Source organism: Haliotis asinina, chromosome 5 (genome assembly GCF_037392515.1).
Source record: "Haliotis asinina isolate JCU_RB_2024 chromosome 5, JCU_Hal_asi_v2, whole genome shotgun sequence".
NCBI lineage: Eukaryota > Metazoa > Mollusca > Gastropoda > Lepetellida > Haliotidae > Haliotis > Haliotis asinina.
In genome coordinates, this window is record NC_090284.1 from 21,725,351 (window position 1) to 21,797,439 (window position 72,089).

Below are 72,089 nucleotides of genomic sequence, written 5' to 3' on the forward strand. Positions count from 1 at the left end.
TCACATTTTCCCTTATTTTCTTTTCATCATCTGTTTTCTCCTTGTCTTCATCATTTGAATTTTATCAATCTTGCACATCCAATATCGCTTACTTTTTCATATATCATGGTTAACATATGAGACGAGTAAAGTCACAGTTCGATATAATCAAATGCCTTCATTGACAATTTGTCATGTACGACGAAATGTACATTATATTACAAATGTAGGAAAAGAATGCACTACATGATACTTTTCAAAATTTAATATCGTTCCAACAGAAGAACACATGATGTGCCAAAGTGCCTCGTTAATGGTAAATGATTAAAAACTGGAAAGAAAACACCTGTGGGGAATATTCACCGTAACGGACTGGTTTAGACGAGGACAGTTCAGGAGCTCCTTTCACGAAGCAAACGTGTCCTAAGGTTAACGTTAACAGCCATTCTTTGACACTGCACTAAGGTAACTTACCACCGGGACTTACGATCACCTTAGTGCTTTGTGAAAGGAGACCCCTGGCTAACAAACCTTGCTCGATTAATGAATGTTTTTTGTACAAAGAGTAACGATGATTCATGATGGCTCTATGGTACACATAATACAAGAATCTGTAAACCAACAGACTAAGGGCACATAGAAGTGAAAGGAAAATACCATTCCAATTTGTCTGGGCAGTTATATGGTATTGAGATCAAGATATTTAACAAAATAGACTTAAAACTGACTTAATCGTAGCCTATGTGCTGTAAAACGATTTGTTTTTAAAAGATTTAATTATATTTTATGTAGAAAAATATCGTATGTATTGACTTGAGGAAAATAGATACCATGACAAATTATTATAATGTATATGAGATGAAGGCCTTCATATCCACAATCGACTTAAATATGATATCGACACTTAATGATTTGTGCTTGGCACATCATGTTAGGAAGGTTTACCAAGTGCTACATCCATGCTCTGTCATCATAGTGCACAGTTGTGTCTCAAAGTCAGAAAGCTATGGTCATTGGTTTCAGAACCATATCTGTGCTCTTTGGCTTTACACACTTCAAGCTGACATGCCGAGATCTGACTAAAGTAGTATTCAAAATGGCGTAAAAAACTCCAAATCAAAATAAACATACTCTTAAAAAATAGCAGAGGAACTTCATTGTTAATTTACGACTGAAAAATTGCGAGATATGTGTTGTTGTGTATGATAGTAATGAATGTTTTGAGAGCGCGTCAGCACTTGCACTTTCTTGTGATCCTAATTATTTGTACATTAATCGCTCATGAATGATGATTGGTGTATAACGTACAATTTGCATGTGTATGATTTTCATTTTCAAACAAAAAGAACGACTAGAAACAAACACAAACAGCTGCGTGATGCAATGTGACTGTCATATTTATTGGTCTACAGTGATTCATCGCCAAAACCGTCAAAATAAGTAATGACACTCCATGAACGTGTATGGGGGCTACTTGTGCACGTGGATAACAAGCGTTCTTTTTGTGGGTGGTGATGAGAAATGGTGGTTCATTCATAAGATGTCTGTCTTTGAAAAGTATGTTAACACGTATACTCCCTATCCAAACTGAAAGACCAGGCTCCCCTACCTTTTGTAAAGAGTATATAAATATTTATTTAACGTTAACCATTCCACATTGCCATGTACTAATATGATTAACACATTATGTAAGTAGTGGAATTATGTAGTGGAACCATCGGAAACTACTGGGGCCGTTAACTTCGGCAACGACCTTTAACATGTACCGAGTAAACACAAGTGCCATACGTATAACTATACGTATATACCCTGTTAACAAGCATTAAGTCCTGGCTTAATGGATCACGCCCACTCCAGACCTCATCATCTTTCGGATGCTGAACTTGCAAAACACAATATGCAGATAACGACCACAGCAATATAAAACGAGTAGTCCATGTACAAACTGACCATCCTACTTGACCTTTATCTTGTAATTTCGGCTCTGGGCGTTTGTACATACAGTCTCAATTAAAAATTGAAAACTAATGTTGTCATATGATCCTGTATAATGTGCTGGTGAGAGTAATACTGATTGACAAGTCCATGGACCGGTCATATAATGATTACAACATCAATATGGTCAAGCAGAGTCTGTGTAAACGAAGCCACATTAACGTGCACTCCACAGACACTACAAGCAACACGGTCGCATCTAAGCCATCAATACAATGTGAAGCAAACCTCGCGCAGTACTTTTCAGGTTTAACGCTTCGGAGAGCAAACGCAGGCTTTAATGTTTATGTAACATAATATTTTGGAATATTTTAAACTTGTGGAGTCAATTATGCAGGCATCATGGTCAGAAGCCTCGTTATCTCGGTTTCTCGTTCAAGTGTATTCATGAGTATATGTATACGCCACTGTATAATGATATCCAGGTGCTGGAGATGACAACACGCCATCTGTCCATACATCAAAGTAGGAAGTGATGCACCAGATCCATTGACGTAGTTTATGATCCAGTCCAGATATGTGACACAGATATGCAATGTATGCAGTTTAAGTGTAGCCTGGATAATCAGGATCTTGTTGGTTAAGACCACGCTTTTCAGTTTGTATGTATGTAAAGTGTACAGTAAATTCCAGTTCAGTGTTCAGTGTATCCGCGACTTCTCGGGTAATTCTTGTAACTCCGTTTGACTGGACCCGTTGGTTGAAGCAATGTTTTTACAGATACAGTCTACAAAGAATTCCAGTTCCTCTCAAACCTGTCTGTTAAAACAGTGTCTTCGGTGTGTCGGCTTCGGCAATGTAAGCTTATAACTGAACTTTTGGCTGAAAAAGAAAGAAATCCAGTTGCTCTCGACACCTTTGGCTCAAACACCTTCTGTAAACACAACATCACTTTCTGGACACCGATGATTGAAACAAAGCCTTTTACACGCATATGCGCAGTGTACAATAAATTCCAGTTGTCTCAAACCCTTGGATTAAAACGTCGTCCGTATGCACAATATAAGATTGCTGGTCTGGGTCCATTTGGTTGATATAACACCTTTTCAAGCACAATGTACATTGTAATCCAGTTTCAGCGAATACCGGTGGTAAACATAGCCCAGTCCGTATATCTGAAATGCTCAAGCTACCACGTTAGTGTGATTCACTTTAGGAGCAGGTGGTTAAATAAAAACAGCAACAAAAAACAACAGTTTTCATCATAGGCAATCTACTGAAAACGGAGCCTGGGTAGTCTGAGTACGATTTTGGTACATCATATATTGTGACTCATTATTAAAGCAACACTTTCTTCGGGCACATTATAGTCTATAATGGACGTTCTTGTTGAACACGAGTTCCATGTTGCGTTGTAATTTTATCCTCACCGGCTCATTTGGTCGGTGCCGGGTTATTCAGTGCCACCAGGAAACTATCAGATTCACCATATGGGACAGTCGAGACATTCTTTGACTACACTGCAACTGCCAAATGTGACACTGACTGCCTCCGGTTTTTCATATAGCCAACACTGCATCAGCATCCAGGGAAAAGTATTTGGAACAGCTCATTCATACCAAAATCATTTGCAGAAGTGCTTGCACTGTTTCTTTAGTACAGTCCCGATATCATGAAGTTCTCTACGTTTTAGACCAGACAGGTAACACCACGGAAACACTATAAGTGACAATGTCAATACGTGTAATGACGAAGAAGTTACCGGACCATTGGTGTAATGTCATTCCTTTATGACTGCAGAAAATATTTTGTTTTTTTTTCCCGAAACGTCATGACTGTACTGTTTGTCTGATGTTTCAGATATTTCTTGAGTTAACTTTCCATTGCGTTGAAGCAAGCCAGCTTCAGACATGACATCCCGAAATGACTTTTCTATACCGCCGTCACAGCCATGCCTCCTTTCACTGGACTGTCGGCACCAGGCGCTGTTACAAGTTGGACCGACGTCAAACCAGTACTGCTGTAGGTGCCGTAGGACTTCCCTTCCCCGCAGAGGAATGAAGGCTTCCGGGTTGCAATGCCAAGAATCTTCCATAAACCTGAATGTACAAAGATGATAATTTTAACAACATACAAACGAAAGTAAGGTACGTACGGAGAATCTATTGCTGAACGGCAATGAAAGAGTAAATTAGAGATTTTATGTCACATTGAATTGACCACGCTCTCGCATATGCGTTTACATACCATTGTCCCTATGGGCTAAAAGGTAAGGCGTTCTACTATTCAAGAGTGTGTAATATGAAGCCTGTACACATAAAGGTGACCGCAGATAAACAGGAGAGTGAAATATATCTGACGAGTGCAGAGTAGTAAAGAGACAGGGTAGACTGGACATACATAATTACTCTACCCGTTAATCCCCGTGATATGAAACCTCACCCCGATTCCAAGAAAGTTGAATGAATATGTCCGCTTGTGAAGGTTAGTCATCTGATAACAAGTTGTCACATTTTATCAAAATCTACAGCACTGTGTTCCATCTTTACGATACAGTTGTGCCTTAATCTCATTACGTCAGAAAATACCCTCACAAAGCACTGTAATGACTTAAGAAGCATGTATCTGTCACACCAGAAACACTAGTTGTTGATCATAGTACACGGAACTTGTCACCAGAACATATAACTTTACTCTTCGGTAATTTGGGGGAGGCAGAGTTGTTATGAGTTTAGGCTTAGAACACATAGGTGACGTTGGGACATGTCCTTTCGCCCGTTCAGATATATTAATTAGGGACACCACTGTGGGTCACTACAAACAAAACACTCCGTGCAGTCATGCACTCAATGGTGTGTTTTATGGAAGTTTCAAATTCCGTACCACGTGAGCTTATGTGTAAGGAAAAATGAGAAAATAAGATATAAAAGAGCGTTAGACTTTTTTCAGTTTGGTGCCAAGCACAAAAAAGAAAACTCGTTTATTATTTGCAGTTTTTACTGGTCTACTAAATTTAAGTAATATGTTAGAATGGCCACGTAAAACGAACCCCTATTGTGGCATTTACTCGAAGGAACCACGGAATCTTACTAAGATAATTAATCCTAAATTTTCAAAACAATATATGGGGCACACAAGGTGATAAAGATGCATCCTTCATCCATGAATAGAAATATCTAATTAAGTTATCCTTTGTGTCATAGTTTACGATAGCATGACTAGCTGATAAGTATGTCAACTATTGCCTGACTTAACATCTTCTGTCGTCCATAAATACACTTGGAACTGTCTTAGGTAAGGGTATTTATTGTAAAATCTGGAACTTTAATATTTTTTTCCTTGTGCTTGATTATGGACGTCGTGGTGGTTTTAGTTAATGAGATGGATACATAAATTCTTTACAGGAAATGATAAAAAAATTACATGTTTTATATAATAGTGTGCGTGTTCGTCTTATTGTATGTAACCATATATTCTTTTGTCTCTAGCTTAATATTAATGTCACCCTAATACATAATGCAGCTTTAACACTGCGGTCTGTAGATAATCGGGTTCACGGTGACTGAGATCATGAGGAGATGATCGTGCATCGAATATACGTGTAACTTGTTTAAGTGGCATTTTAGAAGTTGACGTGTACAAATAGGACAAACTGTTATGGATAACAACTTCTTTATTGCGTGAGTGCGACGTTTCGATACAGATTGTTGTACCGTTGTCAAGCAGGAGTGAAAGGATAACATTAAAGAAGTTGTTATCCATAACGATTAGTCGTATCTGAATATACGTGTAATCAACATCAAAAGGGAGACAACTCTCCATATATATATATATGACCCACGGCGCTATATTCCTCGAGGCATTTAGTAGGGAAGGGACAGGGTTCAGACTGTACTGATAATACCTAACGCGATAGGCGATCTTATTACTCGTTCAGTCTTTGTTGTAATGAAATGTGTCATTTCACTGTAACTCCACATGATGCCCTTCTGGACTTGCTGACCCATGTGGTGATATCGGTGGACATCTTGTTTGATTGGTGCCTTCGAGTGTCATTTTCACAGTATGTCTGTACCTAATTGTGTCACCAATGGCCTACGGTTACAGATACGAAAATAACATACTGAGAATTACCACTGTTGACTGAATTATACTGCCTGCAGATACAACAAGACACAACACAGACATAAATCATTGTTTCCTCATCTCTCCCTAGACAAGAAACATAGCAAGCTTGGAAGCATTTTTGTCTACTTTAACAGAACGTTTTCTTTTTCAAATTAAGCTAATTTAAGTGTCTGTCCAATCTAAATGTTGAACGAGTGAATGCCAAAATGTACAAAATAGTATTCATATTGAACCAAATGTGTCAAATCCATCATACGTGTTCGCTGTAAAGTGCGAACAGTGGATTATTATGCTGTCTCATGGACCCCTACATCTACATATAATTGGCAGAAGGTACACACCACGTTGAGATTAAGAATAATTAATGTCATTGAATCAGAGCAAGTAGCATATGGAGAATAGGAGGTCTGATTGTATGCATCTCAGATTAGATGGAAACACAGGTGGCCGGAACATTAATCAATGTACCGAGGGTTCAAAATTGGCCGGAATCACAAACTGCATCAAATTCTTCTGTCACACTCTTTCATGTCTAATTCTGTTCCATGGTGTTCTAAGCAGGTTGAGCATTTCCAATTTGGTTGTGGCAAAGCTGCATTATGTTGGCACCGCCTGTATTACTTCCAAGGCGGTGGGGCATTACGTGGCTAAGACACCATGCAATACAACCAAAGTTTGCCTATATGAGTGAAGTGTCTCTGGTCGAGTTTGTGTTCCTGCCGTGAGATTGCTGGAATACTGCAAAGGGTAGTAAAACCATGCTCACTCTTATATCCCTTTCCTCAAAAGGTGCAACTCTCGCATAGGTGTTCTTGAGAGGCATTTAGAAGTAGGTGTTCTAATATACGACAAAATGTTATGGATGTCAACTTCTGCTTTATTGTTTACACAACGTTTCTGGGCGTTCGTGCCCCTTCGTCAGGTGGATCATCCACGAAGGGGCAAGGAATAGCCCAGAAGCGCCGTGTAAACAATAAAGAAGTTGACATCCATAACATTTATATATACTCTCGTATATTAACTCTCGCATAGTTTAGCCACAATGTTAATAGTCCGAGTCGCTCAAATCCAAATATGGTAATGAGGTCGATGAGTCATGACTTGGTATAAAGCCATGTCCTGAATACGGAATAAGATATATCATATGGGCTACCAGTTGCTTGCTTCATATTTCTCATTAATGATACTAATAACGAGCAAATATAGCATTTCTATATGTCTGGCTTTTGGGTGCTCAGACTAGCTTCCGATTTCATTAATTTTCCAGTTTCTACCAGAGATATACTATCGCTATAATTGTTATACATGATGCCCTCTCTAGACCCATGTACGGTGTACATCTTCCACTACGAAATGTTTGTCAAAACTATTAGCATGACCTCACATTAGCCTCTAGAATATGAGAACTGTGAAAACGTATAGAAATTACGACATATAGCGAATACGTTCATATGACCTCACATTAGCCTCTAGAATATGAGAACTGTGAAAACGTATGGAAATTACGACATATAGCGAATACGTTCATATGAATAAATTGAGCTTTGGTTCTTACTGAACAGGATACGTGCATTCTTAATTACGTCTGCTGTACTCCATAGCATATGTATTTTCGTTCAAAGAAATTAGCAACAGAAAAGTTATTCTTAATCCACTCACTACACTAAATGTGAAAAGTAATGTTTCCATTTTCATCCAACTGGCAACTATCGTGGATAAAACAATGTGTCACCCTTCATCTTTAAGTGCTAGTCTGTTTCTAGTTTCAATGTATATTTAAAAAGAGCATTATGTTAAGGATTAATTGTATTCACCAAATATGTGAATTATGCTATTTCCGCGTTGTTATTATCCGTGTCCTTCGTGAACGCATAAATATATACACAAGTGTTTTACTTTCGACTGGCTGTGCTGGATAACACAAATTGAGGTGTGTCACCCGTGCATTCATGGTCTGGTGGACATCGGTCAAGGGACGCATCGTCAACTTTAGATTTATATCTTTTTTGTTTTGCTTTCAACCATTCGTTTGAGCTTTTCGTCAAATCCAAGTGAAACCCGTTACATATATGACACGCACGTAAGACCCGGGACTCGCGTTTTCGACGCGTGTAAGCGGAACAAACGTTTCGGCAGTAGTCTACTTTTCCGTTCCTTTTTAAGAAATACTTTCCAAGTAATTTTACTATCTCGGTCCACACAGTCACTGAGTATGATTGGGAAATTATACCCCAAGGTCATGTCAGATTTTCAAACTACATGCGAAATATGAAAAAAGGACTATTTATCAATTTAAAATCAATATTTCCAAGTTTTGTAAAACTTTAAAATCTGACATTTCCAGTTGGCAAAAAAGGCCAATACAAACCTCTTACTTTTCTTTCGCTGCTTCCAATGGTTAATTACAATACGTTTCAAGCTCAATGTGAGTTATTCTTGGCAACGTAATGGAAAGGATGCTTCTAATCATGTTTTTCGAACAATAACGTCGTAAATCCTATCTCTTACATGCGGAAGACTCATTCATGAAAAGGAGATACACAATTGCATAATACTTTAAGAGGTCTGAAAAATTCAATGACGTCATTGCTGAACAAACAACCGAAACCGCAGAAATACCACAACAGTATTATGTCTGGTTGAAGAATGCATAATTTCATTTTCGATCCTCATGCCAGCGATGAAAGTATAATTAAAAGTGGGCGTTAAGTGTGTACACTGTGAGGATCAGTCAGGCATAGGATACTAATTAAACCGTAACAAATCAATTACTTATACATCGGATTTATATTTGAAGTGTGAAAGCTCAGGGATAGTATTCTGGGAATACAGCATTTTGTTGTAAAAGACAGGCATTGTATCTGCATCACGTATTCATTACCTTAGCAAATCTAAGAGGAAGCAAGACAACAATGCAGGGAAGACGAAATTGAAACATCCTCATTTTTGTGCGTTATTTCTTGTGTTTAAACCACGGCTCAGGGGAATCTTTTCGGTTTGACTTGTGTTCAACATGACGTCAATTTGTGTTCCCCATTTATTCATTCCTTTTAACAAACAATCTGTTCCAAGGCATTTGCACACAATGTACATTGGTTTCCTAGAACACTCATTGTCCTCTCACGAATCAGCAGATCTTCCATTCTAATGCAAGCAAGCATTATATCATCAGTGATGTGTTTTGCACCAAAGCATATGTATTCTTGATTGAACGTGTTGCACCATTTGTCAACATAATTGCATTTGGTAATCAATTATGTGCTTGACTTTAACCAACTTAATTTTTACGATTTATAATTTATAAGATGATACACTGAGCTTTCTGTTGAGAGTAGTTTGCAAACCAGCCTGATCGGCGTTTTGATTTAATTGAAGTTAAATTCTCATTAATATAATGAAGAGAGCTTAGCACTTGAGTACTCACCTTGTTTAAAATTGTCATTAAATCCAGCATAAATTAGTGGGTTAAGAGCGCTGTTGCAGTACGCAAGATACCTGGCAGCAAATTCAAACTTGTGATACCAGTCTCCCATCTGAAAATAGAGTGAAACAAAATGACTAATGAGTGAGCTGTGTTTAACGCCGCTTTTAATACACAATCCGTATGTGCTGCTGATCGGAAGGAAGGCCCGAAGTCTCACACATTTGATGAAATTCACTTAAGAATGCTTATGCTGTTATTTCTTTTTAAACTGAGTGATATATTTGACTCAGTCAGTGCTGTATGATAATGATGATTTTTTTTTGGAGTGCGTCTATGACCGACCCGTGAAGGTCCCGGGGTAGAATAGACCTGCAGAAACCCATGCTTGCCATAAAAGGCGACTATGCTTGTCGTAAGAGGCGACTAACGGGATCGGGTGGTCAGGTTCTCTGACTTGGTTGACATTGTCATCGGTTCCAAATTGCACAGATCGATGCTCATGCTATTGACCACTGGATTGTCTGGTCCAGACTCGATTATTTACACACACCGCCGTATAATTGGAATAATGCTGAGTGCGGGGTAAAACTAAACTCCCTCACTACGTACGACCATAGTTTGTTCCTACAATAATAATACAGTCACTAACACAGTATTAAAATCTCCCTTGAAAGATGATTGATGTATGACGTGATATTTGAAAGTTTACAATTTTCATGTTCCAGCAAAAACAACGGCTAGAAACAAAAACTAACAACTGTGTGATTTATCACCTGTATAACGAATGCCAGGTTTTTTCACTGCTTGAACCTGTCTGAACGTATGGCATATTAATTTATTGCTCACATGATAACCAAAATTAAAGCTATATCATTATTTATTGATCTTCTTAAAAAGAAAACGTCAAAATCAAGAACGACACCGCCGCATGTGCGTGTGTGGAGCCATGGTTGTGCACGTGCATCCTCTGTGTTGTTTGTACGGGTGGTGATAAAAAGGAATAGTGGTGCCTTCACAAGATGTTTGTCTTTGAAGTGTGTGAACACTTATACTTTCTATCCACATTGAAAGTTCAGCTTTCCCCATTTTTTAACAGTATATATACACAATCAGCACGAACAGGGACTTGAGCCGCATTCATCGGTCTCGGACTTACAGTTATGTGGGTCTACCCGTATCGTCAAACCGATGTAACTCGTAGATGGATCATGAAACATAAGAAATGAAACCTTTGAATTAAGTGCCTATACGAATTTTACAAGAACAACCTAAGAATCACTAAGAAATGAACCATGTCATTTGAATTCCTTTTCGCGTGATATCTTCAACATTTACAATATACTGGAAAAACACGGAATCCTCTTTACGCTTACTTGTTAACATGAAATGTGATAGTCTAAATCGGTGTATCGTGTTGAGAGATCAGTCTTCAAGAAACGAATAGGTTCAAGTAGATATTTTTTGCAAACACTAACGAGTATAATTGCCCATATCCAACGAGGTAGATGAAATGCCATTTTAGCTCAAAGAATCTGTCCAAGAACATGTTCTTGTTTTTCAAACAATCGGCTCACAATGCAGCGCCTCCGGTTGTTCTTTGAGGACTCTTGGTTTTGTAAGAACCACCTTTTGAGATCTCGGTGCGGTATCCAAAGACATGGCGGCATTTCTATACTGACGTCATAGAATTTCGAATAAGCTTCGTTCCTTTAAACCATATCACCTCATCTAACGACACTGATATTTTTATTACTTTTGAGAAACGAAAATATTAATTATTATATTAAATTATATCAATACGATACAAGGGTTCGCCAAAATAGAAAACGGTGTTGCTTGTTGTCAAGCTACAATTTAGATAGTATCAATTAATAATATATCGAAACCTAATTTGATAGATTCATACACGAGAAATGATTGATAGTTAAGAAATTCTGATCTGAGTCACTTCTCACATAAAGCTCGCCCAGGAACAAATTAGTTCCATATTATCGTCATATTTAGCAACACATTATTTAAGTTGATGAATGTCAAAAACGGACATATAACATCACCTTGACTTAGAAATAATCGAGTTTGGTCCAGACAAACCTATTGATAGTATGGGCAGTCTACGTCGACCATCGACCAAATCATAACGTGGCTACGACAGTAGTGTCAAATGTTCTCACTTAAAGCAAAATTGAAGGTTAACCGACTTTGCATTAACCGAGGTCAGATGGTATACAAGAGAATAAGTCTGTTGTGGGATTTCCATAAATTGGATTAATTTGGATTAAATGGAGTTTTACATGTAGTCGTTTATTATGATAATGGTTAAGATATAAATTAAAAATAAACAAAATGGTTATTTAATGGTACTTCATTCTCTCTGACATCAACTTTCTGTTACACTGTTTCAGCCTTTTTACAACTTTGATAGCCTTTGTAATTGTAACATCTCCTTTTCCAGTATATGATTTCTTTTGCTCTGATTATGAAGTTCAGACTGGTTCTAATCAGAGTTGCTTGTGCGAAATGTATTTTTTTGCCAGAATATCCACTACAAAATCATTACAAAACCAATAACCACAGATTTTATGAATATTAATTGCGCCCGGTGAACTTCATAATTAATTAAAACTTAATGAAAACGGCCTAAATCCAATTACAAGACTAAAGAATTCTAATTTTGACTTTATACAAGAAAATCTCGTTCCAGAGATCTTTAACAGAAATTTCAGGTGTAATAACAGAAAATAGACATAAGGGACCTTAATGAACTCCTGTACAAGAGGACGATATTGTGACATAAAGGATGGATGTTCCTGTAGCCGGATGAAGATAACATTCATCCCCTAATCTGAAACAATACCTGACAGTTAAATCCTTGAGATGTCTGGTTTAATGATGGACGAAGCAGAGATGTTATTTGCTTACTCCGCCGCGACAGTACTTAGTCCGACTTATATCGGAATAAAAATAAGATAACGTATAATTAAGTTATAATTTGTCTCTTTCACCCAAGACAATCAAGTATATTAGTACGAGTGCTGAAATTCATGAGTGAGTGAGTTTAGTTTTACGCCGCACTCAACAATATTCCAGCTACATGGCGGCGGTCTGTGAATAATCGAGTCTGGACCAGACAATCCAGATATCAACAACATGAGCATCGATCTGCGCTAAATCGGAAAAAGAACAGTGCAATGGTTTCACCACTCTCACTGAAAGTCTGTTAGCGTGTTTTTTCTGTTCTGCAGAACGTACATGACAGTTACAGGAGGAAGCTACTCTGTAAATCCCAAAGCTCCTTTTATGAGATGTCATAAATCAGATTATATCGAGTATGTAAGAGTGAGTGAGTTTTGTTTTACGCCGCACTCAGCAATATTCCAGCTATATAGCGGCGGTCTGGAAATAATCGAGTCTGGACCAGACAATCCAGTGATCAACAACATGAGCATCGATCTGCGCAATTGGAAACCAAGTCAGCTAGTCTGACCACCCGATCCCGTTAGTCGCCTCTTACGACAAGCATAGTAGCCTTTTATGGCAAGCATGGGTTGCTGAAGGCCTGTTCTACCCCGTACCTTCATGGGTCGCAGAAATTCATGCGCTTGCCAGGGAGTTAGTGTTAAATGCTCATGCACTTAAAGGCGACTCTCCATTTAGCATCAGGTCTTCGAACTCTTTCTGTTTGTATAGACTGATAACTGTTGCCGTCTATGTGTGGAATCTTGCTTAAAGTCGCATCTTCATATCTTCACCTATTTGCGGGAGAGCCAGATTAGAGTCATCTTGACAATGACGTGGTGCAAACCAATGAAGACTGGTCTGGGAAGCGTTTAGATGCTATTATGTTTTCTGCACTCAGTGGTTTGGATGGTCAGGTGCGCGTGGATCGTTGCTCACATTTTAGTCACGGTCTAGTATCTAGAATTTCGAAATGCATTAATCAACCTTTGTTGCAACTGATTTCCAAGATGCATGATTGCACAGTGAATTTACAATAATTCAGCTTGTTTTTAAAGGATTTTATTCTTCTCTATTTTCCTTATTATCCCGACATCCTTGTCCCTTGTACAAGAGATGTTGGTGGTGCAACTCGCTGCAAAGACTTACTTACGTTCGGCACGCCAGAAACTTGTGATTACGGGTTCGAATCCCGTCTCAGCACGATGTTATCATGTTTGTTAGGGTTTTTGTTGTCATTATTGTCGAACAATACAGCCGTGATATATTTCGAATCCAGAAACAACTGTTCTTTGCGTGGGCCTGAGGATCCACAAAATTGATTTAGACGCTCAGCAGCGGAAGAGCTAACGTCAACTTCTCGCCATCTTTAACCAAGTCTATCGAGAATCATCTTTTCTAGACTCTGAGTATCATTGATATATTTGTAGCTTGGTTTTATACACGGGAATCCACAAATGCTCAAAGTCTGTGTTGGCCAAGAAGGACTAGTGGTTAGCTGGTTCGCAAGAAACGTCATTCAGCTTTTTTTCAAGGTTAGCTGTCAACCAGCAAATCTAAGGTAATCCATCACTAATTGATACCTGATGTTATCATTTTTAAAAGTGATTAATGAGATTTATGTCCAGTCATGGTAAAGGGTTATGCATTAAGCCGTGAAATCGACTAAAGGACTGGTGATTAATATCCAATGAAAATTACAATTATAATAAATAACTGTAGAAGCATTCGGACGCAATCGTTTTCTTAATTTGAATAATTCAATAACTACTTAATCTTTTGTGTTAAACCATGCCTAGTATCCTTTCCTACTGGCTCGCCTCACGGAAAATTCCAACAGACTTTGCAAACCGAGATTTGTAACTCAGGATCACTTGATTTTTATCACGTATTTGATATATTCGAAAATACCTTAAATAGCAATATCATATATCATATGAAGCCTGTTAGCAGGCAAACAATGCTTCTATATGAGTTGAACCTTTTCAGATCTATTTGATACACAATGTACGCATGTTACACAACATTTGTCTAAAATAATTTTGTTTCCGCGCAAATTTACACACATTATCCATGGTAAGTGTTATATACATGTAATTTTATTTATTACTCCCTTCTTACCAAAATACGTTTCAATATTTTTAGTTCTTTCAAGCTCCAATTACAACGACAAACTCGGTTTCATTTCTTTTGTCCCTTGGTATATATATCAATGTCCAGACAGTAAGAACAAAAAGTGTTTTTCCCATTAGGATCCCGAGTTCCTGTGTCAAGAAGGACTTGAGATTTTCAATTTAGCAGTCAAACTCACAATCTGATAATATGAAAAACGTCAACTAAATATTGCCGGGATGATTAAATTTCGTTTGGAATCGGGTTTGTGTTCAGTGCATGGCCTAGTTTTTCGAAGCTCTCTTAGCGCTGAGATAGTCGTAAGTCTGTCTTAATATATGCCACTTAAAATTATCTTAGCGCTAAGAGAACTTAGTAAATCTACGCCGGATACTTTATCAACAGTGACCAGGAAGACTTTAACAAGTTTTGTCTTAATATTTCACAAAAACGTGTCGCCCAACACGCATCGCTGACATCAGCATAAAATCTAAAATAGTACTAAAACTGTCAGCACTGCTAACAATGAGTGAGTGAGTTTTACGCCGCACTACAGATATATGGCGACGGTCTGTATGTAAACGGGTGTGGACTAGAGAATGCATTGATCAACAAGCTCAGCAGTGAGCATCAGTCTACACAGCTGGAGTGCGATGGCATGTGTTACCTACGTCAGCGAGTCTAACCACCGGCGTTTGAGACAGACATAGTTTGCTGAAAACCAGTCTAACCCGAATCGTCACGGGTCCTGTAACAATGAATGCATGGCTAATGCTGATGACACAGAATACGGCATGGCAGGTGTTTATAACACTGTGATCATTAGGAAAGTAAAGTTTAACGCGGTAATCACTTTCCAATTCGACTACCGTTTAGTCTCTAAATATATATAACTGTGATAAAAACAAATAATTCCTTTCACACTGATGAGGAGCACCAGTGCTAAAGGAGATTACGAACTAGGAGATGTCTATACTTGCTATATTTACAGCTTTCGCATTGCACAAAGGGCTACGCGGAAGGGGAAATGCTGTTCAGGGACTGTGAGGCATGTTTCCAATGTAACCGCAGTTGGAAATCCCGTCTACAGTTTGTCAGCGACAAGGTGAACCAAGATATTTGCTGATGCACTGATGTCAAGACGGAAAGTGATATAAGAAGAATCAGATGTTTCTTGTTCTTGTATCCCGATTACTTGCCCGTTAAACAAAGTGGACTGTATGCCAAAATGCTACTTCAAAGGAAGCTAATGACGCTACAATTATATATGGTTTCTGCAATTTGCTTCCCAGACTTGAAAGCCGTTAAGGTATTACCCCGATTGCCAAAACAAAGAAAACACTAAGACTGAGCGCGGTCATTTCGTCTGGTTCATCTTTAGATGCATTAAGAACATCATTTGTCTTCCTGAAATTACAGACTCAGACACAATGTGCTGAAATAAGGAACAGTGCTCAGAAATGGGGATGTCAGATCTTTCAATGCCATTTTAAAAGATGTGGTATTAGTGAATGCTGCTGAATTGATGACCGTCAGTTGTGGTCAAAAGAGGCAAATGCATGCACATATATCAAGGTACACTATGACAGACAAATTGTTGCTACTCAAGGTCGCAATACATTTGCATTGACAGTATGAATCATGGTGACTTTTGGCCTCTGTCTTGGATTCACATAGCGTTTCATTCAAGCCTGCATCTTTTGCTAGTTGAACAAATATCTGTGACAATGTCTTGAGCAGTAATAGAATAGATACGTGCAAAATATGGACATTGTGTCATTTGCATGTGGACATACTGCAGAGACGGTGTATTGACACAGAAACATGATCACGGTCCCACCATTTCTGCAGTTTCATCTTTACACATTGTTAAATTGTTGTACATGAGTTCGGTCGAAAATGAAGACTGAATTGAGAAGGACACGTCATTACCTTGACCCGCAATCGCTGAATGCACTAATTTGTTTACTACTTACATAATTATGAAAATCATCGACGTAATGCACATAAAGGATTAACAATATTTCACGTGAGCACACAATGCCAGTTAGAAAGTGGTCGTTAACAATATTTCACGTGAGCACACAATGCCTTTTAGAAAGTGGTCGTTAACAATATTTCACGTGAGCACACAATGCCTTTTAGAAAGTGGTCATTAACAATACTTCACGTGAGCACACAATGCTTTTTAGAAAGTGGTCATAAGAATACTTCACGTGAGCACACAATGCCATTTAGAAAGTGGTCATTAACAATATTTCACGTGAGCACACAATGCCATTTAGAAAGTGGTCATTAACAATATTTCACGTGAGCACACAATGCCATTTAGAAAGTGGTCATAAGAATACTTCACGCGAGCACACAATGCCTTTTAGAAAGTGGTCATTAACAATATTTCACGTGAGCACACAATGCCATTTAGAAAGTGGTCATAAGAATACTTCACGCGAGCACACAATGCCATTTAGAAAGTGGTCATTAACAATATTTCACGCGAGCACACAATGCCATTTAGAAAGTGGTCATTAAGAATACTTCACGTGAGCACACAATGCCAGTTAGAAAGTGGTCATTAACAATACTTCACGTGACCACACAATGCCATTTAGAAAGTGGTCATAAGAATACTTCACGTGAGCACACAATGCCATTTAGAAAGTGGTCATTAACAATATTTCACGTGAGCACACAATGCCATTTAGAAAGTGGTCATTAACAATATTTCACGTGAGCACACAATGCCATTTAGAAAGTGGTCATAAGAATACTTCACGCGAGCACACAATGCCTTTTAGAAAGTGGTCATTAACAATACTTCACGTGACCACACAATGCCATTTAGAAAGTGGTCATAAGAATACTTCACGCGAGCACACAATGCCATTTAGAAAGTGGTCATTAACAATATTTCACGTGAGCACACAATGCCATTTAGAAAGTGGCCATTAACAATACTTCACGTGAGCACACAATGCCATTTAGAAAGTGGTCATTAACAATACTTCACGTGACCACACAATGCCATTTAGAAAGTGCTCATTAAGAATACTTCACGTGAGCACACAATGCCTTTTAGAAAGTGCTCATTAAGAATACTTCACGTGAGCACACAATGCCATTTAGAAAGTGCTCATTAAGAATACTTCACGCGAGCACACAATGCCTTTTAGAAAGTGGTCATTAACAATACTTCACGTGAGCACACAATGCCATTTAGAAAGTGGTCAGTAACAATATTTCACGTGAGCACACAATGCCTTTTAGAAAGTGGCCATTAAGAATACTTCACGTGAGCACACAGTGCCATTTAGAAAGCGGTCATAAGAAATGGGACATAGTTATATTTGCGATTAAACGTTTCCAGTAAAGTACAGATTTAGTACTTTTTTGTGTTAAGTCCCATCTCACTTTGTGCTCTGACGATGAGGTGACTCTCAGACGGAAGATCCTGTACTTTACTTTACTCCATCTTTGTTTTCTAACACTTATAGCCCTCAACCGGTGTAAAGTGTTATTTGATTTTTACCTATTCCCATAAGAACTATCTCATGGGAATATCTACAGTGGGAATAGTGCAGCCAACATACCGGGAGTCTCTCTGTACGATGTTCAGTGTAGAGTAGATAGACTTGAGTGGGCAGCCAGCACACAGCGAACACCACGAGGATCACCACCAGCATGAAGATCACCTGTACAACAAAGGAGGACAGGAGTTTAAAAAGGAAGTTCACCTAAACAACATAGGAACTGAGTATCAAACCGAAGATCACCTAGTCAATATAGGAACTGAGTATGAAAACTAAGATCACCTGTAAAACAAACGCGTCAAGTGCTAACATAAACATCGCCGGCACTTAATTTAATATGAATATAGACTACCTACATAACAAACGTACTGAGAATCACAAACAGGACAACCTACACACGGAACATATTCAGTATCAAGAGGAGCATAACCAACATAACTAATTCTTCTTATTTAGTAATGTATTAACATGACGATTACTGGTATAGAATATTGATTGGGTGCCATAATTCCTGACCACCTACATGAAGAACATGTTAAATATCAACATGAACATCATCTGCTAAAACATACTATATTTTTTACAACATACTACAATATTTATCCAGAGGAATATCTTTTGGCCTGTAGGATTAGCAACAATTTACCAAATTCGTGAAACGCCTAATTCTTTGTTTTGAATGTTCCAGTTATATGAAACTGGGATACGATGACATGTGTCTAATCAACTGAGCGAATTAAGACCAACCAACCACTTTTGTTGCCTTTCACGACAAGAACTGGATCTTCGAGCTCTTTAAACCATTACGAACTTTCCAGGTGCATTCATAAGAATGCACATCAGACTTTGATCATTTCAACAACTGAATGAAAGAGATTTTTTATTAATCTGATTTGTCAACATGACTGTTAACATGACAGGAGTCTTTTATTAAAACCGATTTTTTCTCTTGATCATACTAAAACATGAAAACGGTAAGGACAATGTCTTTGATACGACCATGGTCATATTTACTTTTAAAATTTGAAATATTCCTTTCTGCACATTTTACTCGTCAGGCCAGAATTCCGAAACGTTTGTGAGTGAGAAAAGAAAAAACCGAAATGCTTGCATAGACGTTTGAGTATGTTTAACTATTTCATACCTATATTTTTATGTAACACATTTTCTGGCACATGTCAGATAACCTCTAATCAAAAGCATCCAGTTCTTACTTAGGAAGAAAATTAGTTCTTGACTAACACCAATGTAACAGTGTAAAACTGTACAAAGGTTCTTTCACGCAGACTATGACTGAGACAAATTCAGTTATAAACCACGTTCATTAGTCTAAAAAGGATGGAGGGCAGACATGGATATTGTATTGTTTATCCAAAACACGTCTTCGAAATACGCTTACCATTCGTCATCGATCACGCGGAGGCAAGATGTTGAGTGGGAAGAAGAATATGTAGTGCTTAGGGTTTCCTAGTCTACGGATGAGAAATTAAATTATCTCACATTTGCTTTACCATTAATGACAACCGAGTGCTGGCTGGCAAATCAAATATCGACACGATACAGTAGTCTTCACTCAGGATATTGCTAAAAGCAAGAAATTAATTTTCAGGGAGCCAAAACACCTTCATTGGCAGTGTATTGATTTCAATATATATGATCTATAGGCGGACACCATGGATTAAGCACTTTGGTCGGGTTGATCACAAATTCTGGATGACATGCTCACACTTCATATTCGAGAGGTATATCCAAGAAGAAGTCATACATGTATTTATGCAATTTTCTGGTCCAAAATGAGCCATCAGCCGACGAACACTATCATGAGTATTTGAGAACTTACTAACTGAAAGTTTAATACAAAATTTATAATTTTAACAAAATTGAAACGTATGACGAAGTTCTGGGTGTTTCTAAAAGTATCATGTATATTTTTTCCAAGATATTCCTTTCTGCAAACAGTTATACAACGAGCCCCCTTTACTTCAGACGAACCTCTTCCAGCGAAGCCTTGAACAATTTCCACGTAGTTATACAAATGGTATGAAATTAAGTACACAAATCCATCTATTGCAATGTTCAACAATAATGCCCTTTAAGCAGGGTTTCCGGGGTAACAGGGTTTCGCTGTATACGTCTCCTACCTTCTTCCTCGCTCTGTTCTGGCCAGAGTTGTTACGTGGCACGTTTTCCCCCGGTGCAGTTTGTGTTTTGAGCGTCCAGATGATGACTGAGTAGGCTATGGACATGACCAACATCGGCATAAAGAAAAGTACAACAGAGACACCTGTGTAATAAGCAGTTCGCCATGGCATTTCAACTCGTGTTGTATTCGTGACTGGATCCAGAATGTGGGACACCGGCCAGTCATCATCACACCAGAGTTCTAAATGGTCCTTCCATTGACGTCTGTTCAAAATACGGAAAAACAGCAAAGGCGATCCAACTATCACCGAACACACCCATACAACTATTATGGAAGTTTTTGCTTTTCTTTCTGACATATGAGCCTTCATTGCGAATACAATTCCAAAGAATCTGTCGTAGGCGATTAAGGTCAAGGTCAGCACACTGGCAACAAGGGAGAGAACTGAAAAGAATGAGATGAAACATTAGTTTTATAATTAAATAGCATATGTTATATGAAAACATTGATAATGACCAAATAAATGATAATACGCATAAGGCAACTACCGGGATCGGATGGTCAGACTGGCTGACCTTGTTGGGGTATGTCAGCACATCATATGTGCGTAGATTGATGCTCATGGTGTCGGTCACTGGACTGTTTCAACAGTCTAACACCGTTTTATCGCACATTGATGTTTTGAACTTGCAGCTGTAGTTTGTCGAACGTGCAGTTTTCTAGAAGGAAAAGTTTTGCATGTTTCCTTTACTAATCAAGTTCGGTTGTGTCGAACCTCGGCTCGAATTATTTACGTACGGTTGACATTACCAACATATTCCCGTAATATAGCTTGAACATTGATGTGTGTGGGGCGTTTTACAACAATCAGACAATAACACCAAAACATTAAACTGGACACCATCAACTTAAAAAGCATCTGAAGTTAACTCAAGTGCCCCAAAAATGTCTGCCACAAAAACTTTTAAAGCTTTAACCAATCAATGCATCCTTAGGATTGGGGCTGTAGCAAGTGCGAAAGGTACTGTTGCTATCACACAGGCGTGGGCGCGTTTTGATCACCACGAAATATTCAAGTAATAAAAATCCTACAATCAGTAACAAAAGCCTACCCAGCATTGTTACACCAAGACATTATTTTGGCAAACTTTATTATTAATAATTAGGAGAGTATACACTTTTTATGAGATTTCCGATGAAAAACAATTAAAAAATATACTTCTTGAACAATAATTCAAACCGTATCAATTTGTTTATTTTTTATCTGCCATAAAATGTTTACCCTGAGGGGATCCATCACCGATTAATAATAAACGCGAAGATTGTATCATTACATTGCCTGATGCCTCAGGACACCGGTTGATTGAACAGAGGTAACAATAAACAGAAAGTAATTTTTTATTCTTCAGTTACATTGTAAAATGACTTGGGCACATTACACCGTTACGTATAATGTACAATATGCATATTGAAATAGTACTAACTGATAACCTGTAAGGATGCTCTGTACACATATACCCTTGAATGAAGTGCGGTTACTGCTTCGGATACAAATGTTAATCAAACATCATATCACATATTGATCATTCGGTTGTTTGTCAGAAAGAACATGAGTTAAGGAGAGCCGTGTAAATGGCACGATGTGCAAATATCAGGATGAATTATTAGAATCGATTGTTTTAATATTCCCTTGAACTATGATCAAACGACGAGGTCAGACGGTCACAAGATCAAGAGATATTTTCATCTTGTTATGAAGCACATCTACAATAAACTAAAAGATATAAAATTATTTATAGCTGAAACAGGATTTTATATTAGACAGTAGAATTTTCGTGCGTTAACAGAAAGAAGAAAACTTACACGCTAATCTCCAACATCTCCGTTTACCAACACCGAAATATCTTCTCTCTAATTGCCTCTACTGGACCCTTTCACGTCCCGTCATGAGATTTCGCGTAAACAAAATTTGATTTTTGCATATGTATATAACTGCCATGTTATTCAGTAACATTTTGGAACGTAGAGATAATGTGATACTGTGACCATACAAATGTATTTTGCATTTTATGTGCATGTAAATCAAGCGGTTAAAGGAACCATACGTCATATTTGAGTGATCGCATTGTTCTTTTTAAACTTTCGAAATATCACAGAGGAATGTACTTTACTGATACTTCCATAAATCTACACAATTCTACTTTTAAAACAATATATTACTAGTTTTGAAACGTAGACCCAAACAGTATCTTAGCAGTCCTTTCATTTAAAATAAACACATTGTAGCCTCACCAAAATATACATTTGAGAACTCTCTCTATATTTTTAGAACAAATTCATAATTATCTAAACCAAGTTATTTAACCAAGGTATTTTAGACAAAATGTCTCACCACGGATTACTTTTGACATTGCTGCAGGAATGAGTGATGTTAGACATAATCAAATTTTACAACTGATCGATCAATTTCATGCAAAAAAGCTCGACATGCTTTCCTTTGACCATCGATTGAACTTGTACATTGGGTTATGTGTACTCTAATTATGAGATGATTATCTTATATTTACTGTAAGGAAACACATTGTGTCATTTTGTCTTAGAGATTTAAGTAAAAGTGCTCTGTTTTTATTCGCTAAGGCAGCCTTAGGAACAATGTGCATTGTATGTTGCAATGCCTTTGAGAAACAAGTAATTGAATATATATTGCAACCATGTTTGTTTTTGCAAATGTATCAGGTAGTAATGGCGATCATGACTTACAGGTGTGGGCGCGGGTTTGTGAAGAGAAAGTGTTCTGAAAAAATAATCGTAATGCGTCTCATTGTTTGTGATGACCAGCCACGTGTCCATGTACACCGACCATAACCTTCCCCAGAAAGATCCAATGCAAAAGCACGTTTACCAAAAGCATTTGCCATGTAAAAATCTAGATTCAGATGCTTTTTATGTTCACGACGTTTTAATTCTGAATCTTCTGCAAATATTTGCACAACTTTCTAATTTTCTTATCGATACAACATCACATACAGGAGAGGATACGGAGACGATTAATTATTTATTATCTATCATTGTTAAATGTTTCGGGTAAGAAAAACTCATCTAACGGAAGAATATATATATCTAGCATTGCGATCTCATTTATAATGAGATATCACATTCTTCTGCAGGAGACTGAAGGCTATCGGTGGTATCAATAGCTGTAAATATGTATGATCTCTTGAGGAACTCTGAAAGTTTTGTTTCATCACAAACGACAGTATTATGAAATTCAAAAAGTACAAAACATCTCAAGTGAGTTCATTTCTTGTCGGACTGGTTAGGAAGTAGGTGTGCCCTGGAACTGCATCCTTGATTTACATATAGCAGCTGTGATGAAATTACATAAGAAGTGATGACTTGCACACAGTCACGGAACACTCGAAACTGGAATTCATATGCCAGTTGCAAATTACTCGCTGTATTATTGTGTTTACCTCAGTTTCTATTAATGGTTAAAAGATGCCCCAAATCATCAATGGTATCTTCAGCAGCAGCAGCAGTCACTTATGCAAACCACAAAAGCCTTCGCTTGTTTTACATCAATGTATGTACATTGTATCTTAATCCGGTCAAATTCTGAGATATGGTTTGTAGCGAAATTCAGTTCTGTTGAGCAATCCTGCATCTCAGTGACAAATGTCCGCACTTCGAAAGATTCTGAAGAAATAGATTTCACATGAGGTTCTTGATCCATTAATCCATTGTAACAACACCGTACAGGCTTTTGTATATTTTAATCCTCTTTTCATCTGCTGTGTTTTATTTGTATATACATGCTTAAAATCACCTCTCTGGCTTCATGTACATTACTAGTATGTATATCCTCTTTAACTGTTAGGTAGCATCCACCTGATGCAGGGGCACGAACGCCCAGAAACGTTTTGAAAACAATAAAGGAGAAGTTGACATCCATAACATTTTGTCGTATATTAGATTTCGCATGTCTTCCATTTGCCTTGAAGTTCAAGCAGCGTTTGGATGATATTACAGGGCCTCCTCGCGGAACTGTTCATGCTGTCGAAACTTTAGCAATATAAATAATCTTGTTTCCCCACAGTACCTTCCAAGATTTAGCATGAACTGGTCTTCTCTAACCATGCCGGTCGTATGAGTGATAGGGTCGTCAAGCTGATTGTGTTGTGATTGACACATGTCATCGTATCCTATTGGAGTAGATCGATGCTCATGCTGTTGACCACTGGATTGTCTGGTCCAAACTCGATTATTTACAGACCGCCGCCGGTGTAGAGCTGGGATTGGCTTAGTGTGGTGTTAAACAACAACTTTCCATTAATTAATAAATGTGAGCACAGTGTTATGTTATTGAGCTACTAACTATTCAAATACATCTGATTTAAGTCATGGTAACTTCACAAGATGCCAAAACGTTGATTGAACTCTCTGCATATAACGTTGGTCTTGAAGTAAGCATTTGTTTTCTGTACTGATTGTTGGCGATCGTTTCTTGGCCGAATTAGTGATTAGGGAGTGGAAGCTATGATCTTTGGTGATTGCTAGCTGATAGAAAAAGTCTGGCACAATTTGCGGTTCCAGTTTTGTGGATCAGTATCTTTTTTAAAGGAAACTGGCATAAACTGTTGTGTTTGTCCGCCTCAGTGCTTAGATCATATCGTTAATTTACAGTCTGCAATATATTCCAATATTTGACTTTCTAGCAGATGTGCAAAATAATGTTGACAGCAAACTGAGAAATGTATACCTGCAAAAAGGTGATCCTAAATGATAATGAAAAACCTTCTTGTAGTCAAAAGGCAAGTTTCTATGTGTTTCTATACGATTTTTATACGATTTTTATACGATTTTTTTATCTACGTAGTAGATCTAAACTACTTCCTCATGGCACGTTTAATTCGAGTATAAATCCATGAGAGCTTACTACAATAACAATATCTCACTACAGCAAGGCTCGAAATACTGGAGTCGGAAATTTAAGGACCTGCTCGACTCTCATATGATCATTAACAGCCGTTATAGCCAGACGATAACAATTGCAATATCCGCAGTTGGCTTATGGTGTCTTTCTCTCACAGTCGCACAAATTGATGGAGGTGGGCATTCCTCTCATCTATTGGACTTTAGACTGATCTTTATCGTTGTCGATGAAACGGGGATTTAAGACATTTCCCTGTTTCTGTTGGGCAATAGTTCGGGCACGTCTTTTGCGTGCTTCGAATGACTGGTTCAAAACTCCCTATACATCAAACACGCTTGCAGCAGTCTCTATCACCTGATCAATAGAGTAAAAAGCTCTAGTTGTCCACTTATTTAGAGGAGCCAAATTATTCTAGACCGGTTACCGGGCGGATTTTATTGCTTAATAGGGCCTGGCCTAAAAACCTCGCCCAGTATAATCGTCAATGTATTATTCATCCCATCAATAAAGTCAATGACTGTTTGTCTTTCTCGAACCTGAAACTGGAATGTCCATTCCCAGTGTCACCGTGCTAGGAGGTTTGACTAGTGGAAATAATCAAGGTGAATGCTATGCCATAACCAGCCAGTTTGATGTGTAGAGTTATGTAGGCATAATGATGGTTGGGGCGCCCACATATAGCTAGTCTGCTGCCCTGCGGGACACTTCATTCAGTGATCTAAAACACAAACTCAAAAGCCTTTCATTAGATTATAACCATTACCTACTCGTTTTAAAGTTCATATATCAACAACATAAATTCTGAAACCTGCTAATTTCGAGCGAGACATTAAGTCTTGTTAGGTCTTTCTTTCCAACGATCACGTATGCAAAATACCACTGTTTGTTTTCCCTCAACTCGCTCTTACACTAAGTTACAGACGTTATCGCTTTGAAGCGCGCACGTCGATTTAAATGCAGGATTGGCATATTCCAGATCACTTTGTCAGAGTGGCGTTTAAAGAAATGTTATGAATGTAAATGATACTTTGTGACACAAAGTATCACTTTATGTATGGAATAAAAGCATTTTGATGACGGTACCAAATGCAAATATGTAATTCCTTTACTTTTATTTCATGTATAGTAGAGTGAGAGGTTTAGGTTAAAGCATTCCTCAGACTTTTAGCACTTTGGTGAGAATAAACATGACAAGTATGCTGCTGACATGTCTGGAAAAAGGGGTTGGAAGCCACAGTCGTCTTTTAGTGGCCTTCCCAAACTGTGCACAGATATTTCAGATACCTTAGACGACTGGGCCATCGGTAGTTTTAGCAAAATTTAGCAATATCACGACCTGGACGCAAAACAGGACGTTATACGTTTTCTAAAAGCGAGTAACTGAACCTTATCCCTCGGCGTAACGAGAAAATGTTTAAACCATTTGTGTTATCCACCATAAACGTATCAGACGATGGCTCTTCCCAACAAAATTAGTTAAATCTCGGTTGTTCCAACCAGCAGTATTTACTCAAAGGGCAAACAAGAAAAATATCGTGACATTTGTAACAACAATAATATTAGAGAAAAATATGTGATTAGCTCATTCTAAGACACACCCTAAATACCCAATACCAGTCACCTCATATAACATCAATATCACCAAAGAACTGACAGTCAATAGGAACATGCTTCATTAACTTAAAGTTCAGACTTCAGATACCCAAATTATTGCATGCTGTATTATCTTTCAGGACCTGATCGTGAAAGGTCTCATTTTATTGGCAATTTACATGCGATCAAAGAGATTGGGTGTATCAAGACTGATATTCTGCATACTAATCTTTGACCAGAAAATGTCATCGGTTCCGCATGGACAGCACCTCTGTCTCCAGTATGTTAAAGCGTTCGTTAAGGTCACATATAAGGGCATTAATGACAGCTATCCGCCTGTGGCTGATGTTAATCTATTAGAACAACTTGTTTTGTTGTGTTTTGTGTCTTCCAAAGCTCGAACGACCTTAACGAGGCCTCCGAAACGAAAATAACATTTTTCGCCTAACTCAGCACGTACTGACTGCTCATACAATACATTCCTTCCTTTGTTAGCACTTGGGTGAGTGAGTTTAGTTTTATGCCGCTTTTATCAATATTCCAGCAATGCGTGGGAATCAATGTGGCATCTGGCGTGACGAACGAACGCTTTAACCACTAGGCTACCCCTACAGCTCCCATTAGCGCTGGGATGAAAGATGTAGGTTGAGAACAAGCGAAGCTAAGAGCTAAGTATTATCATCCTTGTTGCTTTACAATTTATCTATTAATATGCTACCATATATTAAAGAATAGACACATTTTGATAACCGATGTGAGACATTTGATTCAATCTATTTGATGTTCTCTGCTGCTTTTGCTTTCAATGCAATCTGTGTCATTCCTTCATAATCTGCAAATTTGACAACATACTTATATATTTCTTTGAATGTCAAAGAGGGCAAATTAAATCAGTTTTAAGATACGTCGTTTTTCTTTCCAGTCACAGATTTTCCAATCGCTACACTAACGCAGAATGAAAGCTACAGATGTCTTTGCCTTCTTTTTTTAAACATAAGTTTGAACATTTCAATTTTTAATTAATCAAAAAATGAGGAGATGCTTAATTTGTTCCATGATAGGTTACCTTCGTCATGCAGATTACTATTCAGTTACCATTACACTGTAGTCATAAATCGGGGCTTTCAGAAAGTTTATCAATTCCAGGAGCAACCGCACTGGTTCTGCTTAGAAGTGTCGATTTCATTGAACGTAACAACCGCAAGGTGCTACTTTTCCAATATTCTTCCTCTTCCAATATTTTTGCTCATAGACATTACAGTTACAGTCTGGAATATCAAGATTTTCTTCATTGCCTCTCATTAGTCTTGAATAAATTGTACATTGTAGCCTTTGCATTTGTTTATAATAAACGCATATGAAAGAGAACACTTAAAACAGGACTGATCAAACAGAGGGATATCTGATGAATCACCGAATATCGCCGTCTTTGAGAATAGGACATTGAATAATTTGTCGTGCTGAAACTGAACTTTCGGCAAATACCTAAATATCTATATAAGGACTGGTTGCCGTGTTGAAGGGGACACTCACACTCATTCATCTTTGCTGGAGTTACTGCCACGCTTGATCATCAAAACCCGTCAACGCCAGACCTACATTATCTGCTGTCGCACCGATCTCTGTGTTGACAGTCTGCCATAGTTGATTCTCTCTCACACCAAGGCTTTGGTGAGTTTGCTATATTGTATTTTGTTCGTCTAATTGCTTGCATGTATGTATGCATTATCTAGTATAAAACATTTTTAAATCCAACCATTACTGGCTGGTGTGCACATATTCGTTTGATCGACGGGTTGGTTGGAAGAGATAGTATCATTTGGTAGCCGTGGACAGAATAATTTAGTAATAAAAGTATCTGGTCGTATAGCATACACAGTTAGTTCTAATTAGCACTCAGCAGCTGTGACTATGTGCACTTTACGTCTAATAGGGCTCTGTGAAGGTCTATAAGTAAGACAAGCCAAAGGGACTGTAGCCAATCTGAAGTCGAAGAACTTCTAGCGCTAAAAGAACATATGATCTCATGCTACAAATGGCAATCACGATTGACATATGACTTCGGTTTATCGACGGATGTTTGTAAAAGAAAACTGAAAAACTGATTCACAGTTTGGTCAGTAATTGTTCTAGAATATTTGAAAATTGATCCTACATCATTTTCGGATTCGAACCCACGATCAGCGGATTCAGTTACTGTTTATTTAGGGAGCTAAGGCTCAAGGCAAAGAATTCCCCACTCACCTCAGCACACTATCACAAACCCAAACACCAACATCCACATCGCTCCCTAACACTAAAATGTCCATATGCTCGACTGATTAATTATCGATAGCCTGTCAGCTTGCGTGCCAGCAAACTATGACGCTACTATTTTAAGCATAAGCTACCATCAGTAAGCGTAGGTAACTATAATGTGATGAACATCTACAAAGTCGTGAGGAAATAAGTTTCAGGCACTCGTATATGCTCGTACAGATCCTGCGTATTATTCCCCATCTAGATTCCTAACGGACAACGTTGGTTTCACAATAAATATTCAAGCTGACCCCTAAGTGATATAATACAGAAGCCCTCCTGCATAGAAAGGAAGATTGGTACGTTGACGTTCAAGACACCGAAAGGATCATTAATGTCTTGCTTCATCTGTTCCGAAACCTTGAGGTAATGATATCGACTCAGCTCTGACAGCTTACTATCAATGCCGGAGGTAAAGTGAAAATTGTCTTTTTGTCGGAATCTGAAAATCGACTAATCACTAACCCATTGTAAAGGATGGTCGATTCATCTGTTTCGAAACCTTGAGATAATGATGTCAATCCAGCACTGACAGCTTACTGTACTGCTAGAGGTAAAGTGAAAATTGCCGCTTTGAAGGAATTTAAAAACTGACACGTACCCAATGCATTGTAAAGGATGTGGAGTCTGCGAAAAGCCTACGGGGACGTGGATCCCATGTGATTGATGTCTCTGCTTATTCAGATGGGGCCAAAGTAATATGTGGGTTACACAGAGGCGGTGATGTCTCTTGTGGCTGATGATTGTATGCAGTCACAGATCAGACCTAGAGGCGACAAGGGCATTTTTATCTTCATCAGAAAACACAATCTCTGAAAGTATAGAGCTATCAGTGTGGTTAGATGGACAGGCGGCTGTTTGACCGATGGCTCTCATGACTAATATCCTTCAGGCGATCCTCAAAACCTGTTGTTGTGCTGTATGAGGATTTGGATTGTTAAATTATTATTTAAGTATTGTTTTCTAACATATTTCTATTTGACACCATATACCTATAATATGTCATGTCTTGAGACACAAAAAAACATTTGAAAAGCAGTATTGTTATCTGGATTAAGTGGATTTCGCAAACCATTCTCTGAGAATTGATGAGTACACCCATGACTTGTTACTTAAACAAAGGGAGTGGAAGTACTGTAAAATTACTGTTCTCCTGAGACGGTACGTAAGTCCCAAAAGCATTCAAGGTCACTTTTAACCACCTCTTATTCATAATCGTAGTATATATGTTCTTTTAGTGGTGGCTAAATTTTCCTACAATCGCTAGCAGCTGAAGAGATGGTGTAAATCCAACAAGGCTCCATGCAGGTAGCAAAGGTACTGTAAGTCCCTATGGTGATCTACTTTCAGTTGTTGGGAATCTATAGTCCGTGTTTATGTTGCATCGTCCTCTATAATTAAACTTTTTTCAAATTTAACTGCTAGCAGTACATGCCTATATGTGATAATCTAGTTGTTTACTGTCCTTCGTTGACAGCTTTTTACCACTTATCATTCACTATTGTGTATAATATTGCTTGCTCTCGTCACGATATGGCTGAAATATTGCGCATGTGATGATACTTTTTAACCCACTCAATTACTAATTAAACAAATGCTGGTTGGTGTTGTACAAAGGAAAGTTAACGCCAATTTCTACCTTTAGTCTATGTTTAGGTATGGTCACCTTAGCGCTAAGATAGCTTACAAAAGGGTCATGAGAAGTAGCTAATTATGCTATCTTAGAAAAGGGCCATAAGAAGAAGCTAACTGTGCTTTCTTTTAAAAAGAGGCCAAGAGGAGTAGCTAGCTGCGCTATCTTATAAAAGGACCATGAGGAGTAGTTACCTGTTTCCCATCTTGCAAAACGTTAAATGATGCAAAAAATATAAATTCTTTTACATCTGTTTCCAGTCAACCCTAGGGTGATGTCCAAATGGGTTTTATTCTTCCTCGAATAGACAAGACGAAAATGGATATACTTCTAAATTAATAACAATATTAGCAGTAAAACTTTAGAGTGTGGTCTGTTTAACCAATGACTGATATAAAGTAACGAGCGACAATGATAGGCATATGTGTCAATATGAACCCAGACTAAAGTATATTTGTAAAACGCATATCAATATTTTCTTTAGAGAGGCCATTTAAGTGGCTCGCCCCAAAAAGTCAACATACGTTATCTTTGTAAAAGAAAACGATCGTGATGTCGATAGAAGACTTACTGGTACACCAGTTCAAAATAAAAGTATTCGATTCAGTGTGCAAACACGTGAATATATAGCCATATCGAGTGTTGTTGATTAAGTGCTGATGAATTGATATCCAAAGGGTCAATGGCACTCGGACATTACTGTCGATATGATTATTAAATAAGATCTCTGGAGAACCATGTTATCAAGACAGAATTGATGAATATACTTTCATCATGGCAAGATGGAGTATCTGTCTTGTGCAACTGTGGCATGTACATTGAAGTATAAGATGTTGCGTCCATTGACACTATTCATTTTGCTTATTCAGATAAGACTGGTTCGACGTCCTTTTCTGTGAATATAAAAAGACGTCAAGATCAGAGACGCTGTTCTCTTGAGGGGTATCTCATGTTTTATTCTGAGACCTTACAACATCGTATGCATCAGCAAACAACCCTAATCACGAATTGTTCCGTAATGTCTTGCATAAAACATTTTGTTGTCTGCTTCTTCAATGTCACGAAAGTGAACGTTGCCAAAATCTAACAACACAATGCCCCTGTTATTTCAATGATACTGATATGTACCTAACGATCACAGTGTAGTAATATCACAGTGATGAGAACAGTGTGATAAATGATAAACATGTATCGCAAACATTTCTTTAATATCAGACAACTCAACTAATATCAAATAAACGTATATAACATCCTCAACAGATGTTTCTTTGACTGTTTATTGTAGAAAGTTTTGCTGTTGAATCCATTCAAGGGCTTAACGTCCTGATTATGAGATCAGTCGACCTGTTGAGTTCAACTAACGTCCATGTAGCGTTTTGTATAATGTTATTTAACAGGGGAAATAACTGATTACACTGATTTTATTCATCTTACATTGACTACCAGGTGCTTATGAAAATCTATTTTCTTAATTATTGTAATTGTTCCACTCTCCAATCTTTCTGTTCTTGTCTGTCGTATAATGAATATAATATGTAATAATATGTAAATACTACGAAGAGGGTGTTCTGAGTAGTTTAACTTGTACCCAACCCTTTCTCGTGAATAAAATATGTTTAAAACAACCCGATGTTTAACGATACAATGTCTCAGTTTCGTGAAAATCAACGTCGAGGTGCCACGAGTGTGCGGCTGTAAGGAATGGTATATATTTTCCTGATCACATCTATTTGGAGACGTGTTCTATAATGAAGCAACACTCATGACATCTCACGAGCCGGCATCCATGTGTGACGTCAACGATCGTATTCGGTCGGTTTCAGAGCATAACAGCCATTCCAAACGTTTTCTAGGCAATCCTTGCATAGTCGTGACAGCATCTAAAGTTGAGAAGCCAGGAGAGTAAACTGTTTACACGTAGTCCAGGCGTCCGCGCAGGCACCAAGAGATCTCGAATAGAACGTCGTTTGTGATGTGATGGTGAAACGCCTGGTAGGCACAGGCCCGATATGGAGACACATTGTGTTGATGCTTATCTTTCAGGACGTTTCACATGTTACAATCTATAGGCTTAGTCTGTGACGTTTATGTCATCTAAATGCGAACGTATGAATGACGAAACACATAGTTCTTACTTTAAGCAACACAACATTACGTTACTTGTACGTTTTTCGTTAGCAGATGAAGGAGCTGGGAAGGGTGTTCTGTCATGGGACATTTGAGTTGTTCGTGCCTTTCATATTTCGACTTTCAAGTTTCCATGTTAATTATTGTATCTTAATATCATCAACTTCACGAACAGACGGACGAACAGGCAGACAGACTTAATGCATGGGTCAGCAGGCTGGAAACTGACTTATAATATCAATTTCTTGCCGTTCGTTACTGATGTAAATTTCAAAGAAATCCAACTTTGTAATTGTAACGAACTGGTTTGTTATTAATCTCCCTGGTGTCTTCATTTACACACATACCCTTTCTGGAGAGATGTCTCTAACAGTCGAATAATCGCTTGTGAGTTCATCATAAAGAACTATTACTTGCCCTTTTACTATTGAAATCATCTGTGTCAGGAAGAGAACATGTAAAACATGTAACATCATCCAATGCGTAACACCAAACGTTCTCAATACCAACACTACATTAGAACGTGTGTTCGAATAGCTCTCACTTGTGTTATTCCAACAAGTATACGACTCTTGCATTAATGGCTGTATATCACCTCAAACTCAAACAGATTTGATTGAGACAGGACGTGGCCAATGTATCCCCAAGCGACCTTCTGAATGTGCAAGCTTCAAGTCTGAGAACAACGTTCTTCAAATCATTTGATCCAGAATCGGCTGTAAATATCACAGTGTCTTTCCAGTTAAGCGGTTGGACAAATGTGATTGGCGGCTAACTGAGTATACACACAGAAGGATTCATTTCAGTCGTTGGTAAATTACCACTGATCCTCCCCTGGGATACTAGCATCATGCCTGACCAAGCACAATTTATTGGTCTGAAAAGCCAGTATGTCAATTCCTTGTTTTAGATCCTCTACAGAAGTGTTGATGATAAGTTGTTCCTTTATATGTCGAATCCCTGGACATGTTTGTAAACTGGACATGATCTTACGTATGAAAACGCCAACATGAAGTGTTAAGATATGCTGTAGTAATGGTCGGAATATTCTGCTTGATTTTGTAACATGTACAATAACACCATTACCATGAAAGATGTTTAATCCATCTAATGTTCACACAGCTGGGTACTGCTGCAACGTCTTTGAAGAAATGTCTGGAACGTCTGTTACTTGATTAAATGTGGTCCTGTTCTCAGACTTCGTTACTTCCACGTAAGAACAACAAAATCCAAGCTCACTCAGATGAACGCCGTGCGGTAAATCAAAGGTGAAGATCTTTTCGAGATCCTAGCTGAAGGAAAGGACGATGTCTTTTTGCCCAACCATACCTCAGACGTGTATCTTTAGCGATAACTTTTGTTTTCAGTCTCTCAAATGCGGGGAGAAACTGCTGATTCTCTTGAATGTCTGACATTGCGACCTTGCTCTGGTTAGTATGCCTCTGCAGAGTCGCTTCCTTTCCAACTATAAGACAACATCTATTATTTATGACAAGCCATTGTGTTTCTTAATTATTTATTTTATTGAATGAATTCTGATCTTGGCTTGATCATTACAGTTTGGATTATTCTGTTTGAAACTGTAAATCAGATATGCGTGCAGCGATGCAGCGATAAAAAAATAAATGGATATCTACACTTTTTGTTATGCATGCAAATCTTGATGGAATGCTCGGTTTCCTTATTCCAGTGATGATCTACATTACACTTTTTCTTGCACAGATAACCCCACTGTGTGATTTATCAGACTATAAGTGCAGGATAGAAAACCTAAATCGACTAACTGTAGAGGCAGTATGAATGCAGAACATCTAATTTACTGTATCAAGTGCTGTGAACAATTATCATGTACGATAGTGAGGCATGTTTGCATTACACGAGACCATAGATACTGTATTCACTGTATTCTTTAAGTAATGAACGGTAATGGTACAGTATATCTTACAAAATGTCTATTTCTTTATAATATCACTAAGTAAGTTTTGGACACCACAAGAAAAAAACACCTATCTCTACAACCGCAGTGCTCATGATATGTTTGCCTTTTAGAGGTTGAAATATCTGTCAATGCAAAAAATGTTGTTTCTGAAAAGTTTATAAAAACAACTTTCATTTGATAATCAGCATGGCGATAGACATGTTGAATAGGGGAAATGGAATCCTATATGTGTGATTTGAAAGGGCCATGACCCCTCTGACTTATGACTTGATCTCGAACAATAAATCAGTTCAAATCGTTTCTCTTGCATTTGTGGCGGTTTTGACTAGACTATTCTCTTTAAGCGGCGTTAACAGTCTCACTCATAATCACTCTGCAACACCAGACAACAAGGAACCCTGACCAATGTGTAAAGTACTGGAGCTGATGATGTGTCTGTCGTCTAGTCGCAAAGGAAATGGAATCTATTCCTCGCGACAAAAAAGTATGTATCATGCATCATAATGGACACAAACTCATTTATGGAACCCAAAACTTTAAGAAAACTTCCATCTTCAAACTAAGGGTCTTCATGTCTCTCAGGAGTTTTGTCTGGGAGATAAATAACTCAGACTTCATGGAACATAAAACCTACTTTTTCATGGCGTGAACTGAAACGTTATTTAATTAGTTTTCTTTCCACGTCCATGTTATTTCTGATGCATCCGGTAATGATGTTGTTACATTAGCTTTGTTAACGGGCAGCGACGGTCCACCTGCGACACTGTCCACCGTAGTCACACCATGCTCAGTCTATTGATCAGGAGAAGGAAAAACACATGTGTTTGCCGTCGAGAAAGTAACATATAGATTAGGGAGCAGAAAACGGAATTGAAACCTCTAAGAAATGTCTCAATCTGGCAAAATCGGATTAATCAATTCTGCAGCAAAGTACTACCTTGGCGAAGGAGATGACACTTGACTGAGGAACATTGCTCAAATATGTTTTGGGTCAATAACAGCCACCAGCGCCTGTCAATATAATTCACTATCCTTATTCAATGAACTTTACAAATTGGCATTTAAGGACGTACTGGAGGTGTGAAATTTTCAATAACCGTGTTGAGTTTGATGGTGTAATGTCGCAGAGTCAGATATTAACAAGAGGGTTGCGAGACGTTTGTCCACTGTAATGTCCTTCTGTGGCATGATGTGCCTTGTAATCTATTTTGTTTCTTAAAGGTGTCTTTAAACCCATGGTTATTTCTAACACGACCTGGGCCCCATCATTCAAGCATCTGCTGTTGTCATTTGAACATGAGATTTGAGAGTTTACAAAGAAGCAATTACATGTTGCAATGAGGCGATATCACGGTTAATGAAGCAGTTAGCACACTTCAATGAGGTCTTATCACAGGTTTGATAACAAGAGGGTAGGGGGCCCACAACACCAACCCAATATCCGTCTCGAGAGGACAACAATTGATTCTCCTGATGTGCCTGGAATATCCCTTTACTCAAGAGGCAGCTTAACCTTAGACAAACTGGAAATAGAATGGCTACTGTTAAGTAATACGAGACTGACACAGTAACAGTAATGAGACAGGTTTAATGACAGACATGTTCGCCTACGGGTTTCACACCAAGCCTCTTAAGCCACCTTCTCTATTCTTCGGATATATGTGCCCAAATCATGACCAATGATGAAGACGTTCCCATTTTTCTTCTGGGATCAGTTCTCCCTTGACGTTCCTTCTGAGGCAATATCGTATTTAATGAGACAGCATTGTGCAACATCTCTCGTGCGAGGGTATGGAACATTTTCCAAACATACACACAATCATGATTAATTAGGATGGTATACCTTTCGATGTGGTGACACTAGTTTCACAACAATATGTTTGCAAAAACCACTAATGTTTTTATCAAATGTGTATAAATCTATATAATTACATAAAAGGTATATTTCGAGCATACATCACAACAACGCTATATTTTTCTACCAGTCGTATACAAACAGTAAGACATATGGTCATTAAAAACTTCATATTGTCTCATTACCCGCGAGTCAATTTGCGTGATGCGTGGCTTCACGTTGTTAAAGAAACCCTACAGAAATCATTCTGTAGCATAAAAAGTTGTTATACTGCCAATTAACCACTGAAGAAGTATTCAATGCTCTGAAATGAGGTTTAAATTGGGATTAGACGTGGGAATTTGAGATTTGAAGATGTTCCTTCAGTTCCATCCAACGTACAGAAGCAAGCAGCTTTGAAATACATGGGTATTAGTTACATGGTTGCACTCTGGACAAACACACAGCTAAAAGTTATATGTGGAGTAACAACTACTGACCCCGTGCTCTTTGGTGCCTGGCTGTTGTTGGTATTGTAAACCGCGATGAACTGGGCTAACTCTCTTCGTAATGAAACCCATCCACAGGGGAATAACCTGAGACATGGAGACTGAACAGCCTGCATTTTTATACCGTGACTCTTAACTTGTAGCCAAAACCAATACAATCCATTTATGTTTCTTCTCATACAAACCGTCATCCAACACTAAAGAATGTTTTGTTGTTGATTTGTAGAGGGACTGGACATCGTTGACTCGAAATGTAGTAAGCCAGAAAAGCTACAATCCTCGTCCATTTGATGATTTTGTTTCATGTCTAGTTTTACGTTCAGCATGGGTTTAGAAATTCAATGGTTAATTATGTTATGAGATAATTGTTAAATAGAAAAAGAAATTTGTGCATATCTGGTGTTATTTCAAAGTGGGTATTCTCTATCGTGCGTAAAGAAGTCACTTTTACCTTTTTGCGTCTTTAAAAAACACAAGGCCACAGGCCTCCTGGGGCCCAATTCACAAAGCTGTCTTAAGCCTAAGATCTCGTAGCTTTTTTCGTAGCATGCGTGTGTCCTATACTCTAACACTGACTTATAATAGACGTACGGCTACGGGACCTTTATGAAAAGGGGCCCACGTAAACGTGCACGTCCTTCTGTTCAGGAAATATACCTAAAGGCTACTAAATCTCATCACAATGGTTTATCCCTTCCATGCAGGCTTCAGTTACAATTGTCCTGCATCCTGCACACACATCGGATGTGCTCTTTCCAGGCAAATCCTGCCATGTTATAAAGATGCTGGGTCGATTATTATGACTTTGAGGGTATTAGTTGTAGCGTCTAATGGTCACATGAGATTTTGTTTTGAAAGATCACGTCCTAGATTAATATATTTTAATGGAAGAGTGATTATTCAACCCTGTCTCAGGTTGCTACAGCGTTATATTGACAACTGTTACTTTGTATTGTATTAAGGCGATGGAAAGTGTTTAGGAAACTACACGTTTATTAATAGTCAGCTTACGAGTACTAAATGTTGACGTGTTTGATTAATAAGATGTATTTTTATAATTTCGGAGATATTCCAAAGAAATAACAACAGAGGAAAAGTATTAATTCTGATTAAAATGTAAAGGAAGAACATTCCAATTTAATTAACTGTTCGAAAAAAACCCGTTTTTCTGAAGAACTTTCCATTCTAATTTCACATCATATGGTCTTTAACACAATGAAACCAAGAAATTGCAATGTTCATCTCAATCACAAACCATGACAACCTCTTCCCTCCAACAATCAACTTTAAAGCCTTTCCGTGTCTTTATGTTACAATCTGAACATTGAAGTTTTATATCATTTTCAGATCATTTGCTGTAACCATCCCAGGAACGCCAGTATTAGTTTTATCGTGTTCTTGAAGGCTGGGGGGTTAGTGAAATTTAATCACATTTCCTAGTCTAACGCTTTCACAAAAATATTCCACTGTGAACCACTTTTTCAAAGATCATTGTATCCCAAGAGAAGTAAAAACAGCGCTGAAGTTAATCCCGTTCATCAATACATAACAGGTAACGGCAGCTTCACAAGAAAGGGGCAATTGAAGAAGTGTCTGAGCGATGCCTCGCGCCGTCTTCATGAAATATGCGACACAGGGCCTTAATATAAAATACAGCAAACCACAGACGCAATGGAAAGTAGGCACCAACTGGCAAATCGCGCATGCATGAATGCCCTTAAGACGATATTGCAGGAATTGTCGATATTGGGGTTCCTCGGGTTCTGCTTAGAGATTCAATGTCTGTATCTTGAACATCATAACGCGAAACGGTCTAGCGTAATAACGGTTGAGTAGTAGAAATTATTACCTGTCGGCAAGGAGGTAATATCGCGTGAGCTGACTCGACATAAACTGCAGATATCTCTTTGAAAATCATGGCTGCTGTTTAATTGCAACATTATTTTTGATACAGTCTTGTGGTGTGACATATTTCTAATTACAGATATTACACGTCTCTTGAGGGAAAGGCGGAAGGTTTAGGGTGATCTGATACTCAAAACTTTTTTATAATAATAACCGTAAAACAGCATTTGTACACGCCTGTAGAGATCTGAGTAACAATTAGTCTCCATCCTATTATTACAGAAAAAGCCTCTAAAGACTCCCTATAACCATTTCAAATGTCTGCTGAAAACATTGTAAATTCTGCGATTCCAACTACAGCATAAAACTGCTTACTATGGATCTCTGGTAAATGATGATGATATCTTGTATTCGCTAAAAACATGTTAACCTGCAATGGCGATTATTATGGGGACAATGACCGGAAACTGCATGTCCTCCTGTAAATAAAAGAGACAAAACAGTTTCCACGTCTCCAAGACACCACACTGGAGAGATCTATTCAGCGATCTCGACTGTACCTTGTGGTTATGAACCACTATGAAATAATGATGACACAAGTGGCTGTTACGATAGTGCGTTTAGTGATAGTTATTACTGGGTCACAATGTTTCGAGTTTTCCATGATAGTTATTATGGGTCACCTTTCGTATCACGGCAATAGTATTTTAGCGACAGGCTTTCTTGATAGCGCTCCAGTTACCTGCCCTTGACAAGCTATTTGTTTACTCCACTCGCGGAGGCTCGACTGCGTGTCGTATACATATAAAGGCTGGTTGTTGCGTTGATACGGAATAACACCCACGGACTTGCATTCGGAATAACTGGAGTTCTGCTTCTACCTGTCATCGACCGTAAACAACATTCGACCTACAACCTACATCCAAAACTGACACTCCAAGCCTGACTGCTCACTTTTAAAACAACCTTCATTTTGAATATCTGCTCTCTGTCGGTAATACCAAGATTCGGGGGAGTTAATATTTTACATTTGTGACCCATCATCTTACACTTGTGACTCAGTTGTACCGATTGAATTGTACAAGAAATCTGTATTGTGATTCATTGTAACCTGCCCACTGTTTGCTCAGTGTATTATTGAATATTTAAGACTTGTCTGTGGTATATTTTGCTGGTTCAGAGGGTATTCTTATACCTTTTGTCACGACAATTTATGGGCCATAACGTGGTTCATCAAAATGCTCAGTGTGTACTACACCCACCGTTTGCACCTGAAGACTTGCAGAAAAACTTTCACCAGTGAAAATTGGAAACTGCTCTGACATTACTTTATGTTCACCACTAATGCGTGAATTTTGGGAAGTGTCCTTCATATGTCTATCATAAAGATTTGAAAGTTTTTCTGTGGTTGTAACCTGAATTGTAAACCAAAAGTCACTGTGTTCTGTAATCTGATTGGTTGAAAAACATGATCAAATGGTATTAGATTCCCGGAAACTGCAAGACTATTCACTGCGTATTTACACGTAAACAATTGTTTTGTTGTGTCATCAACAGTGGTGACGTCATTCAAATCATATTGTGACGTAAAGTTAGAATGACGTCACAAATGAGCAACTCCAGATGCTACCATGGGAACCAGCTGAAACGGCCAGCTGATGACACTTTACTGCTGTACTCATACTCGATGTAAACGAGTGCAGACAGTAAAACCCCTTTGGTTTACTTTTTTGTTTACAATGTCGATAAACATCATGTGTTGGCCAATTTCCGGGTGTTATTGAGTATTTCAAGCACAGGAATATTTCCGTGCATTCCCGTGCTTCAAATACTCAATAATACCCGGAAATTGGCCAACACATGATGTTTATCTCCTAATTAAACAACTTCTGGGATGCATAACGTTGTTTGAGGTCTTGGTGAAAGTAAAATAATGGATGCGTACATCAAATGCTGTCAGGTATTGTATGTGGTATCCCACAACAGTATCAGTGATGTTTGTAGCTGTGTGGCTGCACTAAATACACTTAGACAATGATTGTGACTTTGGTGGCGATAAAAACACTTTTCAAAATATTTACGATTTCAGGGTGAACTTTTCCCCAGCGTGCCTGAAGCAGTCCTGCAGATACAGGCGTAATGTACGCCTAAAAATCAATGACGTGCGGCATATGTTTTCAAGCGTATCAAGTATACACATAAGCACATTTGTACGTCTAACATATATAAAGTTTTAAAGCTGAATGGTTGTTTAATATTATAAACAACAAACCACATCACCGGCTCGCAAACTCAAAATCAAAAATATTCAAAATTCTCAATACACCTCTACTTACTATTTGAGGTATAACCCGAAAGTTAGCTGGAGTCCTGCAGGAGTCTACTTTCTTTTGTACATCTGTCTATATCCATGTAGATTCTTGAATTACATACACCGATATTGCATACAGTAATGTTACATTTATATTACATTTGTTGATAGTAATTCTGTGCTGAAATGGCTCAGCGGGTTTCCAATTACTAGACCACGACGGACTGTGGTTGTACTGTGATTGCACACTGATAGTAATTTCCTATCAATAGAAGATAGCCATGATAAACAAATACACATTATTTCGTAGCGTTGTCAGTGACCCCAATGTTTATAATCAACGCAAAGATGAAATTAACATGGAATATTACTGTCACAGTTTTGTGAAAGTATCTTGCTGATTTCAATATCATGATTGCAGGGTCACATCAAAGGGCTTATTTACTTGTTGATTTTCAAATCCATGTGCGTATTTAGACGTTTCCCTCTGTGTCGCGTGGGGAAGTGTAGCTGCAGCGGTTAAGATGTTCGCTCAAGAAGGGGTCAAACGTGTGAAACCAATTTCACATGCCTCCGTTATGATATGTATTGAATATAGGAATGGTAAGGTGACATCTTCAGCATCGATCTACGCAATTGGGATTCGGTGGAATGCAAGAAACCAAACATGCGAGCCTGACCACACGATCCCGTTAGACGCCTCTTACGACACGCATTGGTTGCTAAAGACCAATTATAACCCGGATGTTCACGGGTAACTGCGAAACTGTAATGTTATAAGGGCGAAAAGATTTTGAGAAAAAGTGCTTAGAATTATGCGGTGTACTGGGGTATAACTGTAAATGAGAACACCATATGATATGATATAATCATTTCATTTTGTAAACTGTTGCCCTCTGAATCAGCAAGGAAATGATTACTTTCAGTTTTTGTAACGCAAACAACCTCAATAATATTTATTTTTCTGTGCGACAGCTGCATGCTTATATAACATCAAAACAGATGAAGATTAGACTAACACGTAGTTGCGAGAAAATGTTCAGGGCGATGGGAAAATAAGCGAGATCATCATACAAGAATAATGCAGCTGGGATAAAATAAAGGTTTATGGACATGAGCTATGGACACGAAGTCGACCCGAGGTAAACTTTGATGTTGAAGGTGTTGGAGTCACGCTAACCCGCTGGTAGGTGTGGGTTTGAGATGTCAGCGTCGCGTTAGGCGTTAGTAACTGTTCACTCGCGATATCATCAATGTCATGGTATGAGAGTACAGTTTACAATGATGAACATATTGCATTAACTTTAGATATATGGAAGGAAGGAACTCGGAGTAGACTGCATTCAGTTTCCAAATGGCAAATGCACGATTAAATCAACGGCTTCTTCCTACATGTCATGGTGGAAGATGTGTTGTTTATGTTGTGTTTATGTACTGAGTGAATAAGAGGAAGCGAGATTGGAAGCATCGTTCGAAATAACCGCATGCCCGGAGGCCCAGTGCGGATTGTTACTGTATCAGGCCGGCAGTTTCACATATGTGCAGGCCCTTATGACCTTCAGTAAGTCAGCTGTCATTTATTTTTCAGCTGGATTTTTTGTTACGATAACGTTTCCACAATCCATCATGTTACGATAACTTACAGTTTCACTTCCTGGTGTTTCAGCGCTGTGGCGAAGGATTGTCAACACCAGTCTGACAAATAAAAACTCCCCTGGTGCCGTAGGCTTCGCTTGATCTTGTAGAAACAGTCTGAAACTGTGTACAGTGTAGTCTATTTTGCTTTTATGGGCCTGCAGATTTCATTCAGGGCCCGAAGATTTGCAAGCCTGAAGGTAGCAGTTGGAAGTGCACAGAGTAGTACTGTAACTCCACTGCGTTAACAGTTAATAACATCGTGACGTCCATAGATCCGAGCTGAACCACCACGATCCCCGTTTAGTATCATCTGGAACAGTAGCCCACTCTTTTCGTGGGATTTGTGGGAAAGGGCCACCTAAATATGTCAAGTCCAACTGTTGCAGTTCGGCGGTGAGCAATTGAAGAAAAAGAACTACAGGACTTCAAGAACTACTTAGAGGTGGGTGCTTGACTGGCATCGCGATACCTATACGTTGTAATACAGTACTTTGAACACGGTGTCTGTGCTCTCAACCGCATACACCCGTGAAGATTCCGGGGTTGAATAGGTCAAACATCTCACCATGTCAATGTCCTATGCAAGCACCACAAAAACTAGTGTATATAAGTGTTTTGTTTTTCAGGAAACGTGGGACATTCGTTTGAAGACTGACGAGATGATCAACAAGCCCCAGCTTGATGAACATCACGTGCATCATTAAACAAGATATATATAATATCTACTCATTCAGAAGGTCAAAACAATTAATGAAGCAAATGTATTTATTCAGGTTAGCAAACACCAGCCCGAAAAGGAAACAAACTCGATTACCGAAACCCGAAACATATTCCAACGGATGTAATATGTAAAGTTCTTCTTCCAATGCTTGTTTGAAAGACGAAAAGGTAGGACTGATAAATGACTAGCACTTTTCAATATATTCCTATATATTTTCATATAACGTATTATCCAAAGCAGAGTTAACACTGACTCGAAAATATTATAACGCATAGCATTTCTAAATACGACTTCGCAAGCAAACACGTCAAAGCGAACAAAAAACTAATCTAGTAAATATATCAACCTATAATTTAGTTTCCCAAGAAACTGTCAGTTTTCTAAGTACTGTCTTGGGTTCACTGTTTATTTTCCACCACGCTGCCAACATCTAGTGTTTATGGTAATCTGCATTCATGACGCGAATCATTGGCACCTTGTCATGGAAGTAATAAAGAAATTTTATGAGAGCTAATTATCTCCTGGTGAATGACAGGTGTCTTAAGCAATTCTCACGTGTAAACGTCTAGAGTTTCATCCTCTAGATTCAACGCTTTTCGGCTGTCACTGTCCCATTTAAATGTTAATAGGCAGACAGAGATACTGTTAGTGCACGCAGGGAATATTTGTAGGTAACTGGTTGCTTATATGCATCTTTTTGCAGGAAGCTACAAAATGCTGCAGTGGAAATTACAAATACTGTTTTTTTTATGTTTCTACAACCAATTAGAAAATTCAAGAACATATTTCTGAAAGCTGAGAGGTGACATTATTGTATATCAAATAATGAATTATTCAAACAGCTTGTGTATCTATATATCTGTTTGAGTTAACATATCGTTGTAGCAAAGTGTCGTTGTTCTCGAGGGGCGTTTGGGTAACCTAGTGGTTAAAGCGTTGGCTCATCACGCCGAACACCCAGGGTCGATTCCCCACATAGGAAGTTGCAAATCAATACCATATACATCGTTATATCACACTCACTCATAGTTCCTAAAGAACTGGGTCTTCGAAACTCTCTTGGTGCTAAGGCAGTCGTAAGTTACTGTTAATGTAGGGCACTTACGACTATCTTAGCGCTAAGAGAGCTTCCAAAAGTCAAAATGGAGGGAGATAACTTTCCAAGTCGAAATTCCAGACAATCCTTCCTGAAATAACTGCATCAGCAGCTACACCTAAGGTAAGAATGAAATGAACTCTAGACAGTTTAAACATTTACCTTCTCATACAAATTGTGTGAGTGGCGATCCATGGCTAGGCCAAGAGACGGGGCACTATCGATGCATCAGGACACGCGCACCCATTTCTGGAACACCTGGTGTCATTGATTTTCATTGCCTTATACGTCCGGTGGAGTTTGCTGAGGATAGGTAAGACTTGTCATTCTCTGGCAGATAGATTTCTATGTCAAATGAATTTCTTCAGGCACATTTCCATTTTTACAATTGTGTGGAAGAAACGGTTTTTCAGAGTGTCGTTTTTTTCCCTCTGACAAATTGCAAAATCATTCTACCTTTTGATGCAAGGCATAATCATAGGACCATCTCTTCAGTACAGGTACAAAACTAATGATAACCCAACAGATCTACGCAAATCACGTCATTCTGTGCTCATCCAGTATTTCATTTAAAATATTCACACGAACATTTGCAGCCTTCATGCTTCATTTGATTTCTTCTTGATGCATGTACACGCGACCATTAACCTGCAACCTCATCAACGTCGAATTGGATTAAACAGACTGATGTGTACCTCTTCAGAACACTAAGACCGTTAACGCATTACCAATCTTATCTGGTTTTTAAGTAAACCAATGAGATTCCTCATAATGATTTGAAGAAAATTCTTGCCAATATTTTGGTTATTTTCTTAACATTTGCTGACGTAATCATAAGCGTCAAGCTATGTTTACATTACAAGCTAGGATTAAGACATTCCACTCCCGATGCTTAAAGACCGTTAGGCATGAAAGATTTTCTGGCACTGATGTTGACACTTGTTACAGTGAGGTTTATGTTCGAAATACAGTCAACGTTTGAAGCAAAGGGAAACTTAAGGTTAACCATCATTTACGTCCTCCAATAAAGATCAAAGTAGGAGTAATACTATTGCACGTAATTTTTTCGGATGATTTCAAAATCATATTCATTAATTTTAACTGTCTGGAATATTTGTTGAACCATGTTAATTTAGTTCCCATTGGAACATGGATGAATGTATATTGATACCAAAGAAGGGTTTTTAGTGAAACGAGACATTAGGACGGGAAGCAGCTGTGTGTGGAGGAATCAAAGAAAACATTATGGAATTTCGATTCTGTTGGTTGATCAGTGGCCGCTGTAACGTTGTGGTGTATTTGTGACTGAGTGTGGTTTTACGTCGCTTTTAACACTGTTCCATCAAGATGACGTCGAGAGACACCAGAGAGGGGTTTCACTCATTGTACCTATTTCGGAAGTCATGTGGGGTCTTAACTGATGTGACGAAAGATGCGATGACCATCTGGATGATCACCACTTCTCTGAAGAAATATATGTATCTTGTGTATGAAGAAATACATAAAATGTGTAACATTTGTCCATATGTAAAAACATTCCAGGTGCCAAATGTGAGTATCCTTGGTAATTTTCTAAACGTCTAAATATGTCAGACGTATATGAAACGACTGAAAACTCCGTCCATCCATCTGACAGACTGTAGACCTATATAGACTTTTGTGTTCACTTACTCAACTATTTTCAGTCACTAAGAAATTCGAAAATGTTTTGAATCCTGTTTTATATGAAAATACATCAGTTTGTACAATGTTTGTATCACCACATTGTCAACAATCAAGCAACTTGTGGGAAATAACTAGAAGTGCAAAGTTACGGGTGTGGTAAATTCAACACACTAGATAAATGAGGAGGAACAAACGTATCCACAGCGACACCTCAGGACACACCTCAGCTGGATGAACCGATTAGGATAATTAAGTCTAATCACTCCACCAGAACAACAGGCGCCACGCAAATAACAAGGGACATCTAAACCGACCGCTTTACAGAAAAGCACAGATAGGCAAAAGCCAAGCCAGTGACGATTTACTGTCTAATTTGGTCTAATTTACATATCACTACCTGGATGTTAAAACGAATACCAGTCATTTTGTGAGTAAAATATGTAAGATTATGTCAGTCTAAATTTAAAGAATACACAGAGGCGCCTTCTTCAGGAATAATGTCTTCGTAAATAAAGAAAAGGACAACAAAATAAGCCCACTTTACACATAAAAATACCGGCATTTGACCATGTCAAGTTAATCGGTAGATTTATACAGTCTAAGATTACAGTTAAACTGTAATAAATCAATATGCTTAAGCATCAACACTATATTTGGCAGAAATTATCTTACACAATCTGAAGCACAGCAAAAAAGAGAAAGTGTCCTTTCCGTTCTTCCGCTGTTAAGGTTTCAGGTCGTGACTTCAGTGGCGATCACTAGGAGAAGGATAAGGGGCGTGTGAGTACTTCGGAGAAGACATTGAGTGAGTTTGGTATATGCGGCTTTTAGCAATATTCCAGCAACAACACGGCTGTGGACACCAGAAATGGGCTTCACACATTATACCCGTGTGAGGAATCGAACCGGGTCTTCAGGAAGGCTTTGAGCATTTGGCTACCCCACCGACTCACTTTGGAGAAGACCAGGGTGCGAAATGCACATCGTGTCGGAACGAGCGAGTTTAGTTTTAAATCATACTTAGCAATATTCCAGTTAAATGGCAGCAGTCTGGAAATAAATTGAGTCCGCACCAGACAATCTAATAATCAATAACATGAGTATCGATGAGTACACAATTGCGATACAAGCACGTGTGTCAACCAAGATATCATCATGCATGTCTTCAGTGTGGCCTTACTAAACCTTGCAGACTTATTTATAGAATACAGCTATTTAGCTACAGTAACCTTATATGAATATGTACAGTAGAGAATGATGCATGCATAGGAAGAGCATTAAATCTGCTGAAAAAGTGGACATTCAGATGTAGCGAGAAGAATTTGTACATTATGAAAAGGTGGAGTTGATGCAAAAGATACAAGATTGGATGGTAGCAGAGCTGCGCGGAAAGCATGGCAGACATTGACTGTGTGATAACTGCATGAATATGGATGTTTCAGCTTTGATATAATGCCTGAATGAAAATGTCAGTTTTTTTACACCTCCACTGTTACATATACACAGCCCTGTGAATATTTCTTATATATTGAATATATTGCCACGTTAGAATAATTACATATTAACCGAGATGGCAGCATTCTGGCAAGTTGCCCCACAGTACCATGTAATCTTTTGTCCCTCTGTTGTGTTAACAATGATATACAGCCCTGGCCGTGGTAGGAAGATAAGAGCAATGATGCATCATCTCACAGATTGTGCAAGTAGTACACAAAGTCGCAATACTACATAAACGATTGTTGACATGGTGCGAGTGTCACATATCTGCCCGTGCAACAGTTGGTTGGATTTAATGAAGATTAGTCTTTGCTTGAGTGGGTGGATGAGAGATTGGGCGGGTGGGTGAGTGGATGTGCATAGGTGTATTGTTTCTACTCTCTCTGTTGAAGTCCTTGACACGCACAAGGGACGCAAAACTGTATAGCAAATATAGAACAATGGTGGTGGTCAATGACGTCCGTATGATTCATTGTGTTAAAGAGGTTGGATGCCGTGGTTTGTGCGCATACCGTTTGCGATGGGAGGTGGTATTAGGCGTTTACAAAATGATACCAAATTTAACAATTTCTTGACATTTTGATACTTTGTAAGCATCCTCCTTAAACCATTTCTTCCACTTCAAGTCTAGACAGGTAACGTCTTTGAGTAGCTTTCTAGAAGGGTAGCCGAGACACCTAAGATGTATTTGCCGTACGCAGGTGCATCCCTAGTGCAAGCCAGTAAGGTTCGAATCTCAGATTCGCTTCATAACGCCTCAGTATTTAATATCATATCCCTGCTAGTTGGATTCATCAGAAGTGTTAACAGTGGAACACTAATAACATTTTGTTGTCCGGTTAATACTGATAAACCTTTTTCAAACCGATGCTAAACCAAACCACGTACTCAACCTTTTCTTCAGGAAAAGGCATGTTGATCGCAAAAGTAATGACTTTTAGCTACGAACTGTGTAACACTCGAGACACTGATATTCTGGTTATACTCATGTAGCATTGTTCACGATTCATCAAATTTTAAAAAAAACATGTTGCTTTTCCAGACCATGGTTCTAAGCAATAGATTTATCATTAATTTTACTTAATTCAACAAAGGCGTCTCGTGATGACACATTGTCCCAAAAGTATGGTCCTGTCGCCATGATAGGAAAGGCATCAAACGAAAACTCCATTTGCCGAAAAAAAAAGATTTATGAATTAAATATACTGACGTTTAACAAATGGCTTGCGGTAAAATACATAATGTGAATACACAGGTTTGGTTTGCGTCGATGTATAAACTATTGATGTATTTCCCCGAACGGATACAGGGAGAGACTGATGCTGGTGGTAAGATGCGACTAAATGAATCTGATGGCCAGGCCGCTAAATGTGATTGATATCTTGTCATCGTGACTCCATTTATGGTTGCATAAAATATCAATCACGGGAATGCTGGGGCTCGATAACTATTAGGCTGTCGTCATATAGCTTTCATATGGATACGACGAACCCGTTATAGGATGAGTATACGGCACACGAGTTATGCAGCCAAGCATCATCTCGTACTGCTACACCAGTACTGCAACATTTAGCATATATGCAATACAATTCCAGCAAGATAATATACAATTCTGTATTCTGACTGATCCCAGTAATTGGATTTGCGAGAGACTGTTATATCGCTGTTGGCTAAATTGCTACTCCGAATATATTTGCAAATATTTCGGTCTAAATCCCAGCTAGTTGACAACGCTGACTGAAGAGCCATTTTGGAATACATTTCAGACAGGGGTATTATGGAAGACGGTTCAATGTGATTTTCATGGCATCGAACAGACCTGACATTTGACACTCCTCTATCCTTAATGTGATGTGATATTTAGCGCGTCACCATACTTTGTTTTATGAATATATGTAGTCTACCTATATGGCGGCGCTCGGTAAATAATCTGGACCATACAATCCAGTGATAAACAGCATGAGCATCGATCTGCGCAATTGGGATACGATGGCACGTGTCAACCAAGTTAAGGAACCTGACCACCCAATCGCTTTTTACGACAAGAATGGGTTGCTGAAGACCAATTCTAACCCGGATCTGCAAGGTTGTAAGTATTATTTACCGGCAATCATATTTACAGGTAATTGGTTGATAAACCCTTCAGCTACCCTATTGACTATTAATAATGACAGGTTTCAAAGGTGGACAGACCTCCATACTCGCAAGCATTAAACCAGCTTAGCAACCTTTTACGCTGCTCCCTTTTCGCAGTACTGAGAAAATGTCCCCATTATTTGCCAAAGTTGACATACACTGTTCTCTGAAATTGGCATAGACGTACCAGCCGCAGACTACCAATTGGTGCTACGGTTGTCACAAAGGCTGTAACAAGAACAAATATCCTCTAAGTGTAAACGAAGATCAAATGAAATAAGGCTTTCCTGAATGAATTTGCGCTGACAGTCGATAGAACAAACGTCACGATGTAAAGTGGCAAGTCATGCCCACAGTGGATTTATTCAGATTAATGCTTAGATAAATAGTCTGGATCTGACAAAACAGTTTAGCAAAAAACACTTGATATGGCGGCAGTTTAAATTTATACAAATGGGTCGTGATGAATTGCATTTGATTGGAAACATCAGCACGTGCTGCCTGTTGAGAAGAAATAACGAGTTTCTTATTACTGTATTTCTATCACCGTACGTCTTGAAATTCTTTGATTACTTGGCAGGGGAGCTGAACAAATAAGAGCAGAAATTAGTTTTTTAACAAAAGGGTCCATTCTGCTATTATCCTTAGCGCACGACAAACCATGATCAAATAATAATTCTATCAACACCCTGTTACAATACTGTATCGGGCCCGCCTGAGAGTTGTGTGGCAAGTGATGTCCTTGTGATAATCGTTAGATCGTGTTTTCGATGGTTCTTTTTAACTCACTCATTCATTGACAGAAAACCTCAGTGAACTATGCAGTATATACAGTCTCCAGTTTTAGAACACCGTGGAAGGAGAACATGTGTTTTCTCCGGTATTGTAGTCAGATCCGTATCTCTGAACACGTGCAACTCTCTGATAAGGACACTGTTCCCTTGAAAAACTGCAATGAGAGAATGTTTTTTACGCCGCAATCAGCAAAATTGCTAGCACACGATGAACATCATACGCTAGCTGTCTGTACGAGATGTTCCAATCTGTTCTTTATATTTATATCTGTTCTCTGTTGTATTATAACATTTCCCTCTGTTATCCGTTAATCTCTCTCTGTTTCTAATAATTTATTGTGATGTAATCAGTGACTGTAAATATCTTTGGAGAGGAGTTTTATAACTTGAGAGAACTTGTTCCCAATCCTTTTCACATTGTGAATAAAATATGTTTCAACTAAACTAAACCGGATGTACGTGTGGTTAGCTGCAAGTGCGACAATCTTGTTGTCCCGGATTGGCATTAAAAGATCTATAACTATTCAATGCTTGCTCGAAGGTGTGACAGCTCACATACGGTCAAATTATGTTCCTGGCGTCTGTCTCCTTTCCAAGAGCCAAAGTGAGTGAGTGAGTTTGGTTTTTAAGACACGTGGAGAATTTGTTTTGTTTTGGCATTATTAGAAGATGATGTGTAATACGAAAGAAAGTTATTTTCTTATGGAGAAACTAGAGAAAAGAATCGCCTTGACGTTGAACGTTATCATGCGTTTTGTCATCTTTAACAGAAATTAAACATAACATAAATATCCTGTACAATGTTCACGGTACAAAATTTGAAGTAATCTAATTAAAGTCCCCAACTTTCTTCTTCATACCACAGAACATTCAATCAAAACCACCCCGCGGGATTTGTTTGCTTCTGTTAATTAAAGTCAGGTGTTTTTTTCACAGCATTCCCAACTTCGTTTCTTTCAAGTGTCATTTAAGCCATAACGTTACACACGCTACACAAGTGTAGCTGGTGAAACGAAAAAAGGTAGAAATAGTGTATATTAGTGGCCTGTGGTGGTGGTGATATAGTGTGTGCCTGCGTAGTATGGCCTGTGATTCTTTCCAGCACAATAAGTGAGTATGGATAGTTTATGCCGCGGTTAGTAATATACCAGAAATGGTTCACACAGTGGACCCACGTGGGGAATCGAACCCGGTCTTTCGTGTGACGAGCCAACGGCTTAACCCCTTGGCTACCCCACCGGCCATTAAGGCATGTGCTTATTATACACAATTGTCAAAGCGAATCAATATGCTGGCCGTCCTCTCTGGAACTTTATACTATTTCAGTTTTGCACATACATTCCACTTTACGCAATTCCTTCTGTGTGATCAACCTTGTAACTCAGCTCTTACGCAGATCGGGTGATGTTTGGACCCCTTTCTTACCCAATCACGCATTAAGACACAAAAATACAAGAGGTCTGACATCACATCGAAGTCTATAGTGTAAACCACTTAATTCTGTCTACGTATCTGGAACCCCATTTCGAATATCCATGCAACAGGTTAATACGTGGATTGTTAACATTAAATAGAAATAGCATTTTTTTAAAAAGAAAGTCACGGTTAGGGTCTAGGTCCAAACACTGGTCTTGTCTATTTTGAAATATTGATTCGTATAGGGACACAACGCTTTCGCAAAACTAGTTCAGAGATACAGCTTGTTTCCTATTGTAAACATATACTTATATAGATTTATGATTATACTTGATGGAAATAACAGCTCGTGTTATTGTTGAGCACTTGTTTGTTGGATGCATCCACAGATACACATATAATTACGAGCATTCTATGCATGTGTATGTAATGGCAAAATATACAGCCAATATGTCTGTCCTATGGTAGACTATGATATTAGATCAAGACGTCAATCGAGATCTAATTTTGCTCTATGTAGAGTTCTGACTCACAATTCAATGTCCATGAATAAATCAGTGCAATAATTGTACCGCTGGCTTTCCTAATAGATTTCGGTAACCCTAAACTAGATGTTTTCATTTACGGTTATGCATATATAATGCATTGTGTTTATTGATTCTTGTTCATTATAATATGATTTATTTGTTGGTTGGTTAAGGTCACGCTTAGCAATGCAGCAGCTATATGGCGGCGGTCTGTAAATAATCAAGTCTGGATCATTTTATTATAAAATCATTAATACATTTACAGTTGAATTCAAAGGCAAATGGTTCCTTTTACACCCCACACAGTAATGACTAAAGCCATCACGTAGTTGACGAATTCTCATGAGGTTGCAAATGTCATTGAAAGTATCTGAAAGACATCTGTGATGTCATTTTCAAATTATAAAAGGTATTATATTTTGACATTGGTAATGGTAGCGTCTCGAAATCAGAATCCATCAGTATCCAAATTTAAAAACCAAAACATTGACAGAAATATGTAATCATGTGTGACACTCATTAATAAAATCATATGGGCCTGGTATTTGAAGTTGAAGCTAACATGTGTTACGATCACAGGATGCTGGTTACACCGATGCAGATGTGCTATTCTCAACACTACCATCAACGTTCCTCATTAGCTTGCTTCAAGTGCTGGTAGATTTTACGCTTAACTGAACATTATATCTGCAAAACATCAGCTTGTAAACTGTAACAGTGGAAACATGCTTCAGTTTTCAACGAACGGTACGATCATAATAAACCAAATATCAGTCCTGTGCTTGCGGGATTGTCACACGAGAATTTGTTTCCAGATGTCCATCCATCAAAGTGACCCCCCAACATTGAAGTCGCTGTCATGGGGTTTGCTTGGAACACTAATTTGGTGTAACCTCAATAGGCCCAGGTATGGCAGCTTTCGGAATGTGACATATTGACAAGGTATTATTTTCAGAGGGATCTATGCTAATTCACGAGTGAAACGTTTACGGCAATGCCAGACAATCTTTGGCCGCTGTCTTGGTTCACCAGAAGCGCATCGGTGCAGTTTGATTTGATTCACATCTTAAGATAGGAATGACGAAATGTCTGCCTTCGTATTGGAAACTTTCCACTGCCTGACAACATCTTCTTTACCTAAGGCAGCAGGAGAGTCATTAAAACTGAAAAGTGATATTTTTATGTTTCGACAACAACTCGTTTGAACTTACTAGAGTACCGCGAACTCTTTTTCTGTGGAAAGTAAGATTTATATAAAAAAAACAGACGACAAGCATAATCTGCTGGGTATGCACATACCACTACAGCCGTACAGTGAATATGTCAATACTTGTTTTCATTACACTCCTGAATACAAACCAATCTTTTCGTATCATATGGTACCTAAACACATCAACACCAACTAGCAAGCCACTGACCACGTCAGTACTGGTAAATCTTCGTCCAAATGCGGTTTCGTTTAGTCATTACATGGCACATACCAATCCGCTTAGAGTAACTGGCACAAACGATCTAATTACTTTAAAATTGGGGCAGCGGACTGGAGGGGAAAGTGGCATCAGCAAGGTCATTGTCTTGAATTCTACATGAATGCGTTACCATTTGTTGCGTTAATACGTTTTTCAGTTAAAAAGATATATTTTACAGGTAAGCGTTCCGCGAAAATTTAAAAACACGAGCTCAATCACACCAAGTGGTTTTAGAGTAGATGCAGTTATTTACGATACAAATATGTCAGACAAATAGATTTTGATAAAAACTGATCACTTAAGAACCTAAGTACGTTTGTGTTAGTGTTAATCTTATGGGATAATCCAGTTCCATGAAAGGCAAAACTTGTATTGTTTAAGTAATATTTTCTCATACAGGAAAGCGTCGTCTTGGAACAACTCCTACAGTAATATTTCGTTAATAAAAACAAACCTCGCATTCCTTCTAGGTGATGAAACGGTCATTTTCAAAAGACGGAGAGACCGGTGTGATTTCGAATTATCCTTATCCTATCTGGTACCCATTTATTGATGGACGAACAGAGTAGATTACAAACAATGTAAGACAGGTTTCCGCCCCACCACTATCCGCTTTACAACCTGAATATTGTAGCAAGTACAATCTTCAACTACGAAATATGTAGAGTGCAGTAATGTAGGTATAGGTGAGCAAGAATATACAAACATAACATACGTTATTCTGCATGTACCTCTGCGAAACTAATCTTAATATATAATGTAATGTTTCCGAATGTGTGTATCTTGGAGAGTACTTCTTATATAAGTACATGCTTCAAAGTCACACACCAGTAGGGTAAAGCAAATGCCTTGATACAGCATTTTTTGTTCCGTGTCAAAGAATAATAATATAAGACAATCTTAATAACTGGAAAAAAATTTTTCAGAACATACGTATCTTGGAAAATACTACATGTATAATTTCAAACGGCTAAGTCATACTTCGTTGGGATACATCAAAATGCCATGATACAGCCTTGACGCGTCCCGTTTAAGATAACAAAAATAGTCCTAAGAATCGAACGTTAATGTTTCCGAATTTGAGTGTCTTGCAAAATACTGCTTGTATAAGCACCAACGACCAAGTCATACGCCATTGAGGTACAACAAAATGCATTGGTCAAGTTTTGATTCGTGAAAGAATTCTTTCTTACCATGAGCAAAAGTGTTGAATTTGCAGAAGTACTCCCCGAGCACCCATCCCTCGGTAACATCGTCGACGAGAGAGACCCACGTGCACGACAGCGTCACCATCAGGTCAGCAATTGCCAAGTTAACAATGTAAAAGTTCGTCGTAGTCCTCATTCGTTTGTGACGATACACAATCAGGACAATCAAAATGTTGCCAAGCAGTGAAAACCCAATTATAATTGTATAAAACACGCATTTTATCCATATCTCCCAGTGCGGGACGTACCGCCTTTCACCAGGGTAGAACTCCTGTGACGGGTCAAAGTCGTAGTACTCTGACTCCGTGGAGCCATCACTGTCGTTGACCATGATGAAAAACTGATCCGAACCCGATATTCCAAGAGTCCAGGTAGCAGTCACTCTTTTATTCACTTCGTTAGGCTATGCAGGACTAACAAGTGCAGACTGGCGAGCCGACGGCGATCAACTGCGTGTGATCACTACAGAGAGTATTGATCACACATCCTCCCACGAGATTCTCATGCTGAACACACTTTGTAAACTTTTTTATCCTTTTGTACCCAAACCACGCCTTTCTTCAAGGAGGCTATTTTACATGACAGCCCGTTGACTGTCTAGCAGCGAATCTGAACATTCCTCGACCACGTACGAGGGGCGCTTCCTCTCCCAGCGTTTGAGGTAGGAGCATGAACGCTGGAAGTTTATCGCCCGGTATTAGAACATGAAGACAAATATCCCAGACATGAAGCCAGTTATTGGTCCAGTAGGCGACTGACGGAATTTGTAGATATATGTCCCCAGGTATTAGCCTCAGGTAACAGATGGATTAGCATTCCAATCTGAGGGACGTTAACACTTGGTGTCCAGTGTCCTGAAATGAACTGAAAACTCCATACGATGCGGCTTTGTATTAACATCCTAATTAGCCTCTAAATGCATCATTTGGCGTGTGTAGATGATGTACCCATCGGCTTCTCTGATATTGGATGTAGGAAGCTGTTCGCCTGGAGCTGCTGAAAGATCTAAGAAATGGCAGACTTATGATAAATGAGAAGGGCTTGGTAAATGAACTTCGACGGTCGGATGAAGACAACACCGTGTCTAATCATCACACTTGGCTCTGGCTCCTAAACAGTCTTGGCTTCATATGTTGTCATAATAACATTATGCTAATTAAAGTAGTTTCTAACGTATGTTATATTATGACGTTGCGTTCTTGAACGGGTTTTGTGATTGAGTTGGACTGTACGCGGAGTACGGCATGTCAGGAAACGTTGCACACGTTGTATAGATGCAAGGAATGAATTTAAAGACATCAATGTTAGAATTCAACACTGCATGCACCAGTCTTCATCGCATTCCTCTAACACCCCAATACACAGCACCGCTTCCCGCCGCACCCCCCCCCCCCCCCCCCCCCCTCTTTTTTTTGGTAAAGATATATGCTAGTCTTACTTCGTGATATTGTGTTATTTTCTAGTTGGGTTTACTGTCTTTCGATTACAGGTTTTTTTTTATAATTTATGATAACGTACAGTATGTATAACAGTTAAATGCCTCCCTCACCCCCATGTACACCCATCCCATTCCTACCCCACCCCATTCCACACCGCTGCCCTTCAACATTTAAACTGTCGATGTTCTCCGTGATGGAAATGTATATATGAATCATCATTTCCCTCTCTATACACTGAAACTCTGCCCAACTAAAACCTTTTATTCTGATAGACAGCAAGAACCCCCTAGGTGTCGACGTGTCAGGCAGATTCCACAACACCACTTTTTGGTTAGAATTTATATCGCATTTCTTTAAATAGGTTTTCACCAATACTACGATCAATATCTTCATTATCTTCAACTACGGTCCAGGTCCCGTGGATTAGTCTGTTTAAAAGTTGTTATGAACTAAAGAAACGTCACATATAGGAGCTACATGATTGGCAAGTAAGGATTACGTGCGAGTGGTTCCACGTGTTTCATGTAAAAAGACGTTTCCTAAAGAACACGTCAGTTTCCTTCATGGATTTCCCATACGTAAACTAAATTTGTTTTTGTCCACAGAGTGCGGTATCAGGTGATGAAAGTTCCCCGATCGACGCGACGATTGAATCTAATTTTGGTCCCCTTTTCATATTGGGAAGAGATGGTTAGGTAGCCCAGTGGTTGGCACGTTCGCTAAACACTCTCAAGGCCTGTGTTTTATTCAGAATTGGGTACAATGTAAATATGCGCTACAAAATAAGGGTTTCATAATCAGGAAAATCTTTATTCAGCCTACATGAGCACGTTTAATCTTGTGCATCAGTATTGATTTCAATACATCCTCGTTGACAGGATGGTGACATTATATGAATATGTGAAATGTCACATATCATCCATGAGTTATCCGGATAATTATCATCTTTGATTAACAAACATTAGTAAATTTTAACGAAGCTTTGATATAATTGCAAACGCCAGTCCCAAGCCAGGCTCGCGTGGGTAGCGATGATGATAGGGGCCGCCCACGTGAAACAATTTAACACACAGCGTCGTCGTGTGTGAGCGTGATGTAGCTATTCCTTCCTTCTTCCGCAGCCGTGAAGCGTCATGAATTGTGTGACAGTTATCATCATAAATCATATTCAGCTACACCGCGAGGTGTTTCTGCTGTTGTGTTGTGGATCAATGATGGCAGACGCGCTCAACCTCTGACGCGCTTTGAGCAAGAGAATAGGAATATTGCTCGAAGTTCGGCAGCAAGATTGAACTGTATCAGATTGTAAATAACCGAATCAGGGTCTGGCAAACCAGTGGATGATATAACGAGTGAGGATGTGGACATAATGATAGTTTAATAACCTGACCACATTTAACGGGTTGGGCTTGACTCCGCTTACAGACGCTTGAAAGCAAAATGTGTAACGGCGAAATTGTCTTCACATATTGTACCACCGTGGGGAATCAAACCCGGTCACTTAGCGAGACGAACGGATGTTTTAACCACTGGGCTACCCCGACCAGGATCTACGTTTCTGACTGAGCATGAGATACGCAGGCACCTTTCCTTAAGAACAATGAAGTCATTTGCTGGATAACAATCAAACAACTGTACTGAGTGATTTCACAGTAGCACTATCCATGACAAAAAACAAACGCTGTGTATTCGTATTACACTTTGTGATTGTAAAGCATTACAGGCTACACTGAACACATGGAGCTTTTAACGAGTCTACCCCCAGTATATATTTACATTATGACGTCAAACGTGTTATTTTGATATATTCTGTACATAAACAGTGAAGCTTCCCAGGTGAGCAAGTCCAATTGTTTTTAAGCAGGTATGAAATTACATATTGGTATTACCTAAGAATTTTTTACCTGGATAAACCTAGTGGCAAAACAACACGCACTCTCCCTGCTTGCAAATCTATTACTTCTCCCATAGTACGGTAAGATACAAAAAACACGTATACGTTGCTGTTAGAGCCTTGATTCAAAATCAATTTCACACCGCGCCAACATATGCTTTGCATTTTCAGCGCTCTCGTTCCAGTTTGGAAGTTATTAAAGATGGAAATGAAGTGTTCTTGTTATAGACGTTGCTGCCAGATTAAAGGTTTACACTTGATTACCGAATAACGTTGAAGAATTGTCAGTCTTAAGGTGAGTACAAACGCTGGGGAGAGCTCGGTCAGAATTTATCGTTCGTACCACATGCACGGCTGGAATATTATCCCAGATGTGTCGCAGCTTGTCTGGGTAATAGGGGAGGGAGCCCCGAAATGATGTAGGTCTTGGAGCTTTGCCACTCAAGTGAAACCCATCAAGTGTAAGGTTAGTTCACTGAATATATTTTGATGTAGGATCCTGGTGGTTAGCATTTTGTCTTCACGCCAGCGGTTCGGGTTCTAGTCCCAAATTGGTAAAATGCGTGAAGCTGTGATAGTACTGTGGCGACTTCTATTATGTTTTTCGATACTTTTTTGCCAAAAACATAATATCGGAGTCTTTTCCGAAAAACGGTCTTGGAAATATTTGGTACCAAACTGTGACAGAACAGAAACTGGATTTTCCAGATACTGGATTATTTTCAGTAATAAGAAGAAGATCGTATCCTCTGTCTGCATGTGGCAACATTCATTTGCTTGAATGGGAGGGATGGGGAGGAAGCGACGGACAAATGAACTAACAAGTACCACACTACAGGAAGAGAGAAGACACTCTTCATTCACCAATAAGGTCGGTCGGGTAGCCTCGTGGTTAAATTCTTATCAGAATCAGCATTTATTCCTCGATAAATTGGATGTACAGCTGATTTCCTGCGATGATGTGTTGTGTGTCTCACATACCCAGATGTGGTTATTCCTTAACAAAGGAATTAATTTACAAGTAATATTATTGGTTATTGGTGCTAACAAAATCACCTCTTACTCCAGGATAAAATGTGTGTATAGTCGATTTGCTCAACAATAGTCGTGTTTGTGTGGCATTGAACTTTTTTATTGCGTAAGGAATTGTATTTTAACAAATCCTATCACTGGGTATTTCTTGACAGAATCACAGGGGATTCTTTGAGAAAAAACATGACTATTTGCCCATCCTCTGCCTCACTAAGAGAAAAAAAACCGTATACAAAAATATCTCGTAGAACAGAAAATACAATTTAAATGGTCAGTTACCATGGCAAGAGATGTTTCGATGTAAGTGATAAATCACCTTAGCTAGAGATGTTTTAAAACACAATCCACTGGTCAAGTGTCTTATCTCCTGTTCGATGCAGACCGCACAGTACTCGAGAAGTATGATAATGATTCAGATCTTCTTCTATATGCAACAGCTATAACCAGACTCCACCTTTGCCACAAAGCTCCTTGGGAAGTGCGTGTTCGTTCTGTGAGAGGTGGAGAATTTTAGAACAGACATGAAAACAATTTGTTACATATTTTGTTGCTAAATGGGTTTTTCAGAAGCGCTGAATATGAAAAAAACTCTAAATTGGATATTTTTTCTACCTTCGGCACTTTTATGTACAACCAGTTTCACCTAAGTCGTCTTAAATGGCTTTAAACCAGTGCCTGGCTATTTCTAAAATGTGTCATTATGTGTCATTGTTACATTATTTTCATATTGGCAAGCGAATTTTTATTGATTTGTTTGTTGTTTAACGGCTCACTCAGCAATATTCCAGCTATACGGCCGCGGTCTGTCATTGATAATTGAGTCTGGATCACACAATCAAGTGATAAAGACCATATCGTTCTACGCAGGTGGCATATGATGACAACCAAGTCAACCACCCGATCCCGACGCCTCTTACGACACCCTTGGGTTTATCAATGTTAGTGAGATAATATAGAGTTAAAGAGTTATATCTACACACAGTGGTGTAGCATGCATTGACTGTAACCAGATTAACTCTGAAATATTTGGAGAATCCTCTAGCCTACTGTTTTGAAGCGCCGCACTTCTATGTGCTTCTATGAGTTGTGGATCACGGTATTTCTAGAATCCGACTACACGGGCAAGAATCTCTAAGTGGCCCTGAATTATCTCCCGACTAGGTTTGTAATTCCTTAACTTCAGGAGTTTTGTTTTGGTTTTTTATTTTTTACATTTATTTGTTGGTGGTTTTTATTGACTCAACAATAGAGTCTGTAAATAATCTTGGTCAAACAAATGATTGAAATGATGAGGATCGATCTTGACATTTGGCACTTTCGCAAGTCTGACAAACCGATTCCGTTAGTCGGCTCTTATGAGAGGTATTGCTTGCTGAGAACCAAACCGTATCTTCACAGGTTCCTACAGCTGTAAATAGCATTCTCCGTTGCATCCTGTGACATCAACTTTGCAAATCTAGGTCGACAATATCACAATCGTTCTCAAAATGTTATGAAGCTGAAAACAACCATTCTGTGTCATTTCGCAAAGTCCGAAAACAATAATTACGCCTGTACTCTGTCCAACGTCCTTCACACTTGTGTGTGTTCTTTCATTTGACCAGTATTCATGCATTTGAAATAATGTTTTCAACAGCTTACTCGTTCAATCATATTTAGAGCATTTTCGCATCCTAGTATGAGGCACGATAGCAAACCATTCCTCCAGAGAGCAAATACTACCGGAGTGTTCACATAGCTAAGAAAGCCGACGCACAAATTAGCATTGTTCAAAGCGGAATTTCACATGAATGTAGAATATCTATCTATATATAAATGTAAAACAATGACATTTATTTGGTGAAATAACCATTATACTGAAGTACAACATACAATTATAGTTTGTACATAACTATGTATATGCATATATTGTTCCGTATTAACAGCTTTCCTATTTTCTTACGAAAAGAGAAGTCAATCTTCACTCAAGATTAGGATCGGCGAGGTAGCCTCATAGTGACAGCCCCCGCTCGTCACGCCGAAGATCCGGGTTCCGTTCCACATATGGATACAATGTGTGAAGCAAACTGTCCATAACTCCGTATTCAGCGTTCGAGACACATCACCGGTATTATGGCCGAGCTAAGGTCACGAAAAACGTAGACCCCTTTTGTCTCTACTTAAACCTAGAATATTCATAAGTTAATCCCTTCTCTCAAAAGTGCTGATGCAATTCAGTGTACACTTACTGCGACCTATTCCATTGCTGATGTTTGCGTGTTCGCCTAGCGGTCCATCGCTCTTCCACATTAGCAATTACATTCTATATCTCGAACTCATCGGAGATGTTAGTTTTAGATGTCATAGGAAAGTAGCTGACAGTCTTGAAATCTTCCTTTGACAGTAAAAGGAGCAGATCAATAACAATGACTGACAAAGGAGCTCTTGTGGGCAAGTCATCGTAAATCAGTTGATAAAACGGTTATTCATACTATGACCATCCATCTAGTTTGACAAAGTATAAATTCAAACTAACTCCACATCAATTATGTCATTTCTTGAATGCCTTAGGAGAACAACTGCCGAAGCTTTTCATGTATACTTCTGCAATGGACGAAGGGGAATGGCACTGTCTTCGTAATTGAATTGCGGTCTTCGACAAAAATGATTCCGTTTATCCCTTTGGGTTTTCGAACATCTGTAATTACATCTGTCTGAAATAACACTGTTCGTTATTGCTTTTCGTTGATAACAATCTTCAAAATAAATATTCATAACATGCGCATGTAAAAGATTGAAAATATATACGTTTACACAGGGGTTATTTTCTACGTGACATTCTCCCATATGGAAGTTGAGTTCTTGTGGGCATTAGTATTTCCGGTTACTGTGTAAACAAGTATGTTCAAGATAATTGGATATTTGACTAAACACGTATTCAAAGAGGAACTCAGGTTTGTTTGTTAAAGATGCACTGCATGAGTGCGCTTATGTGTGTGTTGTCTTGATTGAATCTCCTTATCTTCTATTTATTCTTTAATGACACGGTTGAAGTCAGATTTTCGAAGACGCTTAAATGATATTGCTTTGCTGCATTGAATTCACACAATTGGCAACCTGCAGAACCTGTGGTTTGGTACTTGTTAGCATCCAATTTGTCTGTCATGACATCTCGACACGTAAAATATCCCTACAATCTAGAGATTGATATTATGAGCACATTTCCCCAAATCACTACGCCCTCAAGGACGATCACCCCAGACGTCCACCATCACGAACCTACACCGACCACACAATCATGGGATATTGAACCTGTGTATAGATTCCTAAAAAAAAAAGTAGTCCCTATTATATTAATATATTCAACTGTCTGTTTATTACAGGGGCGGTGGAGTAGTCTAGTGGTTAAAGCCTTCGCTCGTCACGCAGAAGACCCGCGTTCGATTCCCCACATGGGTACAATGTGTGAAGCCCATTTTCTGGTGTCCCCCGCCGTGATATTGCTGGAATACTGCTAAAAGCGGTGTAAAACTAAACTCACTTTATTACAGCCTTGGCGGGGGAGTAGCCTAAGGGTTAAAGCGTTCGCTCGTCGGGTTTGATTCCCCACATAAAATGTGAAGCTCATTTCTGATGTCTCGGACGTAATATTGCTGGAATATTGATAAAAGCGACATAAAACTCAACTCACCCACTTACAGATTAAAACCAACCAGAAGCATGTTTGACATCAAGGAACAACGAATGTATGTAACAGAAAGAAGTGTTTATACTGCGCATTACCCTTCAATCTGAAATGTTCGTTCTTTTCGTATTGATTACCATTCCCTTCGGAAATATCATGTGTCTGCGTACTCATGATTAAAAGAAAGTTGATTAGTGACGATGCCTATGACTGATGACCACTTGATGAAAAGAGACAGATTGACCATTTGCAGGTGATATATGGATATAGTTAATGATATCCTGATATTAATCAGAGTACAGTGCCGAACGGTCCCGGATGGAGTGTCGTCAGTTTGTGTTTGCCAATCTTCATCAAACAGATTCGCCCCTTCTTAAACGTTGACATCACGCATAGAATGCGATACTCCTGAGCAGTTACAAAAGCCAAGCGACATTTCTTAACATCACGAAACAGATATGAAGTTGGTTAAGCTAGGCTTGCCTTTTTATTAAACTGTTGTAGAGTGATACTAAAAAATGTATCTCTCACATCTGACATGTTCATCGGCTTCTGTCATGTTCTTCTGTCATGAAAGTAAAAACTTGTCAACATCTTGCTGCAGGAAATCATGATATTTTAAAAAGAAATCTGTTTTTCCCTTCCCCTTTGAAAACGAAAAGAAATCGAAACATGTCTCCGTTTTCCTGTCTCTCTCATTCTATAACAATTTATCCACGGTTCCGCCAGTTGTAACACCTTTTATAATCACATGCAATAACACTCAAAGCTGGTGTTCATTTGAATAAAGATAAGAACATATGATCAGAAGAAGGCACTGTTTTGTCTTTGATGCCTAAAATTGGGTAAAGAGCCGAAAAGACCTTTTCAGAGGTCCAGCGCATCTGGAACTTCCACTTCATTTCGCTGGCGTGTTGCTCCAAAAGAATATGTGGCCTCAAGGTACTCATTGACCTGACACAAGACATACGCATCAGGCGTGGGCGAGCAGTCTAAGGCGCCGGACTAGTGATCCAGCGAGTATGAGGTGCCGGGATCGAGCCCACCTGTGACCGCGTGTAAAATCCTTGGAGTCAGCTTTGAGTGCGTACTAATCCATTGCTGTCAAAACCCCTAGTGTACAGCACACAACACTGTGCACATAAAAGAACTCATGATTCCGTTGGTAAATGACAAGGTTGTGGCCACATGAATACGTGCGAACACCTAGTTGCGGGTACAGCAATGTGTAGTAAATGTGGACAAAGTACTGTGCCTATGTGTCCACCCAGCTGTGCATGGGTACCTCGTAAGGATGGGAAAACCACATTAATTTGGTGCACCTAGTAGCTCTAAAAGTTGTATGACCCCAGGTGGTTAAAAATGACAATACGACGTGCCGTTGGGACTGACATCCAATGATCGAGGGGAAAACTCAAAACGCCTCTTAGCAGCCTAGCTGGAACTGGGCGCTATATAAACAGATAACAAATATATATAAATATAAGTATAAATATAAATGAATGTAACGCTGTTCGGGCGTTGTTTCCAAATTCACTCACATAAAGAGACAGAAAAGAATTGTAATCCCGTTAATCACCAATGCCTGCCGGGGTAACAGACAGGAAACTAATAAAATCGTTGCGAGAAAATTGGAGGTCAGTTGTGTAACCTGGTGAGGTCACACACGTTCTTTCGATCATACTGGTGTTAACAACAGACAATAGACAGTACTGTTCACTGAGTCTACGGTGTTATTTCAGTACTCCATTCAGGTATGATTGTAAATGGATCATATCTGTGATTACAAGACTCAATATCTCAAGACGTTAAGAATAACTAGGCTATAAATGTGGTTCTGCATACAAAGACCTTTATTGCAGGTAGATCATGTATCGACCTATTTCAGGCATAAGAAACATGGCTCTAGACTATCATACACTCTCCCCTAAGTGTCAGGAACTATACAGTTTTGATATTTGATTTGTTTGGTTAGTTTGGCTTGGAGAGGCGGATTGTTCAGCGTGATATTGTTTTTGTTTGATTTTGATTAGTTCGTTGTGTGTGAGTTAGGTTTGTTTGCTTCTTGCCGTTTGCAGCATGGAAGCGCCAAAAATAGTCAGGTAATGTGATATGGTCGTCTGGATGTAATAAAACTTTTATAAAACTCTGTCATTCTTTATTGATATGCGATGTGGTGTTTCTTCAACTGTGGGGAGGTGGTATAGTCTTGTCGATAAACCGTTGGAAAAGCCCGGGTTCGATTCCCCTCATGGGTAAAATGTGTGAAGCCCGTTTCAGGAGTATACCAACGAGGTTATTGCTAAAAGTGGCAATACATCATACTAACTCATTCACTCATTCTGGTACCTTTTCTTTACATAAGCACGTACCTATATCGGCCTTTACGTCAGTGTTAAGCTTGACCTGACAGTGATGTGTATTATACAGATATACTGACTATATGCCCTTGCTTTATCATTTGAATACTCGTTGCTGAACCGTTTAGTTTCTGTAATGTCAAACCATATTCCCTTTAATACATGATTTTGTCTACCAGGGCCCACTTGCACAAAGCAATCTTAGCGCTACGACTGTCTTAAGCCTATGTTGAAGAATGGGAGTTACAATCATTGTAGTGCTAAGATCGCTTTGTGCAAGTCAGCCCAGTGCAACATATGAAACGTTTCTCAGTCACATCAAAGTTTTCATTTTCTGAAAATATGTGGACGCATGCGTGTTTCAAGCTCAAATATCTGCCGATACCGATGTACATTGTACTGACAGGGCACACGTGGTAAGAAATAATAATAAAAACTGCAGAAAAGAATCACCTTGGCTTTAAAAGTCATTTTAAGTTTTGTCATCTTTAACAGAAATTAAAACTAACAAATATACCGTGTACAGCGGTACAAAAAGCTAATCTAATTAAAGCCTCAAGCGAGATGGGTTTTCCACAGAATTTCCCTAGAGCCATTATGTTTTGTAACAGCAACACTACAGGTTGTTGATGCGGTTGTTGTTCTGTGGTGGTGGTGGTGTGTGTGCGTGCGCGTGTACGCGCGTGTGTGTGCGTGCGTGCGTGCGTGCATGCGTGTGTATGTGCCTAATATTTTTTGTGGCACAGAGAGTTTTGCTTTGCGCCGTGGTTCACAACATTCCAGCAATATCACCGTGGGGTACACCAACCATGAACTTGTCATGCTGTTCCCCTGGAGATATCAAACCCGGATCTTCGGAGTGACGAACGAAAGCATTAACTACTGGCCTACCTTACCGCCCCTCTGACACAACGAGTTTTGTTGAGATGTGTGTGCGCGCGTGTGTGTGTGACCGCGCGTGCCTATGTATGTGTGCGTGTGCTGTACCATGGCGCTGTTAGATTCCCAACTAAGATACATCACACTGACTCAGACTCACATATTGCATATCTCCTTGAAGTCAACCATCAATCTGGGTAGCATTAAGTACCATTTTTGACGTGTGAAGTTTATTATGCAAATCCATCTGCGAGACACGAAAAACAGCCAGTCACGCTGTAGGTCAAACCGAACCGTGAGATCCTCAGAAGGTACATCTTCCAAGAAAGGACAAATATTGCAGGGAAAAAACTCCATAGGTTTTCATCACTTTTAAACATTCCAAAAACGTATTGGAACAGAAAATATAATATATTCATTAATCCCATGCGTGGATGTGCTGTGAGGTTTGCATCTGGAAACGTCCATCCCCTGTTGCAAGAACGTCATTAACAACGGTTTCATGACAACATCAAAACGTATTTTGATGTGTTGGAGATATTTCGGGGAATGAATCATCAAGACAAATGGCCTCCTAACATGCAACAGCACACTTTGATACTTAAATCAGCATATGATAACAGGTCAAAATGAAGATGCTGCTAAACAGGAGGATGAGGATCATTCAAGTCGTGCAGCTAAGCACTTACCAATCTTGTATTTGCATGATGAGGAAGGTTCTCAACGTGCAGCTTTAAGAGGCTTATTTGGCTGCGGTTAACAGCCAGAAGCGCTGTCACACATACTACATCGATAACAACGATTAGCACATTTTCCTGTAGCTCGGTCGTATTTCAACAAGGTGTACGAGATTGAAAGACCAGTTTGTAGTAACACTCATCATGTCACAGGGAGACTTGTGTACTGTATCGTCTTGTATTTCCGATAGAGATTACACAGCCGCGATGTTTTCCAGCTACCAATTGAAAATCAACATGTTCACCAGAAGCAAGAGTATTACAGCTGATAGTATTTGTCTGCCGAGAAGTAATTTCATACAAAACATCTGCAGTGTGTTTGTGTATGTGACAGAGAGGGGGGTAAAAGAGAGGGTGATAGAGGGGTGGGGGGTACCTTTGTATCCGTTTCATTGCAAATGACTAGGGAGGAACGCCATGCAGAACGTCTGCACTTACGTGTGCGTGTATTTGTTTTTGTTGTTGTCTGTGTGTCTGCGTATGTGTGTGTGTCTGTGTATTGTTTTTTCTTTGTTTTGTTTTGGGGGGGTTGGGGTTTTTTTGTGTACCTTTACATGTACCTTTGTATTCGTTTCATGACAACTGACTTCGAAGCAATTCCATACAGACAACGGTATCACTTCACTTGTGCAAACGTGTGTGTTTGTGTTTTTGTGTGGTGTGTACGTGTGTCTGTGATTACTTTTTGATGTACTTTTGCATCCCTTTCATGACACCTGATCTATTGTATTTACACTACACAATCAATTGCAAACAACAAGAATAGAACATAGTAATGCTGTCTACCGCCCAACACACGATAATACCCAACGGTGAACATATTTCTCCAGCTAACCGAATTACTTTGAGGAATACAAAAAACAATTACCAGACTTTTGGAAGAGTTTAATTACCTTGTCTCATTAACGTGGAAATGGCTTCTTGACCATGTGCTATTTATCCATCAAAATTTCTGTATGGCATTGTGATTCAGTTTAAGTCGATATGACTGTGGTGCTGTGACACCTTACAAATAACACTTTTGTGATCTGACTTTAAATTGGTCTTCAGCAACCCACGTTTGTCGAAATGGGAGACTAATGGACCTGGTCGTTATGTTCACTGTTTGCTTGAACCATGTTACCCTGTCCCGATCTGCGTAGATCGATGTACATGCAGTCATATAGCTGGAATATCTCAGAGTGCGGCATTAAGCATCATACAAACAACCAAAACTATATGACGCTGTGTTTGACAACAATATATCATCGTATTTTCCTTGATGATCACCCTGAAGGTGCGATGGGCTACCCTAATGGTTAAAGTACCCTCTCGTCCATGGTTCGATTGTCCACGTGGGTACAATGCGTGAACACCGTTTCTTGTAACACCTGCAATGACATTGCTGGAATATTGCTAAAGACGGCGTAAAATTCACTCTGATTCATCATTCTGACACACACAGATTACGGACCTGTTGCTTTATGCTAGCGTTAAATGTCAAACACATCCGTTGATATCTATATACGTTGAAGGCACGAACTGTCTGTTTGTTCCAGTTATATCGGAGAAAACTTCTTGAGCATCAAGCTGGCATTTCTACTGTGCAAGTTCGCCCTATCACCAACACACCAAATATTTTATGAACGATTCCTCTTCTACTGGTACTATATATACACCTGTGGCGTTCTGATTTGTTTATATTTGCAAAACATATTTGGCAATATTTCTAAGGATCGACTAAAACAAGAAAAAATATTTTCTTTAATATCTCTGGTTGATATCGTTCTAAAAAAACAATTTGTAAGAGCGTAGGTTTCGCACAATACGACCGAGAACAACTCTAATTATTGATCCAAACACATTGATCCTTTGTGTCCAAAATAGTTACCAACTGAACATAACAGGAAGTGATTAATTATTTTAGCTGCACCATAATATAAAGCTGTATACGTTATATTTAGTTGAGTGTTTTTATTAACAATTCAGCTTTTTCTGTCTCAAGGAAACATCGTATAAGAGTTGACCTGTTTTGTAAAAGATAAACATTACTAAAGCGTCCTTTTCACAACACAATGTATGTTACATCTCCAAAACACAAAACACAAATCAGCTTAAGGAGAGTATCATGATGGTTCGTGATGGCACTGAACATCTAAAACGGAATCTAGACATCTACTCATATGATTTTACCTTTCGCGCTTGAATATAGATTCTATGTGTTTTATGAGATACAGAGAGTGATTATAAGACGTTTTGGTTATTATTCTACAAATGTACTTCTTCTTTTAAAAGGTATGCTTCCATAGATTTAAAAAAATCTAAACAGATTAAAGTCAGAATAGATTGAAAACCGGCAGGTTTGGAAGAAAACGTTGCTCTTACTGAATCGAATTCGAAATGGCGAATAATGGACCCATCTATACGCGAAGCCAAAGCAACAGTTTCGTTAATCTTGAATGCAGTTGTCAAGAAACAGCAGAGAATTGTGAAGATGCTACGATACTGTGAATTGATTTCAAGTAGAAGGAAGACGATGTTAGATTACGGCCATATCAGATGTCCTTCCATTCGGCAAGTCTCGACGAGACAAACCAGGGTTGGAACCATATAAATGACTGCAAGTATAGCACCGTCACGATGCTGTGGCATTCAAAGCACATTATACCGATCGCGTCGATTCAACAAACAATTACAATGTCAAAACGTCACTGTCTTAATGGTAGAGGTAATGTTAACTCTGCCTCATAAAAGGAAAGGATTACGAGTTCCTGCAGTTCATGGCAAATCAGTGCAATTTGCATGTTTATAGATGTAAGTTTTCACTATTGCTTGCATGATTTGTGAGAAGAAAAGGTAAAGGGAATGGCACTACTACATGAAATACAAACGAAATAGACATTTTCGTAATCCTCAGACATCTATGCTATTCACGGTAACACTTTTTCATGAGCATTTTTTTGTGTCACTATCACAAACACACGTAAAGGGATGGAAATAAACAACCCATGCTTGTCGTATGAAGCCCTAACAGGTTCACTGACTTTGTTGACAGGTGCCATGGTATCCCATTTGGATAAATCCAGCTCATGCTGTTTTCACTGAATTATATGGCCCAGACCCCAGTATTTACAGACTGTCGTTATATAGCATAGCATTGTCTGAGTGCGGCTTTAAACAACAAGCAATCAAAGCAGGCACTAACGAAAAGTGATGATACCTCTATTAACCTAGTTAACACCATATTCTATATTTGCCACGGCTGATCAATATTAAGAGGAAGGAGCCGAAAGTATGCATGTCTTAGATACATCTATTAATAAAACTAAACAAGGTGATTTGTCATTTTAATGACAGTGGTTGTATAAAATTACTTCAATGGACTTTCAAAACTCGATCAACGAGGCTAATTTCGTATCTATCAAAACATTAAACTGACGACAAAGTTTCTACGAGGTTTTGTCATAATCACGGACAAGCACTAATTGTGATGCATTATGTATTTTGAAGAAACCTAATAAGCATACGAAACATATATTTGTCCCAACAGACTCAGGTGCAATTACATTTCTACTAATTTGCTCTTTTTTAAATCCTGGAGCTATTATGGTTGTCCTCTTCTTACTTGTTTTTCTTAAATAATGAAAATATAATCTATTTTATTTCCCTTAAGAGAGCAATACCCTATTTTATTTCTTTTCAGGTTAATGGTTTCATAGGTTTGTGTGTGTGTATGATCCTGCAGGTTACGCTCTGTTTTATTTATATTTCTACGTACTTACGGTTGGAATGGATGAATGTTTTTAGCAGAGATTTCGTACTGTTACGGATATAGTTCTTACGCATCCGAATACTAATTACGCAACCGAACGGTATTTACCCCCATGAACCTCCTAACCCCCTGCCGATGTCTTAGCCTAATCGTTAAACCGTTTGCTATCCAATAGGAGGACACGGGTTTGATTCCCCAACTGGGTACAATGTGTGAAGCCAATACCTGATGTCCCCAGCCGTGATATTTCTGGAACGGCGTAAACCCAACACACTCACTCAACGACGATGCCACCCAATGACGATAACACCTGCCATATACATACTACGTTTTACTGATGTGAACATATACACTGTACTCTAGCTGTGACCCGACAGTCACATTTACTTTGGGCCAACGTTGAACCAAAGTCAGAATCCTATCTGGACTGCGACCAAGGTAAAATAAGTAATAAGGTATGTATTGAAAAATGGACACGCACTTAAGTATAGTAGGTCAAAGGTATTCCGTTTAATGAACCCAAACATGATTCCATACACGCTAACCACTTGGTGAACATGTACCAGACTCTTATACTATAGCATAGACTTGCGACAGTCTCAGCGCTACGACAGCTCGGTGAAAGGACACCGATTCGCAGCGCTCTAGATGAGTTGCCTGTCATGTCCCTCCAAGTGATTTGAGAACGTCGTTATTATCAAAGTGTGTCAAGTCTCTCAGCTTTATTGCCAAAACCCTTTGGACAGGCCCTGATAAAAGAAACAGTCAGCAGCAAGAGGTTGGACATGACAGAAAGGTTTCCCCATGGCAATGCCCAGAAACAATACAAGTACTGCAAATAACTGAAAACCAGTCCAAATATTCAGATCAAAAAGACAGTTTTCATGGAAATATCCTCAGGTTAAATCAGAGAAACGACTTAAATATCTTGGACGACA

At 38.8% G+C, this 72,089-nt stretch overlaps 1 protein-coding gene across 1 annotated transcript; it reads right to left on the reverse strand.

Annotated features, from left to right (window-relative positions):
- Window positions 1-3,528: 3,528 nt before the first annotated feature.
- LOC137284487 (substance-P receptor-like) lies at window positions 3,529-55,737 on the reverse strand. The gene is made up of 5 exons (XM_067816310.1): window positions 55,381-55,737; window positions 20,205-20,650; window positions 18,124-18,225; window positions 9,467-9,575; window positions 3,529-4,013 (listed from the first exon to the last, which is right to left on the reverse strand). The coding sequence occupies exons 1-5, from the start codon at window positions 55,724-55,726 to the stop codon at window positions 3,847-3,849; spliced, it is 1,170 nt and encodes a 389-aa protein (XP_067672411.1). The 5' UTR covers window positions 55,727-55,737; the 3' UTR covers window positions 3,529-3,846.
- Between the last annotated feature and the right edge of the window lie 16,352 nt (window positions 55,738-72,089).

Excerpts from the sequence above, each read along its gene's own strand:
- LOC137284487 (XM_067816310.1), bottom strand. The coding sequence starts at position 55,726 with ATGGTCAACGACAGTGATGGCTCCACGGAGTCAGAGTACTACGACTTT. Across the intron at positions 18,226-20,204 it reads AGAACAGAGCGAGGAAGAAG|GTGATCTTCATGCTGGTGGT; the intron begins GTAGGAGACGTA and ends TTTGTTGTACAG. Across the intron at positions 4,014-9,466 it reads TAATGACAATTTTAAACAAG|GTTTATGGAAGATTCTTGGC; the intron begins GTGAGTACTCAA and ends TTGTACATTCAG.